Genomic DNA, 72,089 nt, shown 5'->3' on the forward strand with positions numbered 1-72,089 from the left:
TGAAAAGGCTGAGTTTTGGCTTGATAATACCATCTGTGTTTTTGATGAGCTATCTTGCACACCCGATGAGTGTCTAAAGTGTGCCATATCCTTATTACAAGATTCGGCCTACTATTTGTGGAGAACCTTGATTTCAATCGTTCCAAAGGAACGAGTTACTTGGGACTTCTTTCAGATGGAGTTTCGTAAAAAGTATATCAGCCAACGATTTATTGATCAAAAGCACAAAGAATTTTTGGAGCTTAAACAAGGCCGTTTGACGGTATCCGAATATGAGCGTAAGTTTGTAAGGCTCAGTCGATATGCTCGGGAGTTGTAGCTGATAAAGTTGCCATGTGTAAAAGATTTGAGAAGGGATTGAATGAAGATTTAAAGTTGCTGGTGGGTATTTTAGAACTAAAAGAATTTGTAACACTGGTTGAACGAGCTTGCAAGGCTGAAGAGCTTGGAAAGGAGAAAAAGAAAGCTGAAACTGAAACTAGAGACTTTCGTAAAAGATCGGCAGGTAAAACTTCTTTCTCGACTGAAAAGAAGTTCAGAGACGATGCTAACAGATCAAAGATGACTGCAGGAATTTCTATTAGGGAGCGACCATCAACGGACTCTCGAGCTACTTCGGTTGCTAGTGTTGGCAAAAATCAGCAAGAAAAACCCGAATGTCCACAGTGTGGAAGACGACATTAGGTGAATGTTGGGGGAATTCTATTAACAGAGCCTGTTATAGATGCGATTTGCGAGATCATTTCATTCGAGATTGCACGGAACCTGATGAGAAAAATAAGATGCAAGGTGCGAGATCAAGTGGTACAACGACTAGAGGTAGATCACCGAGAAATACAGGAGGCAGAGGTGGTAGTCAGAGAGAGACTTTCGATACGGCTATTCGATCTGAGACTCGTGCTCCTGCCAAAGCTTATGCCATCCGTGCACGAGAAGAGGCATCTTTTCCTGATGTTATCACTGGTACATTCACTCTCTATGATACTAGTGTACTTACTTTAATTGATCCTGGTTCAACTCATTCTTACGTATGTGAAACATTAACATTCAGTAAGACTCTACCTGTTGAGTCTACTGAGTTTGTGATACGAGTGTCAAACCCTTTGGGTCGATATGTGTTAGTTGATAAAGTATGCGGGAGATGTTCATTGATAATCAAAGACCTCTGTTTTCCGGCGGATTTAATGTTTTTACCCTTTGGCGAATTCGATATTATTCTCGGAATGGACTGGCTAACCGAACATGACGCTGTGGTAAATTGCAAGCGTAAGACTGTAGACTTGCGATGTTTGAGTGGTGAAATGATTTGAATTGAATCTAGTGATTTAAATGGGCTATCGGCAGTGATATCCTCTATGTTGGCTCAGAAATATATGAGAAAGGGTTATGAAGCTTATCTTGCATATGTACTGGATAGCAAGGTATCGGAACGACAGCTTGAGACTGTGTCTGTAGCTTGTGAGTATCCGGAGGTGTTTCCTGAGGAATTACCGGGATTGCCACCTGTTAGAGAAGTAGAGTTTGGCATAGCATTTGTTCCAGGTACGACACCTATTTCGATAGCACCGTATCGTATGGCACCGACTGAGTTAAAAGAATTGAAAGCTCAATTGCAAGAGTTGACCGACAGAGGTTTTGTGTGACCCAGCTTTTCACCCTGTGGTGCTCTAGTACTGTTCGTGAAAAAGAAAGACGAAACTATGCGAATGTGTATTGATTATCGTCAGCTCAACAAAGTGACGGTAAAGAATAAATATCCTTGCCACGGATAGATGACTTATTTGACCAATTGAAAGGAGCTTCGGTGTTTTTGAAGATTGATTTTGGTCTGGCTATTATTAGTTGCGAGTTAAAGATTCTGACGTTCCTAAGACTTCTTTCAGAACGAGATACGGACACTATGAGTTTTTAGTGATGCCGTTTGGGCTCACTAATGCCCCGGCGGTTTTCATGGATCTGATGAATCGGATATTCAGATAGTATTTAGATCGATTTGCAGTGGTGTTCATAGATGATATTCTGATTTACTCTCACAATGAGTCCGAGCACGCTGAACACTTGAGGTTAGTACTTTTGATTTTGCAAGATAATCAGTTGTATGCAAAATTCAGTAAATGTGAATTCTGGTTAAAGGAAGTCAGCTTTCTGGGGCATGTTGTATCCGCTTTGGGTATTAGAGTTGATCCGAACAAAATTTCAGCCATTCTTGATTGGAAACCTCCGAGGAATGTTTTTGAAGTTCAGAGCTTTCTGGGACTTGCTGGGTACTATCGACGATTCATTAAAAGTTTCTCGATGATTGCAACACCGTTGACGAAACTACTCCGGGAAGATGTCAAATTTGAGTGGTCAGAGAAGTGTCAGACAAGTTTCGATCAGATGAAGACCCTTTTGACGGAGGCTCCTGTGTTAGTTCAGCCTGAGTCTGGTAAAGAGTTCGTAGTCTTCAGTGATGCCTCTTTGAACGGTTTGGGTTGTGTGTTGATGCAGGGGGTAAGGTTGTTTTGTAACACCCCGTACCCGAGACCGTTGCCGGAGTCGGACACAAGGGGTTAACAGACTTAATTCCCTTATTTTTACAGTCCATTTTAAAAATTTCCAGACTAGCTGGCTAACTACGTCACTGTCACCTTAAAAATCATATCTTGAGTTCCAAAACTTGAAAATCAGTTTCATAAATTTTCCCTGAAACTATACTCATATATCCATCTACAAGTTTTTTCTAGAACTTTTGGTCGGGCCAGTTAGTACAGTTTATTAGTTAAAGCCTCCCCTGTTACAGGGTTCGACTGCTCTGACCTTCATGCATTACGACTTATATATCTCCCTGTACAGGGCTTTAATACTTATGAAGTTTCTTTCTAATTAAACTAGACTCAAAAATAAATCTATACATATATGGCATGACTTCTAATTATCTCTGGTTAATTTATAATGAATTTCCAAAGTTAGATCAAGGGATCCAGAAATTGCTCTGGCCCTGTCCCACGAAAACTTAAATATCTCTTAAAATACGACTCATATGACCGTTTTGTTTCTTCCATATGAAAGTATATTCATCAAGGTTCGATTAAATAATTTATTCACTATTTAATTCCATTCTTACTATTTTTAGTGATTTTTCAAATCCACACCACTGCTGCTGTCAGCATCTGTTTTTAAGGTAAACCTTACCTATTTCATGGTTTTCCATGAATCAACTAGAGTTTGTCATACATAGCATCAAAATAATCATAATTAACCATTCCCAATGGCTATTCGTTACCAAACATTTTCGTACCTCTCAATGAACAACATACAAGACGATTATAATGCTATGCTCAAAGTGTATATAAGCCATTTTCGCATGGCTATCCAAATTTATACAAAACCGAAGGGTACATGACCAACAACAAAAAGGGTAGTCCTATACATGCCATTTCAGAGTTCAATCAAAAGTGTACCAAGTGGGCTTTTATAGTGTGGACGAGTTCGACTTCGACAATCCCGAGTCTGATAGCTGACGAACCAAAATCTATAAAACAGAGAATCAAAGAAACGGAGTAAGCATTTAATGCTTAGTAAGTTTTGAATAATGAAATTAGTTTCGGCTAAGGTATAACATTCATATGGCTAAATGGATAACTTCATATATGCACATTCTCATAAACATACTTACTTCACGCTTCAATCAATATATTCATTCACAAGGTATCAAACCTAACTAAAGGCCGAAAATTCGTTAATCAATTGAACGAATACTAATTAAAACGAATCGACTTTTCCGATGCATATACGAAACATACCTCATCGTTTGGATTTTATGAGCGTATTAATTTGAAATTTACAGCAAGATCGCTCATTCCCAAACCAAGTACCTTCAGAGTTTAGCCGGATATAGCTACTAGCTCAAATGCCTTCGGGACTTAGCCCGGTTATAGTAACTCGCACAAATGCCTTCTGGACTTAGCCCGGTTATAGTAACTCGCAAAAATGCCTTCGGGACTTAGCCCGGATATAGTAACTCGCACAAATGCCTTCGGTCTTAGCCCGGAATTAGTCACTAGCACAAATGCCTTCGGGACTTAGCCCGGTTATCAATCCGAATATCCATGCACATATCAATAAATCATGACACATCAATATTTCATTTTCATAACTAGGATTCAAACACAATTCACTTATCAAGCATTATCATTTTCGACTCAATAGCTACATACAAAGGGCATGATTTTGATTTGCTTATAACATAATCTAATCGAATCATAATCTAAGTTTCATTACTCGAAAACTTACCTCGGATGTTGTCGAACGATTTCGACGGCTATTCGATCACTTTTTCCTTTCCCTTATCCAACTTTGGTCCTCTAAGCTCTTGAGCTAATTCAAACAAATTTAACTTATTAAAGTCTCATTATGCTAGCTTATGGCCGAATATGACAATGAATTTGATAGGTCATATGGCCACCTTTAGCTCAAATACAAAATGGTCATACGCATTTTTAATCACATTAAGCAATTTAATACCATTAATCTAACATTTCCTCATGTGCAACTTTATGACCGAATACACATATCATTAACTCAATATCAATTAACTAAGCACTTAAACAAATTCTCTTTAACTATACACACATTCGGCAATGACAAAGACAATTTAGCAAACCTTAAATTCAACTTATAACAATATATATATATATATTCAATATTCAAAGCATTTAACATCACTTCACCATAATCTTTACATCATGGCCGAATGTTCCTTTGAACCATTTACCCTTACAAGGCATAAATTTCACCATCAAAACTAATAAGCTTATAATCCCATGACCGAAACCTCTAACAACACCAATTAAAAATACTTCATGGGTTTGAGGTAAAACCAAGAAAGAAATTCATAAATATCGGGATACAAGCACTAACATTGTTCATTTAGATTTAGCATGAAGCAACATCCATCACCCTTATAATTACCATAGCCGAAAACCTTACTCATTCCAAAATCCAAATCTCAACTTGGGTCACAAAAATAACTTGATATCTCATCAACACAACATCAACACCAAGCAAGAATGATACATCCATGGCCGAGTGTCATCTCCATCGCATAGCAAGATTTAGACCATGGGCTAGGTAGAACTCAAGCTAACAACTAAAACATGCATGCATCTCATGGAACATCATCAAACATACCTTAGTCTAGCAAACCACCATAGCTGATTTCCTCAAAGCTCTTTTTCCTTCTTTTTCTTTCTTCTATTCGGCCAAGAACAACATGAGAGCTTTTTTTCTTTCTTTTTTTTTCATCATCATTTACCTTCCCATTAATATTTTATTGCCCATACTCCTTATTTTATTTTTCCTAACATAAAGCATTAACCCAACATGTTCATGACATGTTTTTTAGCCATAACATTTTGTCCACCCTCATGCTCATGGCCGGCCACTACTAATTAGGGGGGAAATTGACATGCAAGTCCACCCTTTTGATTACATGCACTAATAGATCCTTATAGATTTAACCTATCACATTTCAAAAGTGTCACACATAAGTCCTATTGACTAAATTCACATGCAATTTACTAAATCGAAGCTTAAAACTTTCACACATTCATATTCACATATTTTGGACAATAAATATCATATTCAAATAATTTGGTGACTCGATTTAGCGGTCCCGAAACCGCTTTCCGACTAGGGTCACTTTAGGGCTGTCACAACTCTCCCCCACTTAAGAAATTTTCATCCCCAAAAATCTTACCGGTAAATAAGTTTGGGTATCGTTCTTTCATAGAGTCTCGGGTTCCCAAGTAGCTTCTTCCATCCCGTGTTTGAGCCATAACACTTTTACTAAAGGAACCTTTTTGTTTCGCAACTCTCTCACTTCACGAGCTAGGATACGAATTGGTTCTTCTTCATAACTCATATCGGTTTGAATTTCAACCTCGGAGGGACTTATTATGTGCGAGGGATCAGATCTGTAACGTCGAATCATCGAAACATGAAAAACGTTGTGGATCCTTTCAAGTTCAGGGGGTAAAAGCAACCTATATGCAACTGGACCAACTCGTTCAGAGATTTCATACGGCCCAATGAATCTCGGACTCAACTTGCCCTTACGCCCAAATCTGAGTATTTTTTTCCAAGGTGAAACTTTAAGAAACACTTTATCTCCCACCTGATACTCAATGTCCTTTCGTTTCAAATCTGCGTACGACTTCTGACGATCTGATGCTGCCTTCAGACTTTCACGAATTATTTTTACTTTCTGCTCAGCATCTTTAATCAAGTCAACTCCGAAAATTTTTCTTTCACCGAGCTCGGTCCAAAACAATGGTGTACGGCATTTTCGACCGTACAAAGCCTCGTAAGGCGCCATCTTAATGCTTGACTGAAAACTATTGTTGTAAGCGAACTCAATCAAAGGTAGATACCGTTCCCATGAACCACTAAACTCAAGGATGCAGCATCTCAACATATCCTCGAGTATCTAAATTATCCGCTCGGATTGACCATCGGTTTGGGGATGAAAAGCGGTGCTAAAATACAACTTGGTACCCAAAGCTTCTTGCAATTTCTTCCAAAATCACGAGGTGAATCTCGGATCTCTATTCGATACAATAGAAATGGGCACCCCGTGTAATCTCACAATCTGAGAAACATACAATTCAGCTAGTTTATCTAATGAAAAATCCGTACATACGGGAATAAAATGAGCCGACTTAGTCAGTTTATCAACAACAACCCAAATCGCATCTTTCTTACTTGTCGACAATGGCAACCCAGACACAAAATCCATCGTGACTCGATCCCATTTCCATTCAGGTACCATGATCGGCTGGAGTAAACCCGTAGGCACTTGATGTTCCGCCTTCACTTGCTGACATATTAAACACTTCGAAACAAAATCGGAAATGTCTCGTTTCATACCATGCCACCAAAACTGACGTCTCAGATCGTTGTACATTTTCGTACTCCCCGGGTGAATTGACATTCGGCTACAATGAGCTTCGTTCAGAATCATTGAAATGAGTTCTGAATTTCTTGGAACACACAAACGACTTCTGAACCTCAAACAATCGTCATCATCAATTTGAAACTCTGATTCCGTATTCGGAACACGTTCAGCCCGTTTTGCAACCAGTTCATCATCGACTTTCTGAGCTTCACGAATTTGGTGGATCAATAATGGTTTGGCCTTTAATTCTGCCACTAACACATTGTCAGATAGAACGGACAAGTGTACATTCATCGCTCGTAAAGCAAACAGTGATTTACGACTTAAGGCATCCGCAACCACATTAGCCTTTCCCGGGTGATAGTCAATGACAAGCTCATAATCTTTCAACAACTCGAGCCAACGTCTTTGTCACAGATTTAAGTCTCTTTGAGTCATCAAATATTTGAGACTTTTGTGATCCGAATATACATGGCACTTCTCACCAAATAAGTAATGTCGCCATATTTTCAAGGCGAACACAATGGCAGCTAGTTCAAGATCATGGGTCGGATAATTTTTCTCATGTGGCTTTAATTGTCTCGACGCATAGGACACAACTCGACCTTCTTGCATCAATACGCAACCCAACCCAAGTAGGGAGGCATCACTATAGATGACAAACTCTTTGCCTGATTCGGGCTGCACTAGAATTGGAGCTTCAGTCAAATAAGTTTTTAGTTGATCAAAACTTTTCTGACATTTTTCCGTCCATTCGAACTTAACATCTTTTTGAAGTAGCTTCGTTATTGGTGTGGCTATCATCGAGAAACCTTTTACAAACCATCGGTAGTAACCGGCAAGTCCCAAAAAGCTCCGAACCTCAGTAATATTTCTCGGAGGCTTCTAGTTAAGTATGGCTGAAATTTTGTTCGGATCAACTCGAATACCCGATGCAGATACCACATGACCCAAGAAGCTAACCTCTCTTAACCAGAACTCACACTTACTGGACTTAGCATATAACTGCTTATCCCGTAAAATTTGCAACACTAATCCCAGGTGTTCAGCATCATCTGTTTCATTTCTCGAATAGACCAAAATATCATCGATAAACACAACTACAAACCGATCCAAATACGGTCTAAAAATTCGATTCATCAAATCCATAAATACCGCGGGGGCATTAGTGAGCCCAAACGGCATCACTAAGAATTCGTAGTGACCGTATCCCGTTCTGAAAGCAGTTTTGGGTATATCCGAATCTCGAATTCGCAACGATAATAACCCGATCTCAAATCTATCTTTGAAAACACTGAGGCTCCCTTTAGTTGATCAAACAAATCGTTAATATGCGGTATCGGATATTTATTCTTTATTGTCACCTTATTCAGCTGACGATAATCGATGCACAACCTCATGGTTCCGTCCTTCTTTTCACAAACAATACTGGTGCACCCCAAGGTGAGAAACTTGGTCGAGCGAAACCTCTATCCGTCAACTCTTGCAACTGAGCTTTCAACTCTTTTAACTCGGTTGGTGCCATACGATACGGAGCTATCGAAATCGGTGTAGTCCCAGGTACAAGCTCGATGCCAAACTCTACCTCCCGAACAGGTGGTAAACCCGGTAATTCTTCGGGAAAAACATCCGGGTATTCACAAACCACTGGCATAGATTCAGGCTTCTTTTCTAACTCTTTGTCATCAAGTACATACGCAAGGTATGCTTCGCACCCCTTTCTTACATATTTCTGAGCCAACATCGATGACATTACAGCTGGAGACCCATTCAAGTCGGTAGACTCAACTCGAATCATCTCATTATTTGCACACCTCAAATCGATAGTTTTTCTTTTGCAATTTACAACTGCATCGTGAACGGTTAGCCAATCCATACCGATGATAACATCAAATTCATCAAACGGGAAAAGCATCAAATTGGCCGAAAAGCAGTAACCTCGGATTTCTAAGGGACATTTCTTACACACTTTGTCGACAAGCACATAATGACCCAAGGATTTGACACCCGAATTACAAACTCAGTAGACTCAACAGGTAAAGTCTTACTGGTTGCTAAGGTTTTACATATATAAGAATGAGTAGAACCAGGGTCAATCAAAGCAATCACATTGTATCAAAGAGAGTGAAAGTACCGGTAATAACATCAGGCGAAGAAGCATCCTCGCGTGCACGTATAGCATAAGCTCTAGCAGGAGCACGAGCCTCAGATCTGGTTGTAGCATCTCTAGATCCTCTCTGACCGCCACTAGCATTGCCCGTATTCTTAGATGGTCTACCCCGAGCAATAGTAGCACCAGGTTTCCCACTCTGATTTACATTCTGTTCATACAACCTCGGGCAATCTTTAATAAAGTGGTCAACTGATCCGCACTTGTAACAGGAGCGGTCATGGAATCTACAACTCCCCGAATGCCATTTACCACAATACGGACACTCCGTTCTGTCTCGACGATCATTTCCAACACTGGCGACAGAAGTGACTCGTGCACTCATAGGGGGTCGATCACGATCTCGTCTAGAAAAACCCAAAGTGTCTCTAGATCGGCCCAAATCATCTCTAAATTTCTTCGATGACTGTTGAAAGGGCCTCCCCGAGGACCTCTTACGAAACTCCTTTGCTCCCATATCAGCTTTTCTTTTCTCCATACTGAGCTCCTCGGCTTTGCAAGCTCGCTCGACAAGTACCACAAATTCTCGGATTTCCAAAATGCCAACATACTGCTTTATATCATCATTCAGTCCATCCTCGAAACGTTTACACATTACGGCTTCTGAAGAAATGCATTCTCGAGCGTATCGGCTAAGCCTTACAAACTTTCGTTCATAGTCGGTAACCGACATGGAACCTTGTTTAAGTTCAAGAAATTCCTTCCGTTTTTTATCCACGAATCTTTGACTGATATACTTTTTTCGAAACTCGGTTTGGAAAAACTCCCAAGTTACTTGATCTTTGGGCACAACAGAAGTCAACGTTGTAACGCCCCATACCCGAGACCATTGCTAGAGTCGAACACGAGGTGTTAATAGACTTAATTCATTACTTAAACAGCTCATACAATTCATTTTAAAATTTTCAGACAAGCTGGCTAACTGCATCACAGTCGCTTTAAAAATCATATCTCGAGTTACGAAACTCAAAATCCAATTCCGTAAATTTTTCCTAAAACTAGACTCAAATATATATCTACTAATTTTTTCTAGAATTTTTGGTCAGGCCAATTAGTACAGTTTATTAGTTAAAGTCTCCCCTGTTTCAGGGTTCGACTACTCTGACCTCTGTGTATTACAAATCAGATATCTCCCTCTACAGAGCTTCAATGACTATGCCGTTTGTCTCTAATAAAACTAGACTCAATAAGGAATCTGTAAATATAAAGCATGACTTCTAATTATCTTTGTAAAATTTATGGTGAATTTACAAAGTCAGAACAGGGGATCCAGAAATCGCTCTGGCCCTGTTTCACAAAAATTTAAACATCTCATAAAATATAACTCATATACCTGTTTTGTTCCATCCATATGAAAATAGACTCATAATTCTTCAATTCCATACATTATTCATCATCGAATTGTATCTCTACTATTTTTAGTGATTTTTCAAACTCACGTCACTGGTGCTGTATGAATCTATTTTATAGTAAATTTTACCTATTTCATGGTTTCCATGGATTAGCTAGCAATTTAGCATACATAACACCAAATATGATCATGATTAGCCATTCCAATGGCTAATCATTACCAAGCATTTCCATACCACTCAATAACCATATCATAAGACCATATATACAAAATGATTATAATGCTATACATGCCATACTCAAAATATACAAGCCATTATGCCAAGATGGTATACGGATAGTGTGAGCGAGCCTTTGACCGTTCCCGATTTCCGAGCTGGCTTGTCAAAACTACAAAGAATGAAAAGGAGGGAGTAAGCATAAATGCTGAATAAGTTCACATGCAAATAGCAAGTAACATAACCATATAAGCAAACATAAAACATCATTTGCATAATCATCACCAAGACATTCATATCACATTTTCATTTATCATCTTACCATATTGTTGTTATATCGATTTTTCAACCCGAGGGTTAAGTACATACCTGTTCAAAGTATCCATTTCACAACACTTACCAATACGTCCCTTTCATCTTGAGTATTCCTCCATTTCAGTAGAACTTTACCCGTTGAACACATCGGAATATAATTCGGATACATGGAAAGTTTGCACATAAGTGCCACATATGTAGCCAAGCTACCATGTAACCCACCCATAACTGAACTCGGACTCAACTCAACGAGCTCGGGCATTCGCATCCATAAGTGAACTCGGACTCAACTCAACGAGCTCGGATGCCTAGTTACATCTCTCGAACTCGGACTCAACTCAACGAGCTCGGATGCCTAGTTACATCTCTCGAACTCGGACTCAACTCAACGAGTTCGGACATTCGCATCCATAAGTGAACTCGGACTCAACTCAACGAGTTCGGATGCTCAACCATCCTAGTGACATGTCACTTGTATCCTAATCTATTCCTAAGGTTCAAACGGGCTTTTTTCCTCGATCTCACATCTTTGCCGTCTTCCACGGAATATCGGAACCGATACTCGGTGATAGTTCATACTCATCAAGTAATTCACATAATTACATATTATTCAACAATAACCACAAAGCATAACGTTTCATGATAATAATAACCATCATATCATATAAACAACATTAAATTCCTTAAAACAACAATTATGTTACTACATTTACACATGAACTTACCTCGTATGCGAAAATGGCTACTTTTACCATTTCGTCCACAACTTAGTATTTTCCCCTTTTTAGCCCGAATTTCAGTTTTCCTTGCTCTATCTTTTAAAATATAGTCTAATTAGGACTCACATTATTCAAATTGACCCAAAATCATATTTTGGAAAAATTACAATTTTGCCCCTAAACTTTTGCATATTTACACTTTTGCCCCTAGGCTTAGGAATTAAACTTTATTCCTTATTCTTATGTTTTATAACATGCTGATCATTTTTCCCTTCTATGGCACCATCAAATTCTCACTCTAACATGTACTTATGACTATTAGGTATTTTTTCCGATTAAGCCCTTTTGCTCGTTTTCACTTAAAACCGAGTAGCACAAGTTGTCTAACATAATTTAAAACCTAATATTCTATCATAAAACACCAAAATACACAAATTTCACCTATGGGTATTTTTCCAAATATGAACCCTAGGTTGAATTATTGCTAGCATAAGCTTAATTGAGCTACCGGGACTCCAAAAACGTAAAAATCATTAAAAACGGGGCTTGGAATCACTTACTATGGAGCTTGGAAGCTTGAAACAAACCCTAGCTATGGAGAACCCTTGAAATTTCGGCCTAATGAAGAAGATGGACAAAAATTGGCTTTTAATTTTGTTTTTAATTCATTTTAATAACTAAATGACCAAAATACCCTTACTACTAAACTTTCCAAAAATTCCTTCCATGTCCTAATTTTGTCCATGAACTTAAAATTGGTCAAATTTCTATTTAAGACCTCCTCATTAATATTCCAAAACAATTTCATACCAAAAACTTATAGAATGCAAGTTTTGCAACTTATTCGATTTAGTCCCTACTTTCAATTTAAGCACTTTAGGCATAGAATTTCATCACGAAATTTTCACACAATCATGCAATCATATCATAGACCTTAAAATAATCATAAAATAATTATTTCTATCTCGGATTTTGTGGTCACGAAACCATTATTCCGACTAGGCCCAAAATCAGGATATTACAAATGTATTCCACCAATAGTAGGCAGAATCACGTAGCAAGGAGATAGTACACTTTAGGCACTCATCGGGTGTGCAAGATAGCTCATCGAGTACCCGAATAGTGTTGTCCAACCAAAATTCAGCTTGCTCGGCATCATCGCTGTCCGTAGCTTTAAATTCAGTAGCCCCGTGTTTTCGGATTTTGTCAACTGGGGGCTTATTTGACCTTATTTGGTCGGTTGCCAGAGGTATTGTAGGTGCAGGGGTGGCATTATTTGGGAATGGAGGTTGTGGAACAGCCGTATTAGTTCGAATATATTGGTTAAACCAATCATTCATCACGCTGTAAAAAGCTTGCCTAGCCTCATCATTCGGATTGCTAGCAATAGGTTGAAAGTCCGCCGGCACTGTCCCTTGTGCTGGAGGAGGCGCTACACTCTCAAGATCATCAGCTACCGCTCGGTCGGGATTGGGATCCATTACTATAAATAAACACATTTGCAAATGTCAGAAATCACCACACTATCAAATAATCACAAAATGGCATGTATAGCTAGACCCAAACGTATTACGGTAGTCCTAGAATCGACTAAACCGTAGCTCTGATACCAATAAAATTGTAACACCTCGTACCCGAGACCGTTGCCAGAGTCGGACACGAGGGGTTAACAGACTTAATTCCCTTATTTTTACAGTCCATTATAAAAATTTCCAGACTAGCTGGCTAACTGCGTCACTGTCACCTTAAAAATCATATCTTGAGTTCCAAAACTCGAAAATCAGTTTTGTAAAATTTCCCTGAAACTATACTCATATATACATCTACAAGATTTTTTCTAGAATTTTTGGTCAGGACAATTAGTACATTTTATTAGTAAAAGCCTCCCCTGTTACAGGGTTCGGCAGCTCTGACCTTCATGCATTACGACTTATATATCTCCCTGTACAGGGCTTAAATACTTATGCCGTTCATTTCTAATGAAACTAGACTCAAAAAGGAATCTATACATATATGGCATGACTTCTAATTATCTCTGGTTAATTTATAATGAATTTCCAAAGTCAGATCAGGGGATCCAGAAATCGCTCTGGCCCTGTCCCACGAAAACTTAAATATCTCTTAAAATACGACTCATATGACCGTTTCGTTTCTTCCATATGAAATTAGATTCATCAAGGTTATATTACATAATTTATTCAATATTTAATTTCATTATTACTGTTTTTAGTGATTTTTCAAATCCACACCATTGCTGCTGTCAGCATCTGTTTTTAAGGTAAACCTTACCTATTTCATGGTTTTCCATGAATCAACTAGAGTTTGTCATACATAGCATCAAAATAATCATAATTAACCATTCTCAATGGCTAATCGTTACCAAACATTTCCATACCTCTAAATGAACAACATACAAGATGATTATAATGCTATGCTCAAAGTGTATATAAGCCATTTTCGCATGGCTATCCAAATTTATACAAAACCGAAGGGTACATGACCAACAACAAAAAGGGTAGTCCTATACATGCCATTTCAGAGTTCAATCAAAAGTGTACCAAGGGGGCTTTGATAGCGTGGACGACTTCGACTTCGACAATCCCGAGTCCGATAGTTGACGAACCAAAATCTATAAAACAGAGAATCAAAGAAACGGAGTAAGCATTTAATGCTTAGTAAGTTTTGAATAATGAAATTAGTTTCGGCTAAGGTATAACATTCATATGGCTAAATGGATAACTTCATATATGCACATTCTCATAAACATACTTACTTCACGCTTCAATCAATATATTCATTCACAAGGTATCAAACCTAACTAAAGGCCGAAAATTCGTTAATCAATTAAACGAATACTAATTAAAACGAATCGACTTTTCCGATGCATATACGAAACATACCTCATCGTTTGGATTTTATGAGCGTATTAATTTGAAATTTACAGCAAGATCGCTCATTCCCAAACCAAGTACCTTCGGAGTTTAGCCGGATATAGCTACTAGCTCAAATGCCTTCGGGACTTAGCCCGGTTATAGTAACTCGCACAAATGCCTTCGGGACTTAGCCCGATTATAGTAACTCGCACAAATGCCTTTGGGACTTAGCCCGGATATAGTAACTCACACAAATGCCTTCGGGCTTAGCCCAGAATTAGTCACTAGCACAAATGCCTTCGGGACTTAGCCCGGTTATCAATCCGAATATCCATGCACATATCAATAAATCATGACACATCAATATTTCATTTTCATAACTAGGATTCAAACACAATTCACTTATCAAGCATTATCATTTTCGGCTCAATAGCTACATACAAAGGGCATGATTTTGATTTGCTTATAACATAATCTAATCGAATCATAATCTAAGTTTCATTACTCGAAAACTTACCTCGGATGTTGTCGAACGATTTCGACGGCTATTCGATCACTTTTTCCTTTCCCTTATCCAACTTTGGTCCTCTAAGCTCTTGAGCTAATTCAAACAAATTTAACTTATTAAAGTCTCATTATGCTAGCTTATGGCCGAATATGACAATGAATTTGATAGGTCATATGGCCACCTTTAGCTCAAATACAAAATGGTCATACGCATTTTTAATCACATTAAGCAATTTAATACCATTAATCTAACATTTCCTCATGTGCAACTTTATGACCGAATACACATATCATTAACTCAATATCAATTAACTAAGCACTTAAACAAATTCTCTTTAACTATACACACATTCGGCAATGACAAAGACAATTTAGCAAACCTTAAATTCAACTTGTAACAATATATAAATTCAATATTCAAAGCATTTAACATCACTTCACCATAATCTTTACATCATGGTCGAATGTTCCTTTGAACCATTTACCCTTACAAGGCATAAATTTCACCATCAAAACTAATAAGCTTATAATCCCATGACCGAAACCTCTAACAACACCAATTAAAAATACTTCATGGGTTTGAGGTAAAACCAAGAAAGAAACTCATAAATATCGGGATATAAGCACTAACATTGTTCATCTAGATTTAGCATGAAACAACATCCATCACCCTTATAATTACCATAGTCGAAAACCTTACTCATTCCAAAATCCAAATCTCAACTTGGGTCACAAAAATAACTTGATATCTCATCAACACAACATCAACACCAAGCAAGAATGATACATCCATGGCCGAGTGTCATCTCCATCGCATAGCAAGATTTAGACCATGGGCTAGGTAGAACTCAAGCTAACAACTAAAACATGAATGCATCTCATGGAACATCATCAAACATACCTTAGTCTAGCAAACCACCATAACCGATTTCCTCAAAGCTCTTTTTCCTTCTTTTTCTTTCTTCTATTCAGCCAAGAACAACATGAGAGCTTTTTTTCTTTCTTTTTTTTTCATCATCATTTACCTTCCCATTATTATTTTATTGCCCATACTCCTTATTTTATTTTTCCTAACATAAAGCATTAACCCAACATGTTCATGACATGTTTTTTAGCCATAACATTTTGTCCACCCTCATGCTCATGGCCGACCACTACTAATTAGGGGGGAAAATTGACATGCAAGTCCACCCTTTTGATTACATGCACTAATAGATCCTTATAGATTAGCCTATCACATTTCAAAAGTGTCACACATAAGTCCTATTGACTAAATTCACATGCAATTTACTAAATCGAAGCTTAAAACTTTCACACATTCATATTCACATATTTTGGACAATAAATATCATATTCAAATAATTTGGTGACTCGGTTTAGCGGTCCCGAAACCGCTTTCCGACTAGGGTCACTTTAGGGCTGTCACATGTTGCGTATGCTTCGAGACAACTAAAACCTCACAAGAAAAATTATCCAACTCATGATATTGAACTAGCCGCGATTGCGTTTGCTCTTAAAATTTGGTGTCACTACCTGTTTGGAAAGAAATGTCATGTTTTCACTGATCACGAAAGTCTAAAATATTTAATGACTCAGAGAGACTTGAATCTGAGACAATGACGGTGGCTAGAATTATTAAAGGATTATGAAATCGCCATTGATTACCATCCAGGTAACGCTAACATGGTGGCTAATGCCCTAAGTCGAAAATCTTTATTTGCTGTTCGAGCAATGGATGTACATTTGTCTATTTCCATCGATAATAAGCTAATAGTGGAATTGAAAACAGAACCAGTGTTAATTGGGCAAATTTGTGAAGCACAGAAAATTGATGACGAATTGGTTGCTGAACGAGCTCAATACGATTCTAATATGGGTTCAGAATTTCATATTGATGACAATGATTGTTTAAGATATAGAGATCGATTATGTGTCCCGAGAAATTCAGAACTTACTTCGACGATTTTGAGTGAGGCCCATAATAGCCGAATATCGATCCATCCTGGTAGCACGAAAATGTACAATGATTTAAAAAGACAATATTGGTGGCATGGTATGAAAAGAGATATTTCTGACTTTGCCTCTAAATGTTTGATATGTCAACAAGTGAAAGCAGAACATCAGGTGCCTTCGGGGTTACTACAATCGATCATGATACCTGAGTGGAATGGGATCGAGTAACGATGGATTTTGTATCTGGTTTGCTGTTGACACAGAGTAAGAAAGACTCAATCTGGGTTATTGTTGATAGATTGACGAAGTCCGCTCATTTTATCCCTGTTCGCATGGATTTTTTGCTCGATAAATTGGCAGAATTATATATTTCCCAAATTGTTCGATTACATGGATTACCTACTTCTATTGTTTTTGATAGAGACCCTAGATTTACATCTCGACTCTGGAGAAAATTTCACGAAGCGTTGGGTACTAAGTTACATTTTAGCACTGCTTTCCATCCCCAAACGGATGGTCAATCTGAACGAGTTATTCAGATACTCGAAGATATGTTGAGATGTTGTATTCTCGAGTTCAGTGGTTCGTGGGAATGATATTTTCCTTTGATTGAATTCGCGTACAATAATAGCTTCCAATAAAGTATTAAGATGGCACCATACAAGGCTTTGTACGGTCGTAAGTGCCGCACGCCACTGTATTGGACCAAGCTCTGTGAAAATAAGATATACGGGGTTGACTTGATCAGAGAACCTGAAGAAAAAAGTAAAAGTGATTAGTGATAGTTTGAAAGCAGCATCGGATCGTCAAAAATCGTATGCAAATTTGAAACACAAAGATATTAAGTATCAAATTGGTGATAAAGTATTTTTGAAAGTCTTACCTTAGAAAAAGGTACTACGATTTGGCCGTAAAGGCAAATTGAGCCCAAGATTTATTGGACCGTACAAGATAGCAGAACGAATAGGGGCAGTTGCTTATAGATTGGTTTTGCCACCTGGACTCGCGAAGATTCATAATGTATTCCACGTATCGATGCTTAGACGATATAGATCAGATCCTTCAAATGTGGTTAGTCCATCAGAAATTGAGATTCAATCGAATTTGAGTTATGAAGAAGAACCGATCCGTATCTTAGCTCAAGAAGTGAAAGAATTGCGGAATAAGAAGATTTCTTTAGTAAAAGTATTATAGGTAAAACATGGAGTAGAAGAGGCTACTTGGGAGCTCAAAGACTCTATGAAAGAACGATATCCTAATTTATTTGTTGGTAAGATTTTCGATGACGAAAATTTTTAAGTGGGGAAGAGTTGTGACAGCCTTAATTTGACCCTAGTCAGAATGTGGTTTCGGGACCACAAAATCGAGTCTTAAAAAAATTATTTTAAAGTTAATTTTTTTATATTCTATGTGTGATAGTGTATGTGTGAAAATTTGATGTTTTAATTTAGTCTTAGGAATGTGAATTTTCTTGAAAGGACTTAGTTGAGAAACTTAGAAAATGTGATAGGTAAATTGTAAGGATCAAATAATTACAAAGTGGGAAAGCTTGGGTTTGCATGTCAAAATGCCCAAAATTCAATTAATGGCCGGCCAAGTAATGATGTTTCTCCCACTAAGTTAAATTTATTATAATTTTATGTTGGCAAATGGTTAAAATAATCTAAATAAAAAAATGAATTAATAGGAAAAGATGAATAAAAGAAGAAAGGAGAGAGAGAGTATTCATCTTCTTTCTCTTGCAAGCCGTAACTTAAGGGAAAGAAGAGGGAAATTCTCAAGGACATTCGGCCATCCTAAGGGTTGATTAAGGTAGGGTTTCATGTTAATTCTATTAAATTAAATGAAAATTTAGTTAGTAGTCAATGTTTTATTATAACCCATATGTTGATATTTTACTTAATTAGGTGACAAATGGGCATACGGTTAGATTGGATAAATGCTAAGAGGATGGTGTTTTTTGATGTTTTGGATAGAAATAGTAAAAAGGTGAAAAATGAGCTAGTTAAATAGATATATGTGAATTTATATGATGTTACAAATAGATGTGTTACAAAAATGAGCACTATGTGTGCAAAATTGGTTGTTGATAAAATAAATGCAGGAGCTAAATGAGGGACAAGAAAAAACTATTGTTTGAAATAAGAAATTGGAGACATGAAAAATTGAAACCTATATGCCTGAATGCATCTATTTCATCATTGATAAATATTGGAGGAAGGAATTAAGGTATTCGGTTATATGATATTTCGATTTAATAGTAAGACTGGAGTAGTAGTTGAATTGATAATTTGGGTAATATATGGACCTTTCTAGTTTCTATTTCGACATATTAAGTTAATTGTTGCATTATTTTGCTTACGACTCACTGAGTTGAAAACTCATTTGGTGTGTTTACGTGTCTCTTATTTAGATTTCTTTTTGATCCGTTACTTGCTCGGGACCATCCTCGAAGTCATCACACCTGCCTGCAACATTTTGGTACCCCTTCTTAGTTGGTGTTAAGTATAACATTATGGCATGTATAGATATTAAATTTGGGATTTTCATGGCATAATACTAAATTTTGTAATCATGGCCATACAAATATGGCTTAACCTTTAATACTATAAAAAATGGCTATGTTTGCTTTATAATACAACTCTTTTGATTAAGTGAAATGTTACTAAATGGGTATTTAGATTATTAATTTAAATAGGTCAAAGTTAGGCTTATGGAATGAGGTTATTTTTCTTTTTCTTTTTTTTTTTGTTTTTATGAGCTAAATAATATAGGTATTTAAATTTTGTAATGCATTCAACTATTATGGCAAACTACCAAATGAACAGTGATTTTCTTTGTGATGCATATATGAGTGCAAGGCATGTTGTACATCATATTTACGTTTGGATTATGAAATTGTTTATTTATGATAAATTGATACCTTGTAAATTCGGTTTTGTTTTAATTTCAAAGATCGGTAAAAATAATTATCCACTATTTTATTTTGTTCAACTGTTCGCTCATGAATTTTTTTTGTTATACTCCGTAACCCTTCTGGCGACGGATACGGGTTAGGGGTGTTACAGACATTTTGGTTATTGATAAATGTTATAATTATATGAGTATACGAGTTATGACATTTGAGTTATGATGCTATATGAAATTTTCAATTGTGAATTAGTGATTTAAGTTGGCATATGAATTATGTGTGAAGAACAAAAGTGATTAAAAGAAAATGTCTATTAAATGTTTTGAGAATGTGAAATTAGAAATGAACTAGTTATTTTGTGAAAGTATGTGTTATGTGCATTTATGTGCAAGTTAAATTTGAGGCTTTACTACCTCACCCCCTTATTAGTGAAAGGTTATAATGGAATCTGTAAATTTTGAGTTAAATAAACTCATAAGTGTAGAGTTACAGAAGTCCGTGTTCGGAAGATTAATAATGTGGTCAAAAAAGTTAATGAATCAGCAAATGAAGGCAATATTAAAAGAGATATTGGATAGTTTTGAAGACTATTCAGATTATGCAAAGTCATTCTTACAGAAGAATTTACCTTCGATTAAATGATCAATTCAAGTATGTTATCTAAAGAAAGTATCAACTTGAAGCTTTCCTGAATTGATTTCTATTAGTGAAGAGGTAATGTGAAAATTTCTGATGACAGAATTAGACAGTTCAATAATGTTTCAATTGTATTGATGGCTGAGTGCAGTAGTGATAATCGGGAAGTTATTATGACTTCTTCTGGGTATTCTATGTGTATATTTATCCTCCAAAAGTATAGGTGACTATTTAATTATGAAAGGAATTCTTATTGTATGAGAACATTAGCTAATGATACTAATAAATGAAAGCATCGTTGGTCTGTTTGGGTTATGTTCGACATTGTTCTGTCTTTCTATGGTATATTATTCCTTGTATGAATATGTAAGTTGACAGTAAAATCTGTATGATATTAATAATTTATTTCTACTGGCTATTGTTCTGTTGAATATACGTGACGATTATATTGCTTCTGATATTGTGGATTTTAGTTTTTATGAGTGACATTGTTCTTTCTGAACATTTTCTGGGACATCATCGGAATTGATATTATTTTATATAGATTGTGGTCCTCAGATATTCTGTATAGCTTCAGGCGTTGAAAATTTCGCTATCCTAGTTTTCTTATGATTCTATGTGATTATCTGTAAGAGATCTCTATTTGATAGAGATGACTATATCTATTATATTTATAATTTCTATTCTGAAATTTGGAGTACTGCAGTACCATTATCAGAGTTATAAAAGTTGTGTTTCTACATTAGTTGTTGTTTAAACCATATTTGATTCTCTTCTGTGTTCAAATGCTCCATTAACAGTTAGGATAATATTTGTTTATAGAGTTGAGATATCGTTCTTATTAAGGTTTAATGATTTTTATTTGATTAAGATGACTTCAGCATATTCAGAGCTTCGATGATTAATATATGAGACAGCTTTATTATAAACTCTTTTCTAGTTCTCGTGAAAGATTCGACATCAGTAAAAGTGAAAATGATATAAGATCAAGATCAAATCTATATAATGGTATGTCTGAAGTTAACCTTCTAACAAGAAGAAAAGATTTCTTTGAAATGATTGATTCAGTAGTTTAGTCTGATTTAAATTAATTGATTGAAAGGATGATTAGGTTATATGTCTTTGAATTTATTCACCAGACTGGAGATAAACTCTAAAAGTACATGTGTGATTTGATGGATAGCCTAGAAGAAGAATTTGTGTTCCTAAAGATTTGATACAGAATTATATCTATCAGGACCATTCTATCTAAGAAATGTTATGGTAAATTAAAGATAATTCGATTGTTGAAGTTTTCTTTTGTACGAAGACAATATCAATCGAAATGTCAGATCTAATTCAGTTTGAGTTGAATAAAGAGTTTATGATTTTCAGTCATACGTTAATGAATAGTTTGAAGTGTGTTCAAATGAAAGGGTATGCAAAAATATCTTGTGATTATATACAGTTAAAGCTACATGAAAAGGGTTATGTGACATATTCGATGATTATAAGAATTTAAAATGTTTAATGTCAGAGAAATATCTGAATTTGGGAATAGTAAAAATGGCCTGAACTTTTAAAAGACCTTGAGTTAATATTTGATATTACAGAGTGAGATCTGAACTTGGCGCATCAAAGATAGTTCGAATTGTCGAAAAATTTTGAATTTGTAAGTTATAAGGGATTCAACGTAAATGGGTTTCTGATTCAGAATTTCAGATCAATGATTGGTTACTGAGAAGTTCTGAGATTGTACAAGAACTGCTACAGGTAATCTCGCAGTGGTAATTTGTCTGTTCATTCAGGATTGTTTCAGCTTGAGTTGATATCTAAGTAGTAATGAAATAGAATTTTGATGAACTTTGATTTAGGATTATTCTTATCATTGAAAATGATAGAGTGATCTGAATTATTATTAACTACTTGAAGAAATCTCTCTATACGTATGGAATTTCTCTTTTGATAAAACAGTTGAGTGATCCGTTCCTGTGTTGATAAGTCTACACCTGGTGCCAGTCATCATTCTTTTGGATTGAGATCTGAAACTCATATTGTGATTCGGAGAGAAATTACAGTAATCTGTGAGTATGAGATTGAATTGAAATCGGGAGACGCAATTCAAATTGTCGAAATATTTATTTGACATTGTGTTTAAGAATTTGAAAGCAATAAAGGAAGACTATTGTATGGTTGCAAGTACCGAAATTGTAACGTCCTGATTTTCGGATTTATTCGCGGTTTTTAGTATTTTGGTAAAGATTTTAAAATTTTGTATTTGGATGTGAAATTAATATTTTGAGTAGGTAAATGGGCTTATAGAAGGCCCATGTGTTGGCCAAAACCCGATTGAATTTTTGAATTTTGGACTTAGGAGTTAAGGGTTCTGGCTAAGTGGCCCTTGTATAGAGTTATGGGCAGATTGCATCACAAAAAGAGCTTTAGTAAAGTGGCAAGGGTGACGCCACTAGGCTCCTAAAAAGGTGGCATGTGGAGCATTGGGGAAAGCATGGGATCGATTCCCTGTGTTGACAAATAGATGCATTTATTTTTAAGTGCTGGAGGGGTAAGTGTTGGAGTCCAGGTGGATTCTGCTAGAGGAGAGTTTGAATCAGTCTAAACGCTTGGATTAATGAGTGATAAGGGGAGAGATTTAAGGGATTGGGAGAGAGGATAGGAGTTGGCCGAATTTTGGGAAATTGAAGAGGGAAAAATCGGCATGGGGTTTTGAGGTTAGTATTTCGGCACCTAGGGTATTGAGTGGTGCCGTTCTCTTCTGCTCAGACATCACAAGGTTATTCTTTTCTCTCTTCTTCCTCTCTAGCCGAAACTACCACTTCCCCTATTCTTCTTTTTTTTCTATTTTTCTTCTTCAGAACCATTCATCAATTCTGTTGTTCATCAACACTTGTGCCGAAACCACAAAAGCTGAAACCTCAAAAAAAATACATTAGTTGTGCCGATTTCTTCCAAGCCAAATCCTTCGATATTTTTGTGCCTAATAAACGACAATCATCTTTTCTAAACCCTAGATACCTGTCGGCAATTCTACATCAAGGTTATAGCCCCACAGTGCCATCTCCTTCATTACCCAAAAGCTGAAAAACCATAGATTTGGGGGCTTATAGCCGAAACTTCAAAACTCTGGGAGTCGAGTTTTACCATCGTTTGAAAGATAAATCCGCATCAGATTGCGTGGAGATAAAAAAGGAGTAAGGGGTAAGTGTTCATCATCTCAGATCTGGTCCTATTTTACAAAGTTAGGAAAAGCCGAAGTCCCTAAAATCTAGGGAGGCTGTCGATTTGGGCATGTGGCTCTAAGGGTTTTTAACTGGCGTTTTCTGTCAATGATTAGTGTCTTCTTAAGTGTTGGATTGAGGGCGTGGGTTGTTGGAGCAATCGGATTCGGAGCTAGCTATCAATTTTGGCAAAAAGGTAAGGTTTCAAAGGCTTTTAGGGACATGGTTCGATCATGGATAAGTAGGTTGTGTGTTTAGTGATTATGGTTTGTAAATAAGAACTGTGCTAATCAATTGTAGGACATCGGAAGAGATCTCAGTAGCAGTCGTCGCGAATCAGGTGTGTACCGAACACCCTTTCTTAGTTCAATTCGGCAAAAGTCGAAATGCCGAAATTCCGGCATTTCATGGGCTTGTGAGTATGCGAATGCTCTCAAGACATAGAGTAATTGTTATATCTAGCACCGCAAGGTGGTAATTAAGTTCGTGTGACATTTTAACGTACTTTGGAAAAAGAGGGTCTCGATGGGCCAAAACTGGGCCCAATGGGCTTACGGACCAATATGGGTAAGAGAGGGGCAAATTAGCCTGTTAGTTAGATGGTGGAACCAAATTGCATAAAACTGTTGAAAATTACTGAAGTAGCTTGTGTAGTTGCTAAGTTACGAAAATTACCCTAAAGAGCATAATTACTGAAATACCCCTAGGGTTTAAATTGGGCTAAACTGCATGATTGATTAATACTGTATTTTACATGATATGCTTTTATTAATATCTGTTGCATGGGATTAGGGTATTGATGGAGGAAGTATTGAAAGTGGTTCATCCACGTACTGGAGGCTTTGCCTCAACTTACTGATATTTGAGCAGCGTTGCTGCAATTGTGGAGTGTAGGGCTAGGTGGGTTGAGATATTCCCCACATGGGGTGTAGGGCTGCTACGGGTGCAGTGTAGCGGTTGGTGGGTTGAGTAGTCTCCCCAGATGGGTTTGCATGCATTACTACTATTGTTACCTATGTTACTGAACTGGGCCTTTGGGCCACACTGTTATGTTAAAAGGGGCTAAGGCCTTGCTACTATGTTCTGAAAAGGGCTTCAGTCCACTGTGTACTGTTATCTGAATAGGGCTTAGGCCTAATGGGCTCGAGTTGATTTGGGCTTTGGATGGGTTTCTGTATACACTGAGTTTTCCCAAACTCACCCCTTTTTCTTCCATCCTTCCAGGTAAGCCCTAGTTGGTGGACTTGGAGCTGGGCGGGATTCGGAGTGGCCACACGTTTTCTGCAAATTCGTTTTCTTCTGGTGAACTAGATTTTCCCATATTTTCGTTTATGGTTTTGGGTTTTTAAATGTAATAAGGCCGCTTAGTTATTTTTATGGTTTGGTTTGTTTCTTTATTATTTAATTCTATTATGATAAAACTGAACTATGATAACTAACGAAATGGATTAGCTCTAGGACGCGTTTTCAAAAACATTAAGTGATTTCAAAATAACACGAATACAAGTAAGACTTCCGCTAAGCAAACGTTTTCAACCTTAATAATTTTCTTAAGATGGACATAACCAAACGGTTTTCTCAAAAATTATACGAGATGTTAGAGTGTGGCAATGGCGGTGTGCATGTCTAGGATTGGATCCGAAGGGAGCTTGGTACTTAAGTAGTCCGACGGACTCACCTCCTCTTTTTCTGGTTTCCTACCTGGTGCACAGCTTCCATTCACTTTAACCTACTTTTAAAAGTGTCTTTTACAACACCAACTAAGTTTTTCCAAACTAAGTAATACGGAATGTTTTGAACGCATCGATGTGGCACATCAGATCCGGTCATAACGTCTAGGCCGGGTTTGGGGTGTTACAGAAATTCATTGTTTCAAGATCGAACTTTGTGAGAAGATGATCCATGGAATTAATTTCATCAGAGGAATTGAACAAAAAATGAAAGTAATTCCATACAGTTACAAGCAATTTCAACTTGATATCATATATAGCAGAAGACAGATCAAAATCTTAATTGTGAGATTAAAGAGATTTGAAATCCGAAGCTATGTAAAATTTTGAAATGTACTGTATGGAAGAGAATCCTTAATCTACTTATTGGTAAGATTTTCGCGGACGAAAATCCCTAAGGGGGAGAGTTGTAACAGCTCGATTTAGACCCAATTCAGAATGGTGGCTTTGGGACCACGAATCTCAGTCAGAAAAATATTTAAAAATTATTTTCAGTGTTTATTATGGGTGAATTTATATGTGTGAATTTTTTGTGCTTTAATTTTATCATTTGAGTGTCGATTTAATTAAAAGGACTTAATCGCGTAAAATGAAAATTTAATGATTAAATGTGAATGATGCCTAATTGATATTGCCTTTACAATATGAAGTACTAATGTTGTAATAAGGCCATTTATTATATGTGTAGGCGGTTTTAGATATGTTATATATGGTTTTCTAATTAAACTTTAAAGGCTAAATATGTAAAATAGTAAATAATATATACAATATATTATAACATAATTAAAAGCCATGTGAATGCGTTCATTTTTTGACCGAAAGAAACAAAAGAAAGAAATAAAAGAAAGCTTTAGGTATTTGGCACATTGGAAGCTTAATTAAGGTATGTAACTAGCTCGGTTTTTGATAATTTCTACATTTTTGAGATCGTTGCTTCGAGTACTACAAAACCCATGCTTGGATTTTTTATTTTGATGAATATTTTTAGTTATGCCATTGATGAGAGGTTGTGATTTTTGCTGTTTGATGATGAAATATGAAAGATATGTTTTAGATAAACATGTTTTGTATTGGATTTTTTGATGATTTTGAGTAATTAGGACTAAATTCCAAAAATAATAATTTTAGGGACTAAAATGTGAAATAAATGAAACATTTGGATTTTTTTGAGAGTGGGTAAAATTCTTCTCAACATGGGTATGCTAAAATTTTGTGTATTTTGTGTTTTGTGCAATAGGGACTAAATTGTAAAAAGTGTAAATGTCAGGGGTAAAATGGTAATTTTCCCATTTATGTGTTTTTGGACTAAATTTAATGAAATTATATTGAATTATTTTATTTTGAATACATTTAGTTCAAGAACCAAAGAAATCAGATTTGGATCGGAGGAAAAACTAAAATTGTCAATTAATCGTCCCATTTCGGTTACTGTTGTCCGAGGTAAGTTTATAAGCAAATAAACATAGTTATTTTTTTTAATAAAAATAAGTTACATGTGCTGAATTGATATATTGGAGAATGTATAAATGATAGCCAAATATGTGTACACTTGGGAGCTATGTTTACGATTCGATTCGATTAAGGTTTGATGTCTGAGAAGCCCTGTACGAACGTTAGAAATAGCTAGGATACATATATCATGACATAGGATTTCCAATATGTGTTCTCGTGTAAGACCATGTCTAGGACGTTGGCATCGATATACGATTTCGAGTAAGACCATGTCTGGGATATTGGCATCGTAATTGTGATTCGTGTAAGACCTTATCCGGGACAGTGGCATCGACATGTGATTACATGTAAGACCACGTCTGGGACATTGGCATTGTACGATATGTGTTATAATTTGAGTATCCTTTTTAATTCTGAATGGTTCAACGAGCAAGGATAAGTTATGAATGAATGTGGAAACAAGTTAAAATGAACAGGTATGTGACAATTTATTACCTTTTCGAATATAAGGTAAGTTGATTATTTGATATGTGATACAAGTTATATATGACGTTAATGGTAGTGATTGTGTATATGAAAATCTATATGTGGATTAATGTACAAGTATGTGATATTAATGTTTGATTTTTGAGCTTATATTCGGCCTAATGTTACATGAAGAATAAATTGAAATGTGAAATTCATATTGATATTAAAGGATTTTTGTGCATTCGATTAGTAGGTATTTGAAATGTGAACCTTAGAACGTGTTTATAGGGAAGTATATATATATACTCGGAAAAATAAGGTCTGTGTGATATTAAACATGTTAATGAAGCAATATGTGTTTGGAAATGTTATAATTTATGTATATATAAATGTTTGGTAATTAAATTTCATAAGTATGGCTTGGTTATGCCTTAACAAATTATCAATGCCATTGAGATAATATTTGAATTAAGAATTGAGCTATGAATGAAGTGAATGAAACCATAAGTTTAAGTATATGATTGGTCATATTCGATTTAATGATATATATATATGTATGATATGGAAATGTGAATTTCATACTTATGCCAAAATTTGTATGTGCATTTGTTTATATGGTAATTCAATGTCAAATCATGACTAAGGAAATGTGAGTTTTATAAATGTATTATCATAGTATGTATTCGATCAAGTGAAATTTTTATTGATATTAAGTATGAAAGATGATTTTGGACAAAGAACGAATGCATGTTCGGGCAGAACTTAATTTATGTTTAGTTATATGTGGATATTTAAATTTACAACTATGGTTTGATTATGTCTTATTAAATTATTATTGTTATTGAGTTAATGTTTTCTTATGACTTACTAAGCTAAGATAGCTTATTATGTGTGTGTATTTTTACTTCTATTTATAGATTTTGGAGACTAGTTGCAGGCTCGGGGATCGTCAGCGAAGTCTATCACACTATCGACTGCTTTCGGTACTTTTAAAAGTTGAATTAGAAACCTATGGCATGTATAGGCTATACTACTTTTTGAATATGGTTGAAGTTGTATATATATGTAAAAGCCATTCGAAAATGGCTTGTCCATTTTGTTAATCTTGGAATTTATGCTTTGGCTTGATGATTATGTTTGGTTGTGGTTTTGGTTGTGTAACACCACAAACCCGGCCTAGACGTTAAGGCCGAATCCGGTGTGTCACATTACCTACCACTAACCAAGTTACCTAGTTTACTAAAGTTTGGGTGAGCTTTGCAAAAACCATTAATGAAGTTTTAAGAGAAATGTTCCGATTCACTAGTGTGAGTCCTATCCATTATCGATTGTTAAGGGTTTAAAAAAACGTGACTTTTTGTTGTACTTTGAAAAGTTTTGTTTCGAAGACGTTTGGTTGTCGTGTCGATTTGAAACAAGTAATTTTTGATAAACCCAGAGTTAACCAATTTCAAGGAATCAATTTAAGTGATGTGAATCTCAAGTCGAAAACAATTTAAGTAATTTAAAAACCCAAAATAAACATTATAGAGCGGCCTTATTACAACTTTAACCAAAATAGAAATAATAAAAAATAAATGTGAAATTTAAAAGGAAGCTACTTGAAACTTATTTAAAACCAGAGATTTATTCTTCGTGGCCGCTCTGAATCCCGCTCAGCTCCAAGTCCACCAACTAGGGCTCACCTGCAAGGATGGAAGAGAAAGGGGGTGAGTTTGGAAAACTCACTGTATATGGAAAACCCATCCAAAGCCCAAGTCAGCTCAAGCCCATTGGGCCTAAGCCCTATTCAAATAACCACGGGTACTGGGCCGAAGCCCTTTTCAGAATACGATAGACTGGGTCTTAGCCCCTTTTCAGATAACAGTATGGCCCATAGGCCCATTCCAGAACAGAACAGACATATTTGTGTATGCAAGCCCAACCCAGCCTATAACCAACCGCTACACTCCACCCATACCAGCCCTCCACTCCATGTGGGGAATAGCTCAACCCACCCAGCCCTACACTCCACAGTTGCAGCATAGCTGCTCAGATATCAGTAAGTTGAGGCAAAGCCTCCAGTACATGGTCAAGCCACTTTCAGTACTTCCTCCATCAATAACCCAATCCCATGCATCAGATAATAATAACATGGCATGCAGTAAATAGTAAAAGTCAAACATGCATTCAGGTCAACCTTAACCCTAGGGGTATATCAATAATTTTGCTCCTTGGAGTAAAACTGCAAACTTTCCACCTATAAAGGTATTTCAGTAATTTTATCAATTTTAAGGGTTCTCATGAATGTTACGGTCCTTACTAGCCCATTTGTCATCGCAGTAATTTATTTATCTCAATTTCACAATTTTAGCCATTGGGCCCTAAAACCCCTAATAGGCCTTACAGAGTCCATTAGCAATTTAAGCCCATTTAATTCAAGTTTTATGACCAATTTACCGATTTAAGCAGTTTCGATTCTACAGTCTAACAGAACATACTTATTGCCTAATTTTTTATATTATAAATATTTTTATTATATTACCCGTATTGGCCCGTAAGCCCATTGGGCCCAGTTTTAGCCTATCGAGGCCCAATAACCGAAGTGCACGAAATTTTACACACGACTAACTTACCACTTTGTGATTTCAGATCTAATGATTTCTAAATGTCTTGCAAGCACTCGCACACTCAAAAGCCCATGAAATGCCAGAATTTTGGTATTTCGGCTTTTGCCGAATTGAACTATGAGAGGGTGTTCGATACAGACCTGTTTCGCGACGACTGCTACTAAGATCCCTTACGATGTCCCACAATTGATTACCACAATTCTTAGATTGCAACCCACAACAACCAATCCCAATATTCAGCAACCCATATTCAAACCATGCCCTAAGTCTAGTTGTTCCAAAGATCCAAGCCTTCGATCAAACCTCTAGAAGACACTAATCACCAAAAGAAGTCGTCGGTTAAAGACCTTTAAAGCCCTATGCCCAAATCGATAGCCTCACTAGATTTTAAGGACTTCGGCTTTTATAAATTGTAAAATAAGACTAGATCTGAGGTGATAAGCACTTACCACTTATTCCTCTTTGATTTCTACGCAGATCTAATACAGATCTATCCTCTAAACGATAGTAGAAATCGAATCCAGGAGATCTAAAGTTTCGGCTATAAGTCCCTAAATCTATGGTATTTCAGCTTTTTAAGTGATGAAGAAGATGACGATTTGAGGCTATAACTTTGAAGTAATGTTGCTAAAAGATACCAAGGGTTTAGAGAAGATGAAAATTGATCAAAAAGAGAAAAAATAACTGAAGGATTTTGGCTTGGGGAAATCGGCACAAGAAGTGAGTTTTCAGGATTTCAGCTTTTGTGGCAATCGGCTATGGAGGTTTTGTGGAGGATGGAATTGATAGAGGAGGAGAGTAAGGTGATCAGAAGGTTTCGGCTAGAAGAAAAAGCAAAAAGGAAGAAAGAGCAAAAAGGAAGAAAGAAAATGAAGGAAAAAGAGAGGAAGAAGAACTCGGCACCAAGGAGAAGGAATTTGTGTTTTCGGCTTTTGTGAGAGCATAGAAAGGATGAATGGCAGTGAAAGCTTTCAGGTGGCTAACCCTAATTCTCCAAGACAGAAAAAGAAAAGAACCTAACCCTAATATCAACTAAAACATTCAGCCCAACCTCCCTAAGGCCTTTGCTGAAATTCACTTAAGCTCTATCACATGCCTGGCACATGCACAAAAAAAAAGTAACAATATGCTTACCTTGTGACTTGAACTCTGGCTCCCCCTAAACATCCACACGTCACTGCCCAAACAGCTAGGTGGCGCCACATGCCACTTTACCACAGATCTTTTTATGTCCTATTTTACCACCTCAATTTGAAAAGCCCATATCGCCAGAACCCTCTCTCCCAAAATTAAAATTCAGGAATTGCCTCGAATTAAATTTACTCTTGGGCCTTTTTTCCCACACCATAAACCCTTCGTAATTTATTTAATTACTAAACTAAACATATGAAATAATAATAACATTTAAATTATTTGGGCCGTTTTCCACCCGAACCCAGACTCAAGGCCCAATACTTCCAGGCCCAAAAATCGGGGCGTTACAACTCTACTCCCCTTAAAGAAATTTCGTCCTCGAAATTTTCAAACTATCAACTAACCGTATTACTCAAGTCAAACCACTATGCTTCTGTTGCGCACTCTAATTAAAAATAATTCTTAGTACGACCCAAAACGTCTAATTACCAAAGTAAAGAAACATTTATCAAGTACGCATACAACTCGTAACACACACTTAAATAAAATAAGCTTGGCAATCCTGAGCTCGATGCTCCTTGGACCCACATCTAAAGCATGCTCCTGTCTTCCTATGGCATTCACCCGGATGACGCTCGTTGCAGTTCTTGCAGGTTGGAAAGTTTGGTCGTGTCTTAACATGCTTCACAGAACGAGGCTCGGTCTTTCGAGAACTAGAATCCTTCCTCTTCTTACACTCCAAGCACCCTGCTTGAAGCGTTTCCCTAATTTCCTTAATCTTGGTCTCCAATACTTCTTCTACCACTTTCCTTACTAACTCGGCCAGTGCCTCAGTCCCAAGTTCCGAGTTATAGCTACTCGAAGTTGGTATTTTTCTCTTACCCTCAGAATCCATATCAACACTCTACATTATCAGCATACATAACAATAACTACCAAGATCTCGATTCAAAAATTTCAGTATTTATACAGATGTCCTATGCTTAAAGAGCATTTCAAAGTTCTTGTTTTCACAGTATCGTATCCTAGCTACAGTCTCAGTCTTCTAAAGTTTTCAGTTTTCCCTACTGTCTCAGTTTCTACAGTTTCAGTATTACCCTAACTACAGAATCATAGTAGGGTCTCAATACTATCTATAGTAGTATAATAATATTTCAGTACAATACAGAATAAAAATACTTACAGACTTGGTGCCGGGGATTCAGTGTGCCACTTCTTTGGTTATCAAATTTTAGAAACCTAGAAAGACTTAAACCATTTTCAGATTGAACCTTAAAACATTTATACCTTGTAAAATATCTTTGAAAAGAATTTTCCAAAACCGTTTCCAAAATACCCTTCTTGGGCCTAAGTTTAGCAAAGTTTTTCGAAAAGTTTTTTAGACCCTGATCCACAGCTGAGTTGTTACAACCGGGCTCTGATACCATTAAATGTAACACCACAAACCCGGCCTAGACGTTATGGCCGAATCCGATGTGTCACATTACCTACCACTAACCAAGTTACCTAGTTTACTAAAGTTTGGGTGAGCTTTGCAAAAACCATTAATGAAGTTTTAAGAGAAATGTTTCGATTCACTAATGTGAGTCCTATCCATTATCGATTGTTAAGGGTTTAGAAAAATGTGACTTTTGTTGTACTTTGAAAAGTTTCGTTTTGAAGACGTTTGGTTGTTGTGTCGGTTTGAAACAAGTAATTTTTGATAAACCCAGAGTTAACCAATTTCAAGGAATCAATTTAAGTGATGTGAATATCAAGTCGAAAACAATTTAAGTAATTTAAAAACCCAAAATAAAAATAATAGAGCGGCCTTATTACAACTTTAACCAAAATAGAAATAACAGAAAATAAATGCAAAATTTAAAAGGAAGCTACTTCAAACTTATTTAAAACTAGAGATTTAATCTTCGTGGCCGCTCTGAATCCCGCCCAGCTCCAAGTCCACCAACTAGGGCTCACCTGGAAGGATGGAAGAGAAAGGGGGTGAGTTTGGAAAACTCACTGTATATGGAAAACCCCTCCAAAGCCCAAGTCAGCTCAAGCCCATTGGGCCTAAGCCCTATTCAGAATACGATAAACTGGGCCTTAGCCCCTTTTCAGATAACAGTATGGCCCATAGGCCCATTCCAAAGTAGAACAGGCATATCTATGTATGCAAGCCCAACTCAGCCTATAACCAACCGCTACACTCCACCCGTACCAGCCCTCCACTCCATGTGGGGAATAGCTCAACCCACCCAGCCCTACATTCCACAATTGCAGCATAGCTGCTCAAATATCAGTAAGTTGAGGCAAAGCCTCCAGTACGTGGTCAAGCCACTTTCAGTACTTCCTCCATCAATAACCCAGTCCCATGCATCAGATAATAATAACATGGCATGCAGTAAATAGTAACAGTCAAACATGCATTCAGGTCAACATTAACCCTAAGGGTATATCAGTAATTTTGCTCCTTGGAGTAAAACTATAAACTTTCCACCTACAAAGGTATTTCAGTAATTTTATCAATTTTAAGGGTTCTCATGAATGTTACAGTCCTTACTAGCCCATTTGTCATCGTAGTAATTTATTTATCTCAATTTCACAATTTTAGCCATTGGGCCCTAAAACCCCTAATGGGCCCTACAGTGCCCATTAGCAATTTAAGCCCATTTAATTCAAGTTTTATGACCAGTTTATCGGTTTAAGCAATTTCGATTCTACAGTCTAACAGAACATACTTATTGCCTATTTTTTTATGTTATAAATATTTTTATTATTATTATTACCCGTATGGGCCCGTAAGCCCATTGGGCCAGTTTTAGCCTATCGAGGCCCAATTACCGAAGTGCATGAAATTTCACACACGACTAACTTACCACTTTGCAATTTCAGATCTAATGATTTCTAAACATCTTGCGAGCACTTGCACACTCAAAAGCCCTACAAATTTTGGTATTTCGGCTTTTGCCGAATTGAACTATGAGAGGGTGTTCGATACACACCTGTTTCGCGATGACTGCTACTGAGATCCCTTACGATGTCCTACAATTGATTACCACAATTCTTAGATTGCAACCCACAACAACCAATCCCAATATTCAGCAACCCATATTCGAACCATGCCCCTAAAGCCTTTAGAATCTTACCTTTTTGCCGAAAACCGATGACTAGATCTAAGTCTAGTTGTTCCAAAGATCCAGGCCTTCGATCAAACCTCTAGAAGACACTAATCACCAAAATAAATCGTCGGTTAAAGACCCTTAAAGCCCTATGCCCAAATCGATAGCCTCTCTAGATTTTAGGGACTTCGACTTTTCTAAATTGTAAAATAAGACTAGATCTGAGGTGATGAGCACTTACCACTTATTCCTCTTTGATTTCTATGTAGATCTGATGCAAATCTATCCTCTAAACAACAGTAGAACTCGATTCCAAGAGATCTGAAGTTTCAGCTATAAGTCCCTAAATCTATGGTATTTCGGCTTTTTAAGTGATGAAGAAGATGACGATTTGAGGCTATAACTTTGAAGTAATGTTGCTGAAAGATACCATGGGTTTAGAGAAGATGAAAATTGATCAAAAAGAACAAAAATAACTGAAGGATTTTGGCTTGGAGAAATCGGTACAAGAAGTGAGTTTTCGAGATTTCGGCTTTTATGGCAATCGGCCATGGAGGTTTTGTGGAAGATGGGATTGACAGAGGAGCTGAGTAAGGTGATCAGAAGGTTTCGGCTAGAAGAAAAAGAAAAAAGGAAGAAAGAAAATGGAGGAAAAAGAGAGGAAGAAGAACTTGGCACCAAGGAGAAGGAATTTGCGTTTTCGGGTTTTGTGAGAGCTCAGAAAGGATAAATGGCAGTGAAAGCTTTCAGGTGGCTAACCCTAATTCTCCAAGACAGAAAAAGAAAAGAACCTAACCCTAATATCAACTAAAACATTCGGCCCAACCTCCCTAAGGCCTTTGCTGAAATTCACTTAAGCTATATCACATGCCCGGCACATGCACACAAACAAAAAAAAAGTAACAATATGCTTACCTTGTGACATGAACTCTGGCTCCCCCTAAACATCCACACGTCACTCCCCAAACACGTAGGTGGCGCCACATACCACTTTACCACAGATCTTTTTGTGTCCTATTTTACCATCTCAATTTTAAAAGCCCATATCGTCAGAATCCTCTCTTCCAAAATTAAAATTCAGGAATTGCCTCGAATTAAATTTACTCTTGGGCACTTTTTCCCACACCATAAACCCTTCATAATTTATTTAATTACTATGCTAAACATATGAAATAATAATAATAACATCCAAATTATTCGGTCTATTTTCCACCTGAACCTAGACTCAAGGCCCAATACTTTCAGGCCCAAAAATTGGGGCGTTACAGGTTGATTTGGTTTTGGTATATATAAGTATGGTTATGTTTGATATTTTACTCATGAGTTTATTGATTCAAATATGCCTTGTATTTGGTTTGATTGAGAAATGGGAATTTGTGCATATATGGCTAAAACTTTGGTTTTATAATGATAGGTATAAAATTTGATTGATAGTGTACTTTCATTGAATAGCCGAATATAAAATGACTTAATATGGTCTTGTGATTTGGAAAAAGTATATTTCCTATATGTATTTTAAAGCATATGAATTTAACTTGTTTATATCGGCAATTGTATTTGAATTTTCACCATTTGAATAGTAAATTTGGATGCTTTGTTGTGTGTTTTCAAATTATGTTAGTTTATTAATAATTATTGCCGCGTAAGAGATATATGTTTAAGACATGATATTCATATATAATGAATGTGTTAGCTTATTAAAATTCTTTCATTAAGTAAAGAAATGGATAAGAATTATGTTGGTAAATTAATCACGATTTGGTATCTATATATATATTTACATATAAATATATGAAGTGATGGGTTGATTTATATATAATGGTATGTGAGTAGTTGAATATGTATTTGTTGAATTGGTCCTGAATATAAAGTTTGTTATATTGCAAATACATAGTTGTATTGTTCTTAATGTGATATGAAAATTTTGGATAATGTTTGGAATTAGTTCTATGTAAGAACATACGCTTGTAAAGACATTTAGTAAGTTAAAAGTAGACATTGAAATATGCATTGCTATATTGGGCTGAGGTTTTGTAAAGTGACTAAATGAATAGTACTTTAAGTTATAAGGAATTAAGTTTGTTATTTTTTAAATGGTGTCAGATGGAGCTTGTCAAAAATGAGATGTGTTTGAATATCTTTATTTATTATGTCTTATATATGTGTTTATAGATTGTAATATTATATTATATTTATGGTATGAACAAATGCAATGAGATAAAATGATATGTTCAGTGCTTATTGCTTATGAATTATAAATCTGATTATGTGTTTAGAAAGTACCGCAATATGATTTGCAAAGAGATTAATTTAGTTTTATTTATATTAATAATTATTTGTTTTAAGAGTTTCAATAAAATTATGCATATGATTATTCGAAAGTTATGTTTCGTCTGGTAATACCTCGTAACCCCTTTCCGGCGACGGATACGGGTTAGGGGTGTTACATTTATCCCATGCTTAGCACATTTATGGATGGTTTCTCCTTAGATTTGGTGAATTCGATGCTCCTAATTCTTTAATTTCATGTTTTATACTTAGGTGAGCATAGGAGAGTAAAAAGAGCAAAATACGGTGAAAATGGACCCACCTGGGAAATCAACATGACCTGGACTTCCTCACACGGGTAAGCCACACAGCCGTGTCCATTTGGTAGGATCGAAGCACGACTTACATGGGTAGACTACATGCCCGTGAGTATTTAACAGCCTTGACCACGGGCTGGAGCAATCACACACGGGCGTGTCCGTGTCGAGCCCAAGTATAGTCCTATTCATAAAAGGCTACTTTTGAGGGCTCTTAGGCATTCTAAAGCCAATTAAAAACTTGAGGAGGCACTTAGAACACACACACGGGGTAGGAGGCAAGGAATTACTCAAGGGAAGCCGATTGATTCATCTCAGAAACCGAATTCATCATCAAGACTGAAGATCTCCCTCCAATTTCCATTCAGGGGTTTTGGGTTTTCTTTATGTTTTGTATTCATTATTCTTCTTAGATGTTTTCTTTTATAATTATGAACTAAACCCCCAAATACCTAAGGGGAATGAAACCTAAGACGGATCTTGTTATTATTATCAGAATTGTATGATAAATATTTGACTTGTTCTTAATTATGTGTTCTTAAATCTTGTCTTAATATTCCAGGGTATTGATTCACGTTAATGCACTTATTCAGAGGAGCAAAAGTCCCTATCTAAGAGTAAATTTGTCATAATTAAGCGGAGTTCGTTGCACCCCTAGAGATAGGGTGACAAGATTTTTCCGGATTAGGGTGAAACCTAATAAGAGGATCCATAGATTGAGTTAATGCAACACTAGTGCGTTAATTAGAAAGAGATTTCAATTAATCAACCTAGGGTTAGACGTTATTAGTCTTAAGAGAGATAATAATATAACTTAGGGATTTTTACGAATCAAGTCAAATGAATAAATCGTCTGATTCAGAGTCAAATAACAAGTGAAGTCTAGGTGGATTTTTCCTTGGGTATTGTCTTAATCAATCGAGTTTTCCCAAAAGCTTTTCCCCAATTTCTCTCTGTGCACTCTTAGTTTAGTTAATTAGTTTAGATAAACAAATCCCTTAATTTTTAGGCAAGATAATAAAAAGAAAGTAATTACTAGTACTCTTGGTTCCTTTGGGTTCGACAATCTGGTCTTGCTAAAGCTATACTACTGTTCGATAGGTACACTTGCCTTCATCGTGATTATAGTTAGTTTCAAGAATGATTAATTATAAATTTTTAAAACCTGTCACAAATATCACGTATCAAGTTTTTGGCGCCGCGGGGGCTCTTCTTTGAGATCATCGAGCCGACATACCTCGAGCTCACAATGGAACTCTGCTTGACCAACCATCTTCAAGTCGTCATGACAAACTTCGACGATCCTGGAACGGTCCAGTTCTGCCTTGGTGGTCTAGTGTGCCAGTTGAGTGTACTGGATTTTGGAATTGCACTAGGGCTGTACACAGAGGAGTTCATGGACGACAATGAACTCGACACCCTCCATCGCCACATCCACTACTCTCCCTCAAAGTGCTGGAAGGACCTCATCCCTACCTCGGCCACCTATGATCCTAGTCGCTCTAAGGCATCAGCCCTCGCCCCATCCCTGCAATACCTACACACCATCTTGGCCTACACTCTGACAAGACGGTGAGAGAGCACCAGCATCGTCAACACTCACGACGCCTATTTCTTGTGGAGCATGGCGAACGGGCACGTCTTCGACCTTGCTTATTTTATTGTCCTCGCCATCCGCCATCAGACAGAGCGGCATAGGAGAGGAGTCATCTCTATCGGGCCCTATGTGACTTGATTGGCTCGGCATTTTGGGCTCCTCAACACAGCGGCACAATTATCCTCTCTCACTCTCATCAGCCAGATGTCTCCACAGGGCATCTTGAGCATGCTACATATGAGGATGATCGAAAAACGACGTGGAACCTACCCTCCTCAGTACCGCCTTGTCCAGTCCACCAAGGAGGAGGACCCAAAGGACATTACTGATGATGTCTCTCCACGTCATGAGGACCCACCATCTCAGCCACCACCCATCCATCATCCAGTTCATGCAGTGGCTTCATACTCTAACATCTCTAAGCGCCTTACTCGATTTGAGCAGTAGCGTTTTCAGCGTTTTGATCACATTGATGCTACTCTTCATCAGATTTGTCAGCACCTTCACATCTCATTGCCACCACCACCTCGCGAACCATCCAGCGATGACGATGTTTAAAGACTTTTTATTTTTTATTTTTATTTCCACTTTTATCTTTATTTATCTTCTTTAGGTACTTTTTATTTTATTTTCCTTTAATATTATTTTAATTTTAGGTTCTATAATTGTTATTGAATAATTTATAGTTTCGGCTATTTCATTACGAGTAATTATCCTTCCTTATATTTCCTAAAGAGTTTTTGATTTTATCACAGTTATAAAGAGCTCCAAAGCTCATCATCACTTAGGAAATAAAAACTCCACTAGAAAAGGTTCTCTACGATTGCCATGTCCTGCTCGACCACGACCATAGCTACTACCAGATATCATATTCTTTTGGCGCAGGACTTATGGACTAATGAACCTCTACCACCATCTGAGTATCCTCCTCCACTCTCATCATTACCTTGGCCAATTATTCTCCACAACTCCAATTCAAGGAGTTCATTCATCATTCAGGAAGTTTCACTTCTCTCCCTATCTTATGATTATAGATCTATATTTTTGAATATATCTTTGTACATTGAGGACAACGTACATCTTAAGTGTGAGGGGTCTTTTATATCATTATCAGAAATCCCTGAATTTTGTCTTATTCTCATGTGATCTTCTCATACCACTATTAGAATGAATTTTGATTAAGTTATGATTTTATTGATATGTATTGAATTACAACATAGGCATTTATGCATTGATCGTTTAAACTTTAAGACATTCAGGAATCAAGCATGATAATTTGATTTTTGAGAATTAAAAATTTTTAGGTTGTTTCCCCAAGTTTAGATATTATCTTGAGTTGAAATTCACAAGTTTAAACATCAAAAAACCATAATTTTTGTGAGATCTTGAGCCTTTAGAGCATATCTTACTTCTTTCATGCTCACTTTTATTATAAGTGCGTCTGTATTGATTTGTTATTCTAGAACTTGCTTGATTATGCATGTCAAGACCACACCATTTGATTTGATATGTCGAGATGATAAAGGCACTTAGGTCTAACCCACTCACTCCACAAAAGCTTACCTTCATAATTAACCCTTAGTGAACCCCCTTGAGCCTAGCAAGCCATTAATTGATTTACCCTCAATATTAACCAATAACCCATTATTGTTGAAATCCCCTAATTTGATCCTTATTTTTGTCGAGATTTGATTTGAATTAATTACTTAGCTATGTTTTATTCTTCGTTGCAATAATTAAGTTCTATGTTATTTGACTTGTTCTTAAAAAAAGCAATACTTATATACATATTAGTAGTAATTCATCGTTTTTGAGCTTGAGTGTTAATTCCATATTCTAAGAAGAAGCTCATTTGTATTCAACTGATAATTAGTTATTTTTCTAGTTAGGTGATTTTTTTTTCAATTCAATCTCGATTCTAACCTTTTCTTTCAGCTTGTGACCACAACTCCTAACCAAAGCCACGTTACAACCCTCTAAAGACCTTTTTGATTGATGTATCATCTCAATATATAGCGGTGGAGATTTGATTTTCATGCAAGCCTATGGTAATAACTTTTCACATTGACTAATGAGTGCTTTATTTGATGTCCTTAAACAACTCAAGTGATTTGAGTGAATCTTTAGTGAGGATGTTAAACTCTGTGATATTTTGATCAAAGGTGATTACTTAGATGGGGGGGACACCTATGTTTTCGTGATAAAATGCTCAACTTGGAATGTTTGAAACTTTGATGTACTTCTAGTTGAATTTTCAATGTATGATTACTTATGGATTATTTTGAGTTATTATTGATAGGGATTATAAATTAAGAATAATTTATTTTGTTTGTGAGTTGAGGATTTTGCTTGAGGACAAGCAAACGCTTAAGTATGGGGGTATTTGATAAATCGTAATTTATACATATTTTTGTCCAATGCTTAGCACATTTATGGATGGTTTCTCCTTAGATTTGATGAATTCAATGCTCCTAATTCTTTAATTTCATGTTTTATACTTAGGTGAGCATAGAAGAGTAAAAAGAGCAAAAAATGGGCCAAAATGGAGAAAGTGGACCCACAAGGGAAATCAACATGGCCTGGACTTTCTCACACGGGTAAGCCACACAGCCGTGTCCATTTGGCAGGATCGAAGCATGACTTACACGGGTAGACTACACTCCCGTGCCTATTTAACAGCCTTGACCATGGGCTGGAGCAATCGCACACGGACGTGTCACACGGGAGTGTCCCTGTGGAGCCCAAGTATAGTCCTATTCATAAAAGGCTACTTTTGAGGGCTCGTAGGCATTCTAAAGCCTATTTAAACACATAAGGAGGCACTTAGAACACACACACAGAGTAGGAGGCAAGGAATTACTCAAGGGAAGCTGATTGATCCATCTCAGAAGCCGGATTCATCGTTAAGACTGAAGATCTCCCTTCAATTTCCATTCAGGGGTTTTGGGTTTTCTTTATGTTTTGTATTCATTATTCTTCTGAGATGTTTTCTTTTATAATTATGAAATAAATCCCCTAAATACCTAAGGGGAATGAAACCTAAGATGAATCTTGTTATTATTATCTGAATTGTATGATAAATATTTGACTTGTTCTTAATTATGTGTTCTTAATTCTTGTCTTAATATTCCAGGATATTGATTCAAGTTAATGCACTTATTTAAAGGAGCAAAAGTCCCTGTCTAAGAGTAAATTTGTCATAATTAAACAGAGTTGATTGCACGCCTAGAGATAGGGTGACAAGATTTTGCTGGATTAGGGTGAAACCTAATAAGGGGATCCATAGATCGAGTTAATGCAACACTAGGGCATTAATTAGAAAGAGATTTCAATTAATCAACCTAGGGTTAGATGTTATTAGTCTCGAGAGAGATAATAATATAACTTAGGGATTTCTACAGATCAAGTCAAATGAATAAATCGTCTGATTCAAAGTCAAATAACAAGTGAAGTCTAGGTGGATTTTTCTTTGGGTATTGTCATAAGCAATCGAATTTTCCCAAAAGCTTTTCCCCAATTTCTCTCTGTACACTCTTAGTTTAGTTAATTAGTTTAGATAGACAAATCCCTTAATTTTTAGGCTAGATAATAAAAATAAAGTAATTACTAGTACTCTTCGTTCCTTTGGGTTCGACAATCTGGCCTTGCTAAAGCTATACTACTGTTCGATAGGTACACTTGCCTTCATCGTGATAATAGTTAGTTTCAAGAACGATTAATTATAAATTTTTAAAACCTGTCACGAGTATCACGTATCAGTTGGTAAATTGAGAATATTGATTATAATATGGCATGAATGATGTAAGTTTTGGTATTGAAATTGGCTGAAATTATAGTGAAAATGTGTTTGGTTTGATGCTTGTAGTTTTGACCCAAATTAGGTGGCAAATTAGCTTTTCAAATGGCCTATTTTTGTCCACACGGGCAGAGACACATGCGTGTGTCTCAGCCATTTGCGACACATGGTCATGTTACACGACCGTGTGTCCCCTATGGTACCCTACGATTTTAAGTCAGTCTTGAGCATGGTCAAGGCTTACGGCCGTGTGATTAGCAGTGTGAACAAGTTAGTTTTGACCATGGCTAAGGCACACGGGCGTATCTTGTGGCCTTGTGAACAAGTCAGTATGTATGCCCTGTTTTGATGCGGCCTAGACACACGGGCGTGTCTAATGCCGTGTAAGGCACATGGCCTGTTCACATGGACGTGTGACCTGTACAACTTTGAAAAAAATGTTTAAGTTTTGAAAAATTTTGTATGAGCTCGGTTTAGTCCCAACCCCTTTCTAATGCATGCTTAAGGTCTTGATGACCTATATAAGGGACTCTATGATAATGTTTGACTAGGATCATAAATCATGTATATGTATTATTCGTAAAATATTTTGATTTGCCCAGTAACGCCTTTAACTCTAGTTCAGCAACGGATACAAGTTAAGGGTGTTACATTTGGTTAGTATCAAAGCTACGGTTTAGTCGATTCTAGGACTAACGCAGTGTATGTGAGTCTAGCTATATATGTCATATTTATGAACTGCGATAGTGTGATGAATCTTGACAGTAAAAATGTATTTTTATATAGCAAATGAATCCCGAACGACCCATAGCTGACGATGTCGAGAGTAATGCGCCTGCTCCCGCGCAAGGGACAGCGCCATCCGATTCTAGATCGGCTACGAGTAGCATGATGGAGAGGCTAGACAAGCCTTCTATCAAATGATGAATGATTGGCTCAGTCAGTACATTAGAACTAATCTGACTGTACAACAACCCCCAATTCCACCTGTTCCTCAATAAGTCCCTATTATGCCACAAGCTAATTTGACTCTGTTAAATAAGCTTTCAGTTGATAAAATTAAAAAATATGGGGCCGAATAATTCCATGCTACTACTATTGATGATGCTGAAAGAGTTGAGTTCTGGTTAGAGAACACTATACGAATGTTCGATGAATTGTCTTTGAATCTGGATGAATGCATAAAATGTATTGTTTCACTTCTGAGAGATACAGCATATCACTGGTGGAAGACTTTGATATCGGTGGTTCCAAGAGAGTGAGTCACCTGGGATTTCTTCCAAGTTTAATTCCAAAAGAAATATATCAGTTAGAGATTTATCGACTAGAAACGTAAAGAGTTTCTTGAGCTTAAACAAGGCCGTATTTCTATTATATAATACGAGCTAGAATTTGTAAGACTAAGTCAGTATGCTCGAGAATGTTTATCTATTGAGGCAATAATGTGCAAAAGATTTGAAGATGGTCTAAATGAAGATATTCGTTTGTTAGTCAGGATTCTAGAGATAAAAGAGTTTGTAGTGCTTGTTGAACGAGCATGTAAAGCTGAAGAGCTCGGGAAAGAGAAAAGAAAAGCTGATTAAGAAGCTAAAGAAGTGCGAAAGAGATAATCGAGCAAGCCATTTCAATCTGCATCAAAGAAGTTCCGAGATGATTTTAGTCATTCAAAGGTAACTGTGGGACATTCGAGTAGAGATCGTGCAAGATCACATTCAACCTTCAGAGATCCAACTACATCTGTTGCCAGTGTTGGAAATGTTCGATCTAGTCGCCCTGAGTGCAAACACTATGGTAAAAGACATCCCGACAATTGTAGATTGTATGATCAGGCTTGTTTCAAATGTGGATTATTAGACCATTTTATCCGTGATTGCCCCGAGTTTATCGAGCAAGAAATTGTGCAAAATCTGAGGCCAAGTGGCAATGCATCTCATGGTAGACCTCCCAAATATACGGGTAATGTGAGTGGCAGTCAGAGGGGAAATAAAGACACTGATGTTCGATCTGAGGCTAGAGCACCTGCCAAAGCCTACGCCATTCGAGCTCGTGAGGAAGCTTCATTGTGACGCCCTCACGCCCGAGATCGTCGCCAGAGTCAAGCTTGAGGTGTTACTAAACTTAATTCATCAATTTAATAGCTCAAACAATTTATTTTTAAAATTTCCAGACAAGCTAGCTAACTGTATCACAGTCGCTTAAAAATTCATATCTAGACTTTCAAAACTTGAAATCCAATTCTGTAAATTTTTACTGAAACTAGACTTATATATCTATTTAATAATTGTTTTCTAGAATTGTTTGTCAAGCCAATTAGTACATTTTATTAGTTAAAGTATCTCTTGTTTTAGGGTTCGACTACTCTCACCCCTGTGTATTACGAATCAGATATCTCCCTGTACAGAGTTTCAATGACTATGCCGTTTGTTTCTTATAAAACTAGACTCAATAAGGATTTCATACATGTAAAGATAAAACTCCTAATTGTTTTTTTACAATTTATAGTGAATTTTTAAATTCAGAAAAGGGGATACAGAGATCACTCTGACCTTGTTCCACCAAAACTTAAATATCTCACAAAATATAACTCATATACCTTTTTGTTCCATCCATATGAAAATAGACTCATCAAGCTTCAATTTCATAACTTACTCATCATTTAATTCCATTTCTACTATTTTTAGTGATTTTTCAAATTTACATCACTGCTACTGTCAGATTTTGTTTTATGGCAAATTTTACTCTACTATAGATTTTCATGGACTAAATAGCATTTTAAACATACATAACATCAAATATGACTTAGATTGGCCATTCCAATGGCTAATCATTTACAAACCCTTTTCTTTCCAAACCATAGACATATCGTAAGATCGTTTACATAAAGAGAGTATGTTGCCATACATGCCACATTCAAAACACATAAGCCATTTTACCAATTTAGGCCTTCGGATAGTGTGGACGAATCTTCGACCTATCCCGATTCTCAAGCCGGCTTGTCAACAACTACAATGAATGAAAAGGAGGGGGTAAGCATAAATTCTTAGTAAGTTCACATGCAAATAGCAAGTAACATAATCATGAAATTCCACATAAAACATCATTTGCATAAACAACACCAAGACATTCATGTTTCATTTGCATTTAATATCTTTCTACGATTTCATACCAAGTTCTCAACCTGAGGATTTAAACACATACCTGTCAAATTTTCTCATTCACCACACTTACCAATATGTCACCTTTGTTTTAGGCATTTTTCTCATTCACTTAATATTCACCCGTTGAACACATCGGAATATAATTCGAATACGCGGATTTCATGAATGTAAGTGCCATACCCGCAGCTAGACAAACTCAATAGCCTGCGGAACTTACGTAGCCAAGCTACCATGTAACCCGCCCATAAGTGACTCGAACTCAACTCAATGAGCTTGGGCGTTCGCATCCATAAGTGAACTCGGACTCAACTCAACGAGTTCGGATGCCTAGTTACATCTCACGAACTCGGACTCAACTCAACGAGTTCGGAACTCAAATATTCTAGTGACATGTCACTTGTACTCTAATCTATTCCTAAGGTTCAAACGGGCTTTTTCCTTGATCTCACATCTTTGCCGTCTTCCACGGAATATCGGAACCGATACTCGGTGATAGTTCATACTCATCAAGTAATTCACATAATTGCATATTATTCAACAATAACCACAAAACATAACATTTCATGATAATAATAAGCATCATATCATATAAACAAAATTAAATTGCTTAAAATGACAATTATGTTACTACATTTACACATGAACTTACCTCGATACAAAATTATTAGCAATCGAGCCTATTCTTCGTAAACTTTGTTTTTCCCTCGATCGCGACTTGAATCTCGTTTCTCTTGATCTATAATGCCAAATTAATCTTATTTAATACATACATTCATCAAAACAGCATTTAATACGAACTTTGGCAAAATTACATTTTTTCCCCTAAACTTTTGCATAATTACACTTTTGCCCCTAGGCTCGGGAATTAAACTTCATCCCTTATTCTTATGTTTTATGACACGCTGATCATTTTTCCATTCTATGGCAACATCAAATTCACACTCTAACATGTACTTATGACTATTAGGTATTTTTACCGATTATGTCATTTTACTCATTTTCGCTTAAAACCGAGTAGCACAAGTTTTCTAACATAATTTAAAATCTCATATTCTATCATAAAACACCAAAATACACAAATTTCACCTATGGGTATTTTTCCAAATATGAACCCTAGTTTGAATTATTGCTAGAACAAGCTTAATCAAATTATCGGGATTCCAAAAACGTAAAGAACTTGAAAAACGGGGTTAGAACGGACTTACTATTGAGATTGGAAAGCTTGAAAACCCTAGCCATGGCTTCCCTCATGCTAATTTCGGCCTTCTTTAAAAAGATAAGTCAATTTTGGCATTATTTTCCCTTTTTATTTCTCTTAATTACCAAATGACCAAAATGCCCTTCCTTACTAAACTTTCAAAAATTCCATCCATGTCCAATTTTTGTCCAATTTTTAGTCTTATGTTTCGGGACCACAAAATCTGAGATAGAAATAATTATTTTATGATTATTTTGAGGTCTATGATATGATTGCATGATTGTGTGAAAATTTCGTGAAGAATTTCTATGCATAAAGTGCTCAATTTGAAGTTAGGGACTAAATTGAATAAGTTGCAAAACTTGCATTCTAGAAGTTTCTAGTATGAAATTGCTTTGAAATATTAATTAGGAGGTCTTAAATAGCAATTTGACCAATTTCTAAGTGATGGACAAAAATTGGACATGGATGGAATTTTTGAAAGTTTAGTTGGGAAGGGCATTTTGGTTATTTGGTAATTAAAAGAAATAAAAAGGGAAAATAAAGCCAAAATTGACTCATCTTTTTCATGGAGGCCGAAATTAGCATGGGGGAAGCCATGGCTAGGGTTTTCAAGCTTTCCAAGCTCCATAGTAAGTCCGTTCTAACCCCGTTTTTCAAGTTATTTACGTTTTTGGAATCTCGGTAATTTGATTAAGCTTATTCTAACAATAATTTAAGCTAGGGTTCATATTTGGAAAAATACCCATAGGTGAAATGTGTTTATTTTGATATTTTATGATAGAATATGAGGTTTCAAATTATGTTAGACAACTTGTGCTACTCGGTTTTGAGTGAAAACGGGTAAAAAGGGCTTAATTGGTAAAAATACCTAATAGTCATAAGTATATGTTAAAGTGAGAATTTGATGTTTCCATAGAAGGGAAAAGTGATCAGCATGTCATAAAACATAAGAATAAGGGATGAAGTTTAATTCCCGAGCCTAGGGGCAAAAGTGTAAATATGCAAAAGTTTAGGGGCAAAATTGTAATTTTTCCAAAGTTTGAGTTAAAAACTTTTTTGAATAGGACATTAATTAAATAAGTAAAATGTGATGTTTTAGATCTCGAAAAACAAGATTTGAACCTAGAATGGGAGAAAAATCAAAAATTGAGAAAGTTGGTAAAATGGCCGTTTTAGTATCGAGGTAAGTTCATATGTATAATAAGCATTAATTTATGCATTTTTCAATGTAAAATTGATATATTTACTATGATTTCTGAGGTGTTGAAAGTATGTAAGTTGGTATGATAATAATACAGTAATAATGTTGTAATTTATATTAGAAGGTTAAATTTAGTGAATTAATTGAATTATGTTAAATTAAACGATTATGGTGCCAAGTTTATGAATTGATTTAAAAATAAGTCTATGGTACATGAAGTGCATTGAATTATCATACATAAATGTGATTTCTATGATTATGGATATTATGGGAAATTGTAAGTTCAAATGATTTTTAATAAGGCAATGTGTAATTTAATGTTATTGCCTTGATATTAAATGAGGTGTAAGTTTATATGTAAGTAATACATCAATATTACTTGTATTATGATATTTTATAATAATATTAGAAACATGTTTGTGGATAATTACTTGATTGGTGAAATGGTTGGAAAAGAGAGAGAAATCCCGGTTGAACCTTCGGAAAGATTGGATGATACAGATAGTATGTAGCTAGGTCACATGTATGGTGCTGAGTGCACATCATGTGTACAAGAGAGATACAAGACATTATGATGTAGCTAGGTCGCATGGATGATACTATGTGTACACCATGTAGACAAGAGAGCTACGAGATATATGTAGCTAGGTCGCATGTGTGGTTCTACTCGAATGACACCATGTAGACAATAGAGCTACGAGATAAACTGGCTAGGTCACATGGGTGGTACTAAGTGTTCACCATGTGTACAAGAGAGCCGAACTATATGATGGGTGGAGCTATCTGCTGAAACCACCAAGTATCGAGGATTGATCCGAAGTGTTCAACGGGAGACTCTCTATGTATTGATTTGTGAGTTTTGTGATGAATAAATGCAGGAACTTGGTTATGTGAATGATGTGTTCATTAAATGACCAGGATGTGGTAAGGTTATAAACAAGTAAGTTATACATGAGGATGATTTTATGGTGACCTTGTGATCATGGGCCTATACTTGTGATGTATGAAATGTGGTGAAAATGATTCGTGATATGTATGTTAAAATGAGGTTAATACAAAGAAAGTGTGAAAGAGTGAATTAACAATAAAACTGTTTTGGACAGTAGCAGTGACATGATTTTGAAAAATCACCAAAAATAGTAGCAATTGAATCAAAGACTTAATGAGATATCAAATTAAATCTTAATGAGTATATTTTCATATAAGAGAAACAGAGTAAGAAAATGAGTTCTATATTTTTAGATATTTATGTTTTTGTGAGACTGGTTCAGAATGATTACGTGATCCCCTGTTTTGAATTTGGAAAATCACAAAAATTTGGATAAAAATAATTAGAGGCTCAAACTTATATTTTTAAAATTCCTAATGAGTCTATTTTCAAGATAAATCAACAAGAACATTATCTGAGTTCTGTACTGTGAGATAATTAATTTTTAGTGAAAAGAGATCAGAACTGTCAAAAAGTGAAACAGGGGAAATTTTAATGAATAAACTGTACTAATTGGCTAAACCAAAAATTATGAAAATTTTATGGTGGAAAGATATGTGAGTCTAGTTTCATGGGAAATTTACAGATCTTAATTTTGAGCTCTGTAGCTCAAATTATAAATAAGTAAGTGACTATGACTCGTGTGGATAGTTTGATGTGAGCATTTATTAGTAAATTGTGAAATCGTACTTACAAGAATGCTATATACATTAAGGATGTGGAATGGAGAGGAGGAGGAGGAAAATAAATATATGTGGAATACATGGAAACTATGGTATATGAAATATTGATATAATGAAATAAATGATATGTGTTTATAAGAAAACAGAAAGAGAATGATATGTATCATGAGATGTATATATATATATGACTAGTCTCAATGTAATGCTTGTAGGGTATGGAGTTGAATTAAAATGTTTCAGGCAAACATGTTATTCTGCGCATCTGAATTGTGGTATTTTATAAAGATATGATCTAGTTTTAAATATGAATGCTTGATGATTAAGCTGAAGATATTTGGTAAGATAATAATCTTGGTATAAATGTATAAATGGTACTATAATAAACAAGGTAAAATGCTATGTTTGTGGTTTAATTGAGAATATTTAATCATTAAATGAATACCATGTTATATGCTTTTGATTTTGTATAAGTGTGTAAGAGATTAAGGTTGACCAAAGCTTGGAAAATAGCCTAGGTATATTCCACACAGGCAGAGACACGACCATGTGCCTCAACCGTGTATAGAACACGAATTTGGGACATGGGCGTGTGGAGCCTTAAAGCATGAAATTTCCAAGATTTTCTTAAGTTCTTGGTTTAGTCCCAAACCCTTTCTAAAGTATGTTTTGGGCTCTGTAGACTCAAATAAGGGACTATGTGTAAGTGAATGAACGTTTTGAAATATGAATGAAATTTTATGGCCCGTATTTTAGTTTAATGTTTGTATGTTTATCCGGTAACACCTCATACCCTATCCCGGCATCGGGTACGGGTAAGGGGTGTTACATTTCCCATTTTATTTCATTTAATATACAAATGACCAAAATACCCTTACTACGAAACTTTCCAAAAATTCCATCCATGTCCAATTTTTGTCCGTAGACTTAGAAATTGGTCAAATTTCTATTTAAGACCTCCTCATTAATATTCCAAAGCAATTTCATGCTAAAAACTCCTAGAATGCAAGTTTTGCAAATTATTCGATTTAGTCCCTAATTTCAATTTAAGCACTTTAGGCATAGGATTTCATCACGAAATTTTCACACAATCATGCAATCATATCAGAAACATCAAAATAATTATAAAATAATTATTTCTATCTCGGATTTGTGGTCACGAAACCACTATTCCAATTAGGCCCTAATTCGGGATATCACATTCATCTCCAGATGTTATAACTGGTTTTTTCACACTTTATGATACTTCTATAATTACTTTGATAGATCCTTGATCTACACATTCGTATATGTGCATGAATTTAGTATCCAGTAAGACCTTCCATATAGAGTCTACCGAATTTGTCATTAGAGTATCGAACCCTCTAGGCAGATGTGTTTTGGTTGATAAAGCCTGTAAGAAATGCCCGTTAATATTTCGAGACATTTGTTTTTTGGCTGATCTGATGTTATTACCTTTTGATGAGTTTGATATAATTCTGGGTATGGATTGGTTAACTTTGCATGATGCTATTGTGAATTGCAAATGGAAAACTATTGATTTGAGATGTAAAAATGATGAAATAGTTCGAATTGAATCTAGTGATTTGAATGGATTGCCTGTTGTGACCTATTCAATAAAAGCTCTGAGTATTGTAAAAAAAGGTTGTGAAGCTTATTTTGCCTATGTGTCTGATTTGAAAGTGTCAGAAAAGAGAGTTGAATTAGTGCCTATTGTTTGTGAATTCCCTAATGTATTTCTTGAAGAACTTTTAGGATTACCTCCAATTCGAGAAGTTTAATTTGGCATTGAATTAGTGCCCGAAACTACTCCGATTTTGATAGCTCCGTTTAGAATGGCTCGAACCGAATTAAAAGAATTTAAGTCTCAATTACAATAGTTGACAGATTGAGCATTCGCAAGACCGAGTTTCTCACCTTGGGGTGCTCCAGTTTTGTTTGTGAAAAAGAAAGATGGTATGATGAGAATGTGCATTGATTATCGTTAGTTGAATAAAGTGGCTATCAAGAATAAATACCCCTGCCCCGAATTGATGATTTATTTGATCAGTTGAAAGGAGCTACCGTGTTGTCAAAGATAGATTTGAGATTCGATTATTATCAGTTGTAAGTAAAAGACTCAGACAATCCGAAAACTGCATTCAGAACGAGGTATGGCCACTATGAGTTCTTAGTTATTCCTTTCGGATTAACAAATGCACCTGTTATCTTTATGGATTTGATGAACAAAATTTTTAGACCGTATTTAGATCAATTTGTTGTCGTATTCATTGATGACATATTGATTTATTCACATGACGAATCCGAGCATACTGAGCATCTGAGAATAGTGCTACAGACTTTGCGTGATAAGTAATTGTATGTGTAGTTTAGCAAATGTGAATTTTGGTTACGAAAGGTCAATTTCCTAGGCCATATTGTATCAGTATCAGGTATCTGAGTCGATCTGAGCAAAGTTTCGGCTATTCTGGATTGGAAGCCTCCGAGAAATGTCTCTAAAGTCTGTAGTTTTCTAGGACTTGCCGGTTATTATAGACGGTTCGTAAAAGGTTTTTCAATGATCGTGACTCTGTTGATGAAATTGCTTCAGAAAGATGTGAAATTTGAATGGTCTAAAAAGTGTCAGAAAAGTTTTGATCAGTTGAAAGCTCTATTGATAGTATCTCTAGTAATAGTGCAACCCGTATCTTTGATGCAAGAAGGCAAAGTTATAGCCTATGCCTCGAGACAACTAAAGCCGCATGAAAAGAATTATCCAACACATGACCTTGAGTTAGCTGCGATTGTATTTGCTTTGAAGATTTGGCGCCATTATTTGTTTGGTGAGAAATGTCACGTATATTCTGATCACAAAAGTTTGAAATATCTAATGACTCAGAAAGATTTGAATCTGGGACAGAGAAGATGGCTAGAGTTACTGAAAGACTACGAGCTTGTTATTGATTATCATTCAGGAAAGGCTAAAGTTGTTGCTGATGCTTTGAGTCAAAAATCATTGTTTGCATTACGTGCTATGAATGCTCAATTGTGTATGTTTGGTGATGGTTCGATTTTAACCGAATTGAAAGCGAGATCGTTGTTTTTACAATAGATTATTGATGCTCAGAAGGTTGATAATGAGGTAATAGCAAAATAAGCTCAGTGTAATTTAGATTCTAATTCAGAATTCATAGTTGATAAAGATTATTGTTTGAGATTTCGAGATCAGATTTTTGTTCCAAGAAATCCATAGTTGATTCAGATGATTTTGAGTGAAGCTTAGAACAGTCGTTTATTTGTTCATCCAGGTAGTACGAAAGTGTATAATGATCCGAAACAACATTACTGGTGGTCTGGAATGAAAAGAGATATCTTTGACTTTGTTTCTAAATGTTTAATCTGTCAACAAGTTAAAGCTGAACGTCAAGGGCCATCTGGTTTATTACAGCCGATTATGGTTCTGAAATAGAAATAGGATAGAGTGACAATGGAATTTGTTCCGAGTTTTCCCCTATCTCCAAGAAAGAAAGATGCAATCTCAGTTATAGTTGATCGATTGACAAAATCAGCCCATTTTATTCTGGCATGATCCAATTACTCACTTGATAAGTTAGCTGAGTTATACATTTCCATTATTGTGAGATTGCATGATGTGCCATTATCTATTGTGTCAGACAGAGATCCGAGATCCACATCGCGATTTTGAAAGAAATTGCAAGATGCTCTGGGTACAAAATTGCACTTCAGTACTACTTTCCACCCGCAAACGAATGGTCAATCTGAGTGGATTATTCAGATACTCGAGGATATGTTGAGATGTTGTATTCTTGAGTTTGAAGGTTCATGGGAACAATATTTGCCTTTGATTGAATTCGCCTACAATAATAGTTTTCAATCAAGCATTAAAATGGCACCATACGAAGCCTTATATGGTCGCAAGTGTCGTACACCTTTGTATTGGACCGAACTCAGCGAGAATAAGATTCACAGGATTGACTTGATAAAAGAGACTGAACAGAAAAAAGTAAAAACAATCTAAGATAATCTGAAAACAGCATCTGATTGTCAGAAATCATATACAGATTTGAAATGAAAGGATATTGAATTTGAGATAGGTGACAAAGTGTTTTTGAAAGTATCTCTGTGGAAGAAAGTACTCTGATTCGGTAGAAAAGCTTAATTGAGTCCGAGCTTTATTGGGCCATATGAGATTATTGAGCGTATTGGACCTATTGCTTATAGATTTTTTTTGCCACCTGAGCTAGAAAGGATTCATAATGTATTCCATGTATCGATGCTTCGATGGTATAGATCTGATACATCACATGTGATTCCTCTGTCAGAGATAGATATTCAGTCTGATATGACCTATGAAGAAGAACCGATCCGTATCTTAGCTCATGAGGTTAAAGAACTGCGAAATAAGAAAATTCTATTAGTAAAAGTATTGTGGCATCGACATGGTGTGAAAGAGGCTACGTGGGAGCCTGAAAATGCTATGAGACAATAATATCCAAATCTGTTCTATGGTAAGATTTTCGGGGATGAAAATCCCTAAGGGGGAGAATTGTAACAGTTTGGTTTAGACCTTAGTCAGAATGGTGATTTCGAGACCACAAATTCGAGTCACAAAAATATTTTAGTATTATTTCGTGCTTATGATATGTAAATCTGTATGTGTGAAAATTTCGTGTGAAAATTTAATCGTTTGTGTGCTCAATTTGATAAAAGGACCTAATCGTAGAAAAGGTAAAAGTGGCATTCTATTTGATTAAGTGCTTAATTTTTGTGGCTTTCTAAAAAAAGGTCATTATGTTAATAGTTAACCATTGTAAAGGTTAGTGGACATTTATATCCATGGTTTATATGTCATATGTTAATAATTTAGTAAGGTTAAAGTAGTAATTAATCAAATAAATATGAATATAGTAAAAATAAGCCACATGCTCATCTTTTCTAAGTTATTTCCACTGAAAATAAGAGATTAAGAACACCACTTCTAGTGTTCAAGCATTCGGCAATCACATTGCTCAATTAAGGTATGAGTTTTGTTCGATTTTTGATAATTTTTACGTTTTTGTGATCGTTGCTTAGTGTACTATCAAGCCCATGTCTAAATTTTGGAAATTTTTGATGATTTTGAGTTAAGCTATTGATGAAATTATGAGTTTTATGAAGTTTGATGATAGTAAATGAAAGATATGTATTGGGTTAACATGTTTTGTCTTTGAATTTTTGATAAATTTGAGTAATTTGAGATAAATTGTAAAAATGAGATTTTAAGGGACTAAAATGTGAAATAAATGAAATATATGGACTTGTATAAACACTATGAGAATTCGACTAGGCATGTGTACAAAGAAATTTCATGCATTTTGTGATTTTGGGAATTAAGGACTAAAGTGTCAAAATGTGAAAATATGAGGGTTAATTTGTAAATTTCCCTAAATGTGTGTTTGTGGATTGATTTGAATGATTGGGTGAATAAAGGAGTTAAATTTGAATTCATATAGATCAAGAACTAAAGAAAACAGAATTAGATCGGGGAAAGTCGAAAGTCGTTGAGTAGCCAATTCCGTCTATCCGAATCCGTACGAGGTAAGTCTATATACAAATAAATGTGTTTGTAATGGTTTATTTATGTTTAAATGCTATTGAAAAAAGATGAATGGCCTATTGAATTGAATATGAGACATCCGAGAAAGTATAGACAAAGTTCTGACGTCCGAAAAGTCTCGTACAAACTATAGGAATAGTCAGGATACATATGTCATGACATAGGATCCGATATGTGTGACCGTGTAAGACCACGTCTGGGACGTTGGCATCGACTTATGATTTACATGTAAGACCATGTCTGGGACATCAGCATCGTATTTGATTTCGTGTAAGACCTTGTCTGGGACAGTGTCATCGATATTTGTTTACATGTAAGACCATGTCTGGGACATTGGCATTGTACGAGCTTTTCGAGCTATCCGCATATCCTTATGATTCCAAACAGTTCAACGGGCATTCTAAGAAATGAATGATTATATGAGATGTGTATACGATTCAAGTACGATCAAAATGTATATTATATTTGAGAATAAAAGGTAAGTATATGTACAAGTGATGATATGAGTTGTAAGTATGAGAAAATATGTTATATATGTAAATGAGTTGTAAATATGTGATATGTATATGAGCTATGTGTTTTGAGATAGTATTTGGCCATAGAGTATGATTAATGTGATGATACTTTCATGTTTTGAATGATAAGTTTATTTGTATATGGCTTACTAAGCTTTTGAAAGCTTACTTTGTGTGTGTTTGCATTATTTTTTTTTAGATATCGAAGCTACCGAAAGCTCGAGGACCAGCGAGGATCATCACCACACTATCGACTTTATTTTGGTACCTTTTGAAAGTGTAAATATTGAAATATGGCATGTAGAGGCTAGAAGTATGTGAATATGTCTTCTGATGTATATATCTAGCCATGTGATTTGGCTTGGTTATGGTTGTGTATATGAATGAGATCTTGGTATGAAATATGTGATGCAATATGATTAATATGATGTGTTTTGAATGGCTATAGAAATTAGTCATTTTCATAAGTATTGGTATATGTTTATTTGATAAAGTGGTAAGTTTTGGTTATGAGATTGAATGATGTAAATTTGAAGTATTGAAACATATGTTTTGGTATGATTTTAGTATAAAATTGGCATGATTTGGTTGGTAAATTGAGAATTGAATTTGGTTGATTATAATATGGCATGAATGATGTAAGTTTGGGAATGGAAATTGGCTGAAATTATAGTGCAAATGTGTTTGGTTTGATGCTTGTAGGTTTGGCCCAAATTGGGTGGCAAATTGGCTTTTCAAATGGCCTATTTTTGTGCACACGGGCAGAGACACAGACGTGTGTCTCAGCCCTGTGTCCCCTGGGGTACCCTTCGATTTTAAGTTAGTCTTGAGCACAGCCAAGGGACACGGGCATATGGCTAGCCGTGTGAACAAGGCAGTTTCGACCACGGCCAAGGCATACGGGCGTGTCTTATGGCTGTGTGTACAAGTCAATATGTATGCCCTGTTTTGACACGGCCTAGACACACGGGTGTGTCTAATGCCGTGTAAGGCACACGGCTTGTTCACATGGGTGTGTGACCTGTACAACTTTGAAAAAAAATGTTTATGTTTAGAAAAATTTTGTATGAGCTCGGTTTAGTCCCGACCCCTTTCTAATACATGCTTAAGGTTTTGATGACCTATATAAGGGACTCTATAATAATGTTTGACTAGGATCGTGAATGATGTCTATGTATTATTTGTAAAATATTTTGATTTGTCCGGTAACGCTTTTAACTCTAGTCCAGCAACGGATATGGGTTAGGGGTGTTACATTTAACGTCGATCAGAATACTTGCTCCACATATACATGTCCCACTCCAGAACAAATACAAAACATACATATAGAATTAAAAAATAGTACATGCTTCTATAAACAGATAGCAGATATACATGGCGTAGACATGCTCAGAACAGTACTTCAGTCTAACAGAAGACATAGTTTTAGGGTTTAGTAATCTTTTACCGACCCTATGGTAGGTCCACAATAGATTAGGAAGACCCGTGCGATCCTACGGAGAATTTCAATATAATGGGCCCACATGCCTGTGTGGTCCACACGACCTAGCCTAATAATCCACACACCCATCTGGCCCACACACCCAACTTGGCCTTGCCTGTGTGGTTCACACGGCCACACTCGAGCCACTACACGATCGTGTCTTGTGCACAGCCATGCCTTCGTCGATCACACGACTGTGTCATCACACATGGCCTACCACACGAGCAACCACGCTCCCGTGTGGCGTCAACAGCAGCCATTTTTAGCTTTTGTTGAAACCTCGATTCTATATTTTGGGTACATATCTGGTAATAATTCGACATGAAACCTTTCCCGAGCCATCCAAAACCTATAAATAGAGTAACCAACAGCTCTTAGTACCCTAATACCAGCCTAACGCGATTAGCCCCAATTTATAGAAACCGAATTACCACTTACCAAGAATAATAAAACGAGCACAACCTGATCAAGCCACTAAAGTGAATAACGATGCTTCACCACCTTCTCCTGAGCCACAGATTTCAACGATTACCCTCAATATCAATTATCCACACAAAGAACAAAACTCAAAACTAACCTTAACAAAAACCAAAACTACCTTACCAACCCGATTGAATAATCCAAAACATAAAAGCAACAATTGATCCAAAAAAGGCATTAACAAGCAGAAAAAATCAAAAATTGAAAGTGACAACAAAGGAGGGTAGAAAAACGTCAGAAAGAAAAAAAATTAACGTCAGAAAATTTGGGGAATTTTCTTCTGGAAGAGAGAGAAAGAAAATTAACATTAAAATAAAAGATAATATAATCCCCTATTTTACTCCCCACTGACCCCTTAACATCCAACTTCTCAGAATCCAACTCCATCAAGACTCTATCAAGAAACCGAGCAAGAAGATTGGCATTAACGCTCACGTAGAGATTCGAACACAAGACCTCCAACACACTAACTCCCTTACCACTCCAACCAGCAGGCTCATTGTGACAGCCCTAAAATGACCCTAGTCGGAAAGCGGTTTCGGGACCGCTAAACCGAGTTACCAAATTATTTGAATATGATATTTATTGTCTAAAATATGTGAATATGAATGTGTGAAAGTTTTGAGCTTCGATTTAGTCGATTGCATGTGAATTTAATTAATAGGACTTATGTGTGGCACTTTTAAAAGGTGATAGGTTAATCTATAAGGACCTATTAGTGCATGTTATGAAAATAATGGGCTTGCATGTCAAATTTCCACCTATGACAAGTAGTGGCCGGCCATGCTATGGGTTAAAGCCTATTATAAACATTTTTGTGTTAGTGATTTATGTTAGAAATAATAAAATAAAAGGTTAGTAATAAAGTAATAAAAAGGGAGGGGTGATGAAAACAAAGTTGTCTCATCCTTGCTCCCCCTATTGCCGTGACTTGAGGAAGGAAGAAGAAGAGGATTTTCTTGCTTCATGATGGGTTGGTTGATGTTTAGGAAGAGGTATGTTAATGCTCTTTCATTGAAAGTCTTTGTATATTTGGAGTGGTCATCAAGTATAGAAGCTAACTCATGGCAAATGTTTTTGTAAATTTATGAAGATGACATTTGGTCATGGATGTTTGTATTTCTTTGATGTTGTTTTTGATGCTTAGGTGTATTGAGGGTTGATTATAGATGAGTTGAGCTTGGTAAAATTGAATATTTGTGGCTTAATTGCTTAATGACAATTGGCTATGTTGAAATGCCAAATTAGTGCTAAATTGTAAGTATTTAATTGAGTGTTCGAATATGAATTTAAGAAGAATGATACATTCGACTATGCTTTGATGTGCTTGGATTATTGTTCATTGAGTAAGTGATTGAGGAATGATTAGAAGAATTTGAATGCTAAACTAGTTGATTTGTTTATAATGTCCGGTTATGATCAATTATAAAGATGTGAATAAAAATTTGTTTGGTGATATATATATGTATTCGGCAATGGGATAAAATGTGTATCAAGGTAAGTTTCATGGTGATTATGCTTGTGATGTTGGGTTAATATTCGGCATTGAGTAATGTTGGGGTAAGGTGATTAATCGGCTATGAAATTAGCTAAATTAAATAAGCATGAAATCGAGTCATGGTATGTTTTATCGAATATGATACATATTGAAATCTATTGTTTTAGATATAGATTAAATGATATGTGATTGCCCAATGTGATAGTTAAGTGAATAATATTGGTTAAGTACTTAAGCAAATCTATTGTTTTACTTAAGCTTAAGAGCAAAGAGGATCAAAGTCGGATGGGGGAAAAGAGAAAGTAAACAAATAGCCATGGATATCTAGTCGTCGACCACTTCCGAGGTAAGTTTTAAGTGATTAAACGTTGAGTAAATTCAATCATAATAGGACATAATGAGTTGATTTAATAAGATATGATGTGGCCATGATATGTCTTAAACTCAAATGGTAAGTTCATATGTGTTTGGACTTGGAAAGTTAAGAGCAAATTGTAATAATTTGCTTTGGACAGCAGCAGTAACGTGATTTTAGAAAATCACTATAAATTGTTGGTGTGGAATTATAGGCTGAATAAAATATTTAATCAAGGCTTAATTAGTCTAGTTTCTTATAAAAGAGACCTTGTGAGCAAACAAATTTTCTATAAAGAGATGTTTAAAGTTGTGTGAGAAGGTGTCAGAATGACTCCGAAATCCCCTGTTCTGTTTTTAGAAAATCATTATAAATTGTACAAAAATGGTTATAAGATAAAATTTATATGCTTAGGCTCCTTAATGAGTCTAGTTTCAAATGAAATCAAATACAACAAATTTTAAATTCTGTAAAATGAGAAATTTGATTGGTAGTGAAGAGTGGTCAGATTAGTCAAACAGTGAAACAGGGGAAACTTTAAGAAAAATCTGGTATTGATTGGCAAAACCTAAAATTCTGAAAATTTTATGGATGGAATATATACGAGTCTATATTCAGGGAAAATTAACGGCAAGTGATTTGGAGTTTTGTAGCTCCAGTTATAAATAATTTAGTGACTACTGCTCAGGAAAACAGCTCGTAGTGAATATGTGATTTTGTTGTAAACATGGATAAAACTTGTTTTAGTTACTCATAAGCTATTGATTAAACCCATACGTGAATTCTAAATCGTGATATTGTAAAACGATAAATGAGTGTTAGATGGATCTTTGATATTAAAATTTGTGAAATTGTAAGTTTATGAGTATTCGAATATGAAATGATAGTATGGCGTGAAATTGAATTATTCATTGGGAAATGATTAATGTAGATTCGGCCAAGACAAAGTGTATACATGATAGTATATGTGATATGTGAAGTATATTTGGATAATTGTGATGTGAATGTATATATATGTGATAAGGCCGAATGACCGATGTGATGAATGTGAAAGTGTATATATATGTGATAAGGCCTAATGGCCGATGTGATGAATGTGAAAGTGTATATATGTGATAAGGCCTAATGGCCGATGTGATGAATGTGAAAGTGTATATATATGTGATAAGGCCTAATGGCCGATGTGATGAATGTGAAAGTGTATATATATGTGATAAGGCCTAATGGCCGATGTGATGAATGTGAAAGTGTATATATGTGATAAGGCCTAATAGCCGATGTGATGAATGTGAAAGTGTATATATGTGATGAGGCCTAATGGCCGATGTGATGAATGTGAAAGTGTATATATGTGACAGGGCCGAGTGGCCAACGTGATGGATGTGAAAGTGTATAAATGTGATAAGTTCCGAAGGGCAATTGTGTCAGTACTATATCCGGGTTAAAACCCCGCAGGCTTTATGCGAGAGTATTATCCTGATTAATGTCCGTAGGCTTCGTGCTCGTACTATATCCGAGCTTTAAAGACCCGACGGCTAAATGCTAGGATTCAAGTAAGACTTTGATATTGAGTATCTGCATTAAGTTACCATCAAATAAGTATTATGTATTCAAGATGTTCAGGTACGTATTACTTACGCATCGGTGGAGTGATTTCGAGGTGAATTATCAGTATCAAAGAGGTAGGTAAATGTGATTAATATTATAACTCCAAATGTGAGAATGTGCTTTGGAAATATTTGACCATCTAGGTCATTATTATTCGAAAGTATATATGTGGCAGCCAAGTGTTGCGTTTAATGATATTATAGATCGAGATGAAGCTCTAGATTAACTTCATCGAACAGTTGAAATGAATGACCAATAATAGTGATTGAGAACACTTTGTCTTGCTTAAAACTTACTAAGCATTAAATGCTTACTCCGTTCTTTGAATCTCTGTTTTATAGATTTTGGTTCGTCAGTTATCGGACTCGGGATTATTGAAGTCGAAGTCGCCCACACTATCAAAGCCCTTTTGGTACACTTTTGGTTGAACTCTGAAAATGGCATGTATAGGACTACCCTTTTGTAGTGGGTCATGGACCCTTTGGATTTGTAGAATTTTGGATAGCCATGTGAAAATGGCTTATATATGTTTGAGCATAATGTTATAATCATTTAGTATGGATATGGTTATTGAGAGGTGTGGATATGCTTAACAAGGATTGGCCATGGGAATGGTCAATCACTATCATAATTTGTGCTATTTATGCTAAAAGGGCTAGTTGAATCATGGAAACTATGAAATAGGTAAAGTCTACCTTAAAGGCAGATGCTGACAGCAGCAGTGATGTATATTTGGAAAATCACTAAAAATAGTAGGAATAGAATTAAATAGTGAATAAATTATTTAAATGAACCTTGATGAATCCACTTTCATATGGAAGAAAAGAAACGGTCATATGAGTGGTATGTTAAGAGATAATTAGGTTTTCGTGAGACAGGGCCAGAACGGTTTCTGGATTCCCTGTTCCGACTTTGGAAATTCATTATAAATTAACCAGAGATAATTAGGAGTCATGCCATATATGTATAGATTCCTCTCTGAGTCTAGTTTCTAAAGAAACAAACGGCATCAGTATTGAAGCCCTGTAAAGGGAGATATCCGAAATGTAATGCATGAAGGTCAGTGTAGTCGCACCCTGTAACAGGGGAAACTTTAACTAATAAACTGTACTAATTGGCCCAACGAAAAATTCTAGAAAAAAATATGTAGATGGAAATAGGAGTCTAGTTTCAGGGAAAAATCACGAAACTGATTTTCGAGTTGTGAAACTCAAGATATTATTTTTAAGGTGACAGCGACACAGTTAGCCAACTGTCTGGAAAAATTTAAAATGGACTGCGATAGTAAGCGAATTTAGTCTGTGAACCCCTCGTGTCTGACTCCGGCAACGGTCTCGGGTACGGGGTGTTACACTCATTCTAATATGGTTTTACAGACGATTAAAAATAAGCCCACTGAACAGAGATAAGGCTCAGATCCAAAAATAACAAAAATTGCTAAAAGTAAGACCTGAACAGGAGACCTCCCACACACACCCAAAATACTTAACCACTGAAGTAGATAGATATTTGTGTTAAATACTTACAATAATAAAAATAAGAACATCAGGCCGTTACAATACATGTGTAAAAATAATAATCATATTATATAATAATAATAATACATGTATTTCTTATTGTATAAGTAAAATATATATTATTTTATAATATAATAATAATAAAAACAAAACATAAAAGAAAAAGAAAAAGAAATAACAGAATTGGGGAACGAAACAGGGGAAAGAAAGAAGAGAAAGAAGAGAAAGAAAGAAAGAGAAAGAAAGGAGAAAATTTAGAGTTTTAAGCTTCAAACTCAAAGTGCTAAGTCAATTTAGTCCATTTTCTTAAAATTTTTATGTTTTTAGAATACTAGAACAAAACACTACTTGATTTATATTGAAAATTTAGAAGTTAGTGAATTTTTAGAAGTTGTTCAAGTTGAATAAATTGAAGTGTTAGGAGTTAAATTGATAGAATTTCAAGTTAGAAGTGAAAAAGGAATTGAATTGTAAAATAAATCATAAGTTTTGAGTAATAGGGACTAAAATGAAAGAATTTTGAAATGAGGGTTTATGGTGAAATTTCAAGGTTGAAATTAATCTAAAGTGGGAGTTGAATGAAAATATGAAATTAATTTTAAATAAAAGAAAGTTAATTTTGATTAAGGATTAAATTGAAATGTGAGAAAAAGTTGAATAGAAATTTAAATATTCAACGTGAATTGTGTGTATTAATGATTTTAAATTATTTTAATTTCTGTAACTAACGTTGTGCCGGAGACCTCAACAAAGAAAGGAAAAGACAAGATTAACGAGGAGTTGCTCGAGAATTACGGTTTGTATTTTTATAATCCGTAGCTAGTTATTAATTATTGTATTTATTATTTAATATGTATGGCAAGTGGAATTAAGGTGAGTGTTGTTTATTATTATCTTGATATTGAATTGAAATTATATGAATTTGTGATTGATGAAATTATTGCTTGGTATTGAAATGTGAATTTTGTGACAATGGAATACTGAATATTGGTTGTGTCTGAAAAGTGAATCGGAAACCCTATTAATTGTATCGGGTTGAGTCAAATATAGTCGGCATGTCACAAGATTGGGAGAGTTCAGGGATACTTCAACCACAAGTTGACAGACACTAGGTGTCAAACTATTTTTTTGGATAAATTCGATGAGATACTGGGTACCAACTTACTTCGGCATGGCCGATGAGACATTGGGTGTCAATCTATTACTTCGAATTATCCGATGAGGCACTGGATGTCATACTGGTGTGTTTTGGTTGGATCCATGTATCCGTTCAAGTCCAAGTCTTATTAATAGGGGTAAATGAATAATAAAGTCTTACAATTGATATTGGAATGAAATGATATGAGAAATGGAAGTGATACAGTGAATTGAAAATAGAATGTGAAATATGTTGACAATACATGGAATATATGAGTTATATACTCATGAATTGAGTATGGTATGAAATGATGTACTTATGAATTGAGTACTGCATGATTGATGCCATTGTACGAATAAATATGGTTGACATGTGAATAATCATTTATATAGCAATTGTGTGAATTAGGATATTGTTTAATAAATGAAAAATGATAGTTATGATATGATACTAGACAATAATATGTCCTTATAAATTTTATTGTGCCTATTATATATATTATATTGTTTTTAAATATTTAGATTATAGAAATACCACTGAGTTTTTACTCAGTGTACGATTTTATTTTTCGTGCGCAGTTTAGGTACAATGATTTTGAAGAGTTGTAATTCAAGTTGTAAGCATTCATCTCATCACATCCCTAAGTGCCAAGAGGGTATGTTTCAAATTTTGAATAGAATGGCATGTACTTAGGAAGATCAAGTATGTTCCAAGTAGTAGGGACTAACATATAAATTATATTTTTTTTAATGTTCAAATATATTAGTGATTAGCCAAAATAGCTTTTGCACCAATGTAATATTCCTATATCAGGTTTCTTGGGTCGAACCAGATATAGGGGTGTTACATTTAGTGGTATCTGAGCTTAGGTTTTCTGATTTCTTGGCAAAGAACGAGTCTAGAAGTACATGCCATATAGGATATATTGATGTGATGAGATGTGATATCAATATTAAAAGTATTGATAAGTTTGAAAATATGAATTTTTACTGATAAGGAAATGATTATGAATTAGTTAGTAATGACTCAAGAGGGAAATAGATAAATACTGAAATTTGATAAAAACTTATTTTCTGTCATAGATATTGGAAGAAATGGCAATAAATCTCTGATGGAGCATAGAAGGAGAAAGTTGATAGGATGATGAGAGAAGTGCAAGGTTATAGAATGGAACCAGAAGAAGACATTATTCAACACCTTATTAGTATAAATCGAAAGATGCAAGAAGTGTTATAGAAGGGTCATGAACTGATTAGAAAGAATAAAGTGCAATACTTGACCCTTAGAGGAACATTAATAGAACAAGAGCATCAAATGATTTTAGATCAACTTTGGAAGATATTGGCACCAAAAACTTATTGGAATATAGTTATATACTACGTGAAGTTTATAATCTCTGATGGAGCAAGGAAAATAGCGAGACAAAGTGTAGGCTCACGAAAGTTGACTGGGAAGCAAAATGTCTTTAACATGCCATGGATGGAAAAATTAGTTGTTAGAAAATTACCAAGAGAATTTATAGATTTAATACCCGTTATAAAGATGGAAGAGGAAGAAGATCCTAAGGAATTTCCAAATTGGATCGTAGAAGATGAATTTGAAGAGAACTTTCATATAGAGAATTTTCTAGGGCAAGATATAGAATCAGAGATGGAAGAAGATGCAGAAATGGATTGAAGTGGTTAAAAGTAAAAGTTAGGGACTAGTGAATGTGAAGGAAAATGAGTGTATATGTATATATAGTTGTACATGTATAGAATGAGAACTTATAAAGTCAGAGCTTTTAAATTAAAAGTTTGGTATATTAATATAAGGTTAGTCTTTTGGAAATAGAAGAGATAATAGAAATATGAGAAGTAGAATAGTAATATTTTCCAATTATTAAGATTAGAAAATGAATTTTTTTAAAGAAAGAAGTATAGAAAGAAATAAAGACCTTAGTTAAGTAAATAATCAATATTAATAAAAGAATAAGAGAAAATAGAGGTTTTTGAATGAAAAGAATATAATAAGTCTAAGAGATTAATGGTGTAAAATATTATAATGTATTGATAGAGATAAGTTATAGCTAAGAAGCATAGTATTTTTGTTAAAAAAATGTGAAAAATTATCAATGGCATATTTTTAAGATATAAATTTTAGTGAGAAGATAATTGGAGATTTTCTTGAAAAAGTACGAAAAGAAGAAAAGAGAAAAGAATTAGGTAAAATAGTGATGACAAGTTCAATTCTATCACGATCAACTAAGAAAGGTAAAGAAGCTTGAGAATTTGTACTTGTATATGAATATGAAGAGCAAGATAAAATAGGGTCTCAGGTTATCTCCAAGGCAAGTATTAAAGGTTTAAGGAAAAGAGTTATTCGACCTTGTGATGAATGCAAAAAATAAAATCTCATTTAGGTGAATATTGGATATTTTTTGAAAGATGCTTTTAAGTATGGCTCTAAAAGACATGGAATAAAGGATTGTTCAGAATTGTTAAGAAAACCAAGAAATAGTCTGTAATGGGCATTAATAAGAGGATAAATTGAATATAAAAAAATTCAAAATAGATTATAAAAGATAAGAATAGAATTGACAATGAAAAATAGTGTAAGTACTTTAGAGAATATAAAAAGGTAGCAAAATGATTTTAAGAATTGGTGAATAAAGAACGATCTAAAGTGTGAAAAGAAAAAGTAGCAAAGTTGTAAATTGTGTAATAAAAGAGGCAAACTTAAGAAAGAACAGTTGCCTCAAGGAGATTGTTGACAGCGGCCAAGCGAATAGATTTCTAAGAGGTTGGATTAAGAGTAATAACTCTGATTCATAACTGGAATAATCATTGTTTGCCTCGAAAAGAGAAAGAAAAGAAAAGAAATGAAAATGAGAATATAAAAGTATAACAAAGTAGAGCTTAAAAAATGTTAAAAAGAATAGTGTCGTGATTTGTATGAGATAGTTGTGATAAGAATAATAATAAAAAGAAATGAAAAGAAAGGATAGAGAATGAATATAAATGATAAGCTAGGTAAATATGTGCAGAAAGGAACTATAGAATTACAAAGATGATTCTAGGAAAACTAAATGAAGAAAAGACTTCTAATTAAGTGGAAATAAAAAAATAAGAGACCAATTGAGTAAAAAGGAAATATAGGATTATAAGAATAACTCCAAAGGTAATCTACTAAAGGTTTTCGATTTTTGTGGAAAGAATTTTGTCGTGTATAGTGAAGCTCCTGGAGTGGTCTTAGTTGTGTTTTGATGAACGACGAGAAGTGATTGCTTATGCATCTCGAACGCAATTAGCCGACACACGATTTAGAACTAGTTGTTGTGGTTTTTGCTCTAAAGATTTGGATGCACTATCTGTATAGTGAAAAGTGTTATATTTATACCGATCATAAGAGTCTCAAATATCTTCTATCTCAAAAGGAATTGAATTTAAAACAACGTCGTTGGATAAAGCTTTTGAAATTTTTTTTATTGTGTCATTGATTTTGAATCAGGTTGGGAATGTTATTTACCATTGGCCAAATTTGTATATAATAATAGTTTCCAATCAAGTATTCAAATGGCTCCATATGAAGCTTTATATGGTCGGAGATGTCGATCACCTATTTGTTGGATGGAATTGAATGAAAGAAAATTGATTGGGCTAGAGTTGATTCAAGAAACAGAGGATATTGTTAAGAATATTCGAGGTAGATTGAAGGCAGCTTTCGACAGATAGAAATCATATGTAGATTTGAAATGTCGGGATATTGAGTATTCTGTTGGTGATAAGGTATTTCTTCAAGTTTCACCTTGGAAGAAAATTTTGAGATTTGGTCGAAAAGGAAAATTGAGTCCTCGTTTTATTCGGCCGTATGAGATTTTGGAAAGAGTCGGGTCAATTGCTTATCGTTTAGCATTGCCTCCAGAATTACAGAAAATTTATGATGTATTTTATGTATCAATGCTCTGAAGGTACTGATTAGACCCGTCTCATGTTATTTCGACAGAGGATATTGAAATCTGACTTGATTTGTCATATGAAGAAGAACCAGTAGAGATATTAGCTCAAGAGGTAAAAGAATTGCGTAATAAACGAGTACTGTTAGTAAAAGTACTGTGGCAAAATCATAGCATAGAGGAAGCAACATGGGAACCGGAAGAAACAATGAGATTGCAATACCCCCACCTCTTTTCAGGTAAATTTCAAGGACGAAATTTATTAAGAGAGAGAAATGTAACGACCCGATAGTCACGGGTATCGGAAAGTATATTTTCGGGTCTTCATTTTTGGAAAACGAATTCGTAAATTTGAAATGTGATAATCGAAATTGTAATTTGAAAGTTGAAATTAAAATTTGATTAAATCTTGAAAGAAAAATAATTTAAAACTTAATTTTTGAAAACTTAAAATTTTGGAGAAACAAGTTTTGATCTCTGAAATGGTTATTTCTAGTCGTCCCCTTCATTCTAAATTTGATAGCCTTTTATAGAAGGCTATTCTCTTTACATCATTTGAATCGGGAAATTCAATCCCTTACATCATTACATAATTGAAACTTTGATTACATAATTGAAACTTTTAAGAGAATATATTCTCTGGTTACAAAAAATACAAACTACAGAGAATATTAACTATTCATGCACCAGAGAATCTTACTGTTCTTGCGAGGGAATATTTATTGTTTACACCAGAGAATATTTCCTATCCACTTGTCTTTTTTTGCAGAGAGAATCTTACTGTTCTTGCCAGGGAATATTTACTGTTTACGCCAGAGAATATTTCTTGTTCCTTTTCTTTCATTACTTTCTTTTGCATCATTTTTTCTTAGTTCTGGTAATGGTTACTAAGGTGGTATCATCTGCAAGATCCACTGTTTTAATTGAAGATGCTAAAGATTTCTCATCTTCAGATTCGGAATCCATTGAGCTGAGCATTTCAGCAATGAGTTTTTTGTATTCCTTCTTGGTCTTAGCTTGAGCTAACATCGTACTAGCTGGCGATTTGCTTGAAGGAATTTTGTTGTGGTTTAATCCGAGGCTATGGACTTACATAATCTCGGATTCTTGTTGAAAAAATTATCTAAATATTTTGAATCATATATTTCATCATTAAACTTGTCCCAGCATTTAGTTTTTTAGTTTCGAACTAGTAATGGAATTCCAGTACATTGATCTTGCTCATATGAATAATTCCAAGAAAAAATCCAAGAAATGCACAATTTAGAGAAAAAAATGGATTGTTCTGTAAATGTGTTTTTGGTCTGGTTCAGGTTCAAATTTTTCAAAGAATTTGGGCCATAAATTTTGAATTTTTTTCTGGTAGGATCTTGAAGGATGATGGTCCATACTAATTCCACCATTCTTGGAACCAGTTTGGGAATTTGAATTGGCTGCTATATTTGAAATATATGAGCCAAGAATGTCTCATGTGTAGTTTTTTCATTAAGAAGGAGTTGTACCATGCCATTTGGTAATCCCAATATGTGAAATATGGGTGGTGGCCAATTTTGGTGGTAAATTTGACTGAAATTTCTTTGGAGAATTTGGGTTTTCTCTCCAATCCCTTGGTCGAAGAATTTTTAATATTTGAGCTGTTAAATGAGTAATAAAATTTGGATCTTTTGGGTCTGTGTAGTGTTTGAACAGTACTGATCCAGTTTGAACAAATATGTTTTCATAATACTGTTGGGGTTTTTGAGAATTCGATGGCTTGAAATGCCATCCATTGAAAAGTTCTTTTGCAAGTATATGTGGAGGTTTTTTTGAAAATTCTCCCTTCATAACAAGAATTTTTTCAAAATATTTGTTTGAAAAATATTGTGATGATTTTTGTGTAGCAGCCTGTGAAGACACTACTAGTTCTTTAGGAAAAACATCTTAGAGAGATGTCTCTTTTAAAATATTTTTGAGAGATTTTGGTTTGTGTAAAACAATCTCTTTGTTTTTTAAAATCTTTGCTGCTTCACCAATAATTTGCTTGAGAAGAGTTTCCTCTTTCATTTGATAAAAGGTGAATGCCGCTTCGGGAGATTGAAAAAGGGACTAAATCCATTTTTTGATTTGAGAACCAATTTTATTTGGATCTTATGCATCTTGAACGATTGTATTTTTGGAGGATTTTGATGAGGATGGTGATCTCTCATTTTCCTCTTCATGGCAAATTTCATACCATGACATAATTGGTTTTGAGGAAATTTGGGTTTTGGATGACTCTCCTATCTTTCCTTTTCCTTTTTCTCGGAGTTTGGATGGCATTTTTGAAGAAACTCTCTCTTGAAAAAATCATGCAAAGAATTAGTTTCTCCTTTGATGTATTCATTATCAAAATCAAATATGCTTAAAATTGCCTGCCATTTTGCAAAAATCAGTTTTGAAGCAATATTTTGAACATCTTTTTGTAAAACTTCTTCTGTTGATTTGCAATCAATTCGTAAAAGAAATTTTTGATTTAATAAATCACTTTGGAATTTTTTAATGCATAAAACAATTGATAAATTTTTTTAATAGTATTATAATTTTACTGAGTTGGATTCAGTGTCTAGAAGTAAACTAGACTATTTTCTCTTTCCCCCTTTAACTTGTTTTAGGATCCTACCGTATCCTATTTCAGAAGCGTCTGTTTCTACAATCTTGGGGGCATTTGGATCAGCTAAATATAAATAAGGAAGCTTAGTGATTTGTTTTTTAATTTGGGTGATAATATTGGTGTGGTCATTTGTCCAAGGTTATGGATTCTTTTTGAGCTTATCATATAATGTTTTACATAATTTGCTAAGACATGGATAAAAGTCTATGGCATAGTTGAGGCTTCCTAAGAATATTTGTAATTTGACTTTATCAAGGATTTGGTCTGGGAATTTGCTAGTTGAGGTAATGGTTCCTTAGGTAATGTAATGACCTAAAAACCTTGATTTGATTTGGAACAAACTTATCTTGGATTTTGAAACTACTAAACCATTATTTTTTAGGACTTTTATAAAGATGGATAAATGTTTGAAGTGTTTTTCTAAATTTTTTGAAAACACTAATACATCATTGATGTATACTATTGTGAATTGAGAATATTGGTAAAAAAATGTCATTCATTATTCTTTGAAATTCAAATGGAGCATTTTTTAATCCAAAAGGCATTACATTCCATTCACATTGTCCAAATGGTACAGTAAATGTCATTTTATATCTTTCTTCTTCTTTTATTTGGATTTGCCAAAATCCAGATTTCATGTCAAATTTTTAGAAAATATTTGCATTACAAAGTTTTTGTAACAAATCTTTCTTATTTGGTATTGAGTACCTAATCCATTTTAAGGCTTGATTGAGAGGTTTGTAATTAATTACTAATCTTGGCGTTCTTCTTTCAAGTTTTGCTTTTTTATTACATAAAATGCTGAACAACTCAGAGGAGAACTACTTTTCCTAATTAAAATTTTATTAAGAAGATCTTGTATTTTTTTTTTACAAAATTCTTCCATTTCTTTGTTCATTTGTATTGGTCTTGCTTTTGTGGGTATTTATATCAAAGTTATTTTCATATGGTAATGTTACTTCATGTTTTTTCCTATTCCAAAAAGCATTAGGAATGTTAGAAAAAATTGTTGATTCCGTTTCTTCTTTGATTTGATTTATCCTTTTTTATACTTCTCTTTTTTCTAATTGTTCAGTCAATTTTTTAAAATATATTTCTTCTTTTAGAAAAGAAATTTGTTTCTATTTATGATTAATTAAATTATTGATTTGGCCATTATGGATGGATAAAGATTTTAATAGGTTGAGATTTCTTATTTTTGGTTTTTTTACAGAAGGAAATTCTACTTTAGTGTTTAAAACTTTGGTGGAGATAGAATTATTTCTTACTTCATATGGTTTGAGTAAGGATATGATTGGTGTTCCTAATATGACGTCTTGGGTAATATCTTTTACCATTAAAAACATGTTTGATATTTTATACCTTTGTTGCATATTTTTGCATTGGGAATTTTGTAAGCAATTTTTAGTTTTTTTACAATTTGCAGCTTTAAGAGATTATGATGTTTTGTCATAATATTTTGTTGGAATTATTCCTTCTCTAATATAGTTTTGGTATGCTCTTATATCAAAAAAAGGCTATTGTTTCTAATTGAAATTCATTATTTATGACAAGAATTATTTTTATTAAATATCTTTGGGTAGATACTTCAGTTAGAACCATCATATATTCCTGTGTTTTTTCTTTAGGTTCAGGTTCAGTTTCTGACAAACTATTTTCTGGGATATCAGGTTTTAAGGTTTGCATTTTTTTTCATTTCTTATTGTTCCATTTTAAGCTGAGAAAGTTCTAATTTAATTTATTTTATTTCTAACTATAATTCAGAATTTGTAATTTGTAACACCCCAAATCCAGCCTGAACGTTATAGTCGAATCTGGCGATGTCACGTG

This window comes from Gossypium hirsutum, chromosome A03, assembly GCF_007990345.1.
Source record: "Gossypium hirsutum isolate 1008001.06 chromosome A03, Gossypium_hirsutum_v2.1, whole genome shotgun sequence".
In the NCBI taxonomy this organism is placed as follows: Eukaryota; Viridiplantae; Streptophyta; class Magnoliopsida; order Malvales; family Malvaceae; genus Gossypium; species Gossypium hirsutum.